Source organism: Podarcis gaigeae (assembly GCF_964106915.1).
Source record: "Podarcis gaigeae genome assembly, chromosome: 2".
Classification (NCBI taxonomy): domain Eukaryota; kingdom Metazoa; phylum Chordata; class Lepidosauria; order Squamata; family Lacertidae; genus Podarcis; species Podarcis gaigeae.
In genome coordinates, this window is record NC_139679.1 from 12831265 (window position 1) to 12890463 (window position 59199).

The 59199-nt window shown below is 45.1% G+C and overlaps 1 protein-coding gene across 2 annotated transcripts; it reads left to right on the forward strand.

Annotated features, from left to right (window-relative positions):
• Positions 1–5202: 5202 nt before the first annotated feature.
• On the forward strand, positions 5203–45428 carry ACVR1B (activin A receptor type 1B). Of its 2 annotated transcripts, none has more exons than XM_083728911.1 (9): positions 5203–5480; positions 23471–23710; positions 28453–28701; positions 30765–30995; positions 35622–35789; positions 36333–36489; positions 38174–38298; positions 41115–41245; positions 43745–45428. In XM_083728911.1, exons 1-9 carry the CDS (start codon positions 5381–5383, stop codon positions 43868–43870), a joined length of 1527 nt encoding a protein of 508 aa, XP_083585037.1. In that variant the 5' UTR covers positions 5203–5380; the 3' UTR covers positions 43871–45428. The 2 variants fall into 2 exon arrangements, with proteins under 2 accessions (XP_083585037.1, XP_083585036.1); XM_083728910.1 differs by having other exon boundaries at positions 5207–5480; positions 41115–41299.
• Positions 45429–59199: the final 13771 nt, after the last annotated feature.

Here is a 59199-nt window from a genome sequence, read left to right on the forward strand (position 1 = left end):
GAAACAATGTAGGTCTTTCAGGACCGGTGTTATATGGTCTCGGCAGCCACTCCCAGTCACCAGTCTAGCTGCCGCATTCTGGATTAGTTGTAGTTTCCAGGTCATCTTCAAAGGTAGCCCCACATAGAGCACATTGCAGTAGTCCAAGCAAGAGATAACCAGAGCATGCACCACTCTGGCGAGACAGTCCGCAGGCAGATAGGATTTCAGCCTGTGTACCAGATGGAGCTGGTAAACAGCTGCCCTGGACACAGAACTGACCTGTGCTTCTATGGACAGCTGTGAGTCCAAAATGACTTCCAGGCTGCGCACCTGGTCCTTCAGGGGCACAGTTACTCCATTCAGGACCAGGGAGTCCTCCACACCCGCCCACCTCCTGTCACCCAAAAACAGTACTTCTGTCTTGTCAGGATTCAGCCTCAATCAAATCTCACTGGTGAACTGAGTAAGACCTTCCAAGCACTGAGGGACAGGGCTACAATATCTGTCCCTCAACACAGGTTAGCAGGAGCAGAACAAATTATGCACAATCAAGTAAACATCGGTAATGGGCAAAATGCAAAATATTGCTTTCCGGATGCAGAAACTGGATTTGTTTCAATGGGTGGGGGGAGGGCACATCGTTTTGTGAAGGGCAAGGGTGGGGAACCTGCAGCTGTGGCAAAAAGTTGGCCTACAAAGGTCCCTTTCCCCATAGTAAAGGTAAAGGGACCCCTGACCATTAGGTCCAGTCGTGGCCGACTCTGGGGTTGCAGCGCTCATCTCGCTTTATTGGCCGAGGGAGCCAGTGTACAGCTTCCGGGTCATGTGGCCAGCATGACTAAGCTGCTTCTGGCAAACCAGAGCAGCGCACGGAAACGCCGTTTACCTTCCCGCCGGAGCGGTACCTATTTATCTACTTGCAACTTGACGTGCTTTCGAACTGCTAGGTGGGCAGGAGCTGGGATCAAGCAACAGGAGCTCACCCTGTCATGGGGATTCGAACCACTGACCTTCTGATCGGCCAGCCCTAGGCTCTGTGGTTTAGACCACAGCGCCACAATTTAGAGCTTCGAATGTACACACATCACATTTCCAGCCACTGGAAATGCCAAGGCCATTGTTTGAAGCAGAACAGCCCATGAACTCACATGCCCTGCATCGCCGGGGCGCTTATCAGCCAATTCACTTCTTCTAGAATCTAGGAGTTTCCTGCTGATATAACAGAAGGAAACATAGGCAGAAGAAGAAGGGTGGGAAAGCAGATGGAGACGAAATAATAACTTAGGCCAAATTTTTTTTGTTGAAATGACTCCTTGGTTTGATTTTCTGATAAAAGTCCAGATGGTGCAATGACATTTCCTGGAATATGTGATTTCCCCCCTCCCCCTGTCACTGATTCCAGTAATGTTGCAAAACATTAAGAAGTACACAAAATGGAAGTGACCTATTAGATATTCAAACCCTTTCCATAAGCCAAACTTTAAAAACAGATTTGGAAAACATATTTTTTCCCCTTTATAAAAAATATTTTGGAGGGGAGGAGTAAAACCCAACTAAACCTGCAGTTTCTTCTGGAATAGACTTGTATCTCCCCTCTCAACCTCAACAGAGGTCTCCTACCTTGGAAAATCCAATATATATGATCCAATGAAAGCATGCAAAGGAGTTCGATGTGTATTAAATATTTGGGAGGGGCTGACATAACTTCTCGCAAGACAGCTTGTTACTTTGAGAGAAGGCAGCTATTTCACACAGAAAATGAGGACCGGAACTGAAAGAGAGCTGCTAGGCTAGGATAGAGGACTGTGAAGTCTTATTAGTGTGTTTGGGGGGACTGAAAGTGTCTAAGGACCACATGCCCATGATGGAAAGGACCCAGAGGCAAAAGCAAATGGGATAACCACTGTAATTTTTATTTTTATCTCTCTTGGTTTCTACACACAATTGCACATCTGTCTCTCTGCTCCATGCAGGCAAGTGAGAGCGTAGCATCATCAGACTTCAAGGACACTCAGGGTGCAAAATAGGGCCAGTGAGGAGGTGTGGCCTGGGGGAACTTCCAAGGGCCAGACAGAGTCCTGGAGGGCCACATTCAGCCCACTGGGCTGAGGTTCCCCACCACGACTGTAAAGCAGCCTGATGGATGTACAGGAGTCTCCCCACTTAACGCACGCTTGACTAGTGTGCAACAGCACAGTGCCGAGAAAGGATTAAATCAATCTATTTAAATGGCCAAAAGCTGCAAAATGGCAAAAAAACCAGCCCGAAAAGAGCAGGAATAGTGCAAAAATGGCGTAGAAAGAGCAGTAATATGCGAGGAGCTTTTGCAACTGCAATCCCATCAGCCTTTGCACCGAATGTGGATGCCTGTGGAGAATCGGAGTTTGGAAAAGGATGTTTGGAGGGAGCGACTGTGGTGGATTTTTGTGGAGTTTTTGGTGTTTCCCAGTATAGGTATATGTGTGGTACTTGGGAACGTAACTGCCAAGTAAGCAGAGGTGCCTGTAGTTCCATAGGCTTGCAAGGAGAAGGACCTGCATGAATGGAACATAAAGCAAAGGTGCACATTATGTTTCCCTAAACCCTGTTGATACCAGGGTCCTGTGCAGGGGCAATACAGTAATGCCAAGAATGCCACATCACCCAGAAGCTGTACGCCGGCTCCCTTGGCCAATAAAGTGAGATGAGCGCCGCAACCCCAGAGTCGGCCACGACCGGACCTAATGGTCAGGGGTGTCCCCCCCTTTACCTTACCTCCCCCCTTGTGGACTACTCATCTAGCTTATCTCCTCTTTGACTATATGCTGAGCCAGCAAAGTACTGTGGCTACGGACAAATGTTTTTCTGTGACAACAGCGGAGGGACAGGGAACAAATTCATTTCGATGAAGTATTGCCAACTTCTCTCTGAAACGCTTCCTCCGCCGTTCATTCCAGGGAGATTTCTCATTTTCCAGCGATCCCTTATTTGCACTCTTTCTGCATCTCTTGGCAAGGCTGCTGTAGCTGGACACGATATCTGCTCCTTAAGCTCCGGAGAGGCCTGGTGTAACTCTGTGCAGGAACACAGGCAGACGAAGAATTCCACAAGTGAATCATGAGCTGAGCCTTCAGAGAGAATTTAAGATGGGGATTTTCTTTTAAGTCTGGAATGCAACTGCTCCAATAGTACACACGGTCCCCAAGAGACCGCTAGCACAGTGTGTGCGTGTACCGTAGCTGGAAAAGGGAGGAATGGCGCTTTGACTTTCTGTTGCAACCAGACACATTTTAATTTGAATCCTATACTACCAGCAGAGATGCGGGTGGTGCGGTCGGTTAAACCACTGAGCATAGGACTTGCCAATCAGAAGGTCGGCGGTTCGAATCCCCACGACGGGATGAGTTCCCGTTGCTCGGTCCCTACTCCTGCCAACCTAGCAGTTTGAAAGCATGTCGAAATGCAAGTAGATAAATAGGTACCATTCCGGCAGGAAGGCAAACAGCGTTTCCATGCGCTGCTCTGGTTCATCAGAAGCGGCTTAGTCATGCTGGCCACATGACCCGGAAGCTGTACACCAGCTACCTTGGTCAGTAAAGCGAGATGATCGCCGCAAGCCCAGAGTCGGCCACGACTGGACCTAATGGTCAGGGGTCCCTTTACCTTTATACTACCAGCATGGTAGTGTCCGACTCTTCGTGACCCCCTGGACCAGAGCACGCCAGGCACTCCTGTCTTCCACTGCCTCCCGCAGTTTGGTCAAACTCATGCTGGTAGCTTCGAGAACACTATCCAAACATCTCGTTCTCTGTCGTCCCCTTCTCCTTGGGCCCTCCATATTTCCCAACATCAGGGACTTTTCCAGGGAGTCTTCTCTTCTCATGAGGTGGCCAAAGTATTGGAGCCTCAGCTTCAGGATCTCTCCTTCCAGTGAGCACTCAAGGCTGATTTCCTTAAGAATGGAGAGGTTTGATCTTCTTGCAGTCCATGGGACTCTCAAGAGTCTCCTCCAGCATCAATTCAAAAGCATCAATTCGTTGGCGATCAGCCTTCTTTATGGTCCAGCTCTCACTTCCATACATCACTACTGGGAAAACCATGGCTTTAACTATACAGACTTTTGTTGGCAAGGTGATGTCTCTGCTTTTTAAGATGCTGTCTAGGTTTCTCATTGCTTTTCTCCCAAGAAGCAGGCGTCTTTTAATTTCGTGGCTGCTGTCACTATCTGCAGTGATCATGGAGCCCAATAAAGTAAAATCTCTCACTGCCTCCATTTCTTCCCCTTCTATTTGCCAGGAGGTGACGGGCCCAGTGGCCATGATCTTAGGTTTTTTTATGTTGAGCTTCAAATGGAACAATTACTACTTGATTCAAATGTACTTAAGTGTATGCTTTTATGTTACCCTCTTGAAGAAGTGTTTCCTTGTACCAGAAAAATGTAGCTAGAGAAATGTGTTTTTTATATATAAACTGGGCTTTCTCTCAACCCAGGTCAAAGCTGATGGGCATTGCCATTCAAATAGTGTGTGCACGCAGCAAGAATGTTATTGGCCCAAAAATGGAAGCAAGAAGAACTACTGATGAAAGAAGAATGGAGGACGAAACTAATGGACTATGCAGAATTGGATAAACTAACAGGAAGGATTCGAAACCTGCGGGGCCAGAAATTCACAGAAGACTGGAGTAAATTTACAGACTATTTGAAAAGTATTCGTGATGATCAGACTACGTTTGTAGGTTCACAAGAAGTTTTGTGAGGAGTATTATTGGAATTATTGCTAAAATGGATAAGGGGGAGGACGGTTAGTTAAAATAGTTAAAGGCCATATAAATTTAAGAAAAGCATAAGAAGGGGTCAAAACGGTGGATCATCAGAGGTGCTGATGGAAGTCCAAAATAACGATTATATAAGTCATGAAGTTTTGTGGTATGTATTATAATTTATATGTCAAAATTAAAAAAAATTTTTTTTTTTTAAAAACAAATAGTGTGCTCGCGCGCCGCAAAATCATGCGATCGATTATGCGAGGTGGGGCTTACCTGGTCTGTTCCCCCCCCCCCAATATTTTATTCAAGCTGCTTGCCCACAAACACACTCGCTCCCCTTTGTTCTCCCTCCGCCTTTCCCGTCGGCGGACCCTTTCCCTCTCCCACTCCCCTCTCCTTTAACAAAGGGCCGCTTCCCCTTTAAGCCCCTCGCCGCCTCTCTCGCCCTATCTCCGCGCACTCTCGCGCGCGCATGCGCACACCCCGCCCTCCTCTGGCTGCTGAGGCGCCGCCGCCGCTGCCGCCGCTCTGGTGTCTGCCTCGTCTCGCGCTCGCGCCGCCGCCTCTCGCGCCTCTCTCGCCCCGCGCGAGCTGAGGGCGAAAGCGAGGCTGCCGCCGGTTGCGCCTCAGCTCCTGTCGCGAGGCCGTCGCCATGGCGGGCGGTCCGGCTCGCCGCCCGCGGCCCGTGGGGCCCAAGACGCTGCGGGTGCTGCTCGTCCTACTGGTTTTCGGGGGCCACCGCGGGGCCCAAGGTAAGAAGGGAGGAGGAGGAAGAAGAAGTAAGGGACCTCATCCAACATGGCGGCGGCGGCTTCAGCTCGGGGTGGGGCGTGTAAATATTGGGGCGAAAGAGGGGAGAGCGGAGGCGTCGCGGGGTTGGGGAGGAAGGGTCTCTTGGGTGGAGAGGCGGGGTCCCCATCCCTGAGGGGTGGGGATCTGTCTGTGTGTGAGAGAGAAATCCACCGAGAAATCCACTCAAGCTGTCAGATTATAGGGAGGGGGGTCTGCGGACCCTCCATAGAGGATCAAAAGCCTTTGATCCTTCGCTCCCAGCAGCCGTGGGGCGCGAGGGTTGGGGGGCTGCTTGCTGAGGAGCTGCCATGCCTTAGCAGGGTTGGGGGTTGGGTTTGGGTTGCGAGGTGCAGGCAGAGGATTGGGGGTGGGATGAATGAATGAATTAATTTATTACGGTCATAGACCAGACCGGGGGTGGGATATGGGGTGGGAGTTCTGAAAAAATAATAATAATTATAAAATAAAAATAATTGTGATACATCTAGGGCAGGGCTGTGCGACTTCCAAGAGGCTGCGATCTACAATCACCATAAAAACACTGGCAGGGATCTACCCAGCCCTGATCTAGGGGGACTGGTGGCTTGCATCGAAATCTGGAGCCCGATTCGTCAAGAGAGACAATGGCCAACTGGAGGAACACCTGATTTCCTCGAGGGGTGGAGGGAGGGTTGTGTTTCTTTTTAGGGGCCTTGCAGATCTGTGATGCCTTTCTCGTGTGTTGGGGTGTGTGTAATGGAGGTCACATGAACCCAATCCCTGTTCAGGCTCCTTGCTTCTGCCAACCCCTCTGCAGATCAGACTTGGCGAGGAATGATTTTTAAAAGCATGTTTTTAATCAATAGGCTGGCGTGATGGTTGTTAATTGTGTCAACAAGTATGTAAAACTCCAGAATTTTAACTTCTTTTAAAAAAGGAGGAGACATGGTATGAGACTTAAAGCCCACTATCAGCCCACAGTGGAGTTTCAGTTCACCCCAAATAGCCTGCCTCTGAGAATGTTTTGGTTTCACCATGAAGTGTCCTCAGGGCTGATGACTCTGAGAGTCCCCTTTGCTGTCTTAACAAAGACATCATCAAATAAGGAGCCAGTCAAAAACCAGTTCCTTATTTGCAGACCTGTTTGTTAATGTATTGCAAAGGGAGGTGTGGGGCATCAGCCTTGAGAAGGTCTTGTTTCTTAACAAAGCTTTTGATCAGGTAGGGCTAAGCGTTGTATGCCACTAGACAACTAGTCTGTTTATATATTGATGCATCTCAGGACAACCCAGAGTTTTGTTCAAGAATAATGGTTGGTCAGCACTTGACCCTGAAAAGCCAATTCCTCTTTGAAATGTTGGAATGCGGTGTGAGTGATTTTTGCCACATGTAGAACCAATCAGCTTGTGATAAGATGGCCAGTTCTCAATCATTTCTTGTTATGGATCTCTTTGCTGACCTGGATATCCCAGGTCATGAACTGAGGGCACCTGAGGCAGCCACCTAGCTGAAACCAACCAGGTCTGGGTCAGTGCCCAGATGGGAGAGCTTCTGGGAGCCGTGTGTGTGCTGCTGTCTTGGATTCTGTGATGGGGAAAAACAGGATATAAATGTACTAAATAAATCATCAAGCTACTCAGTCAGTTTACTATATGGCAAAGTCAGCTTAGATATATTGCCCTTCTTTGGGCACTTCCAGAAAGTCTTCTGGGTACAAGAATTTGTTGTGAATAAGGAACACATGTATCCAGCTGGTTTCTTCTGCCAGATAGTTCATGTGGCAAGATATCTCAGTTTCTTGGAAGAGGGAGGACAGAGTCTGGCAATGCCTCATTCAGCTAATTGGAAATTTTGAATTTGGAGAACACTGGTAGCAAGATATTCCCCAGGCCATTTGCAGAGCTGGGTTTATTCTGGTACAAAGATATAAAATGGGTTTTTCAAAGGAGGATGTAAAAAAGATCAACATATAGGGATGGGTGGCAGCATGTTACCTCTAAAGTATGAGTTTGCAGAGGGATAAATACAATCTTACCACTTTCCTGAATGATGATGTCCAAGGCTGTGTGGCTTAATTTCTTTTTTTAAAGGGATGTATTGCCATGGTTTCTGAAGCTTGTTGTTTGCCATTGGAAAGAACACAGCTTTAAAGGGATTCTGCTATCAGGTGTTCCCATCAGTTTTATCTAAAGCCCTGCTCCCTTTTCTGATTAATTAACATTTGCTTTTTAGCATTCAACTCTGTGAACTCGCTTTCCCTTAAATTAAAGTTTTTTTAAAAGGATATGCTACAAGGTTCACATTACAGCCCAGTGTAGAGGAGAGCCGCAATTCTAAAACAATTCCGTTATTAGAACTTAACAAATGAGCAATTTTTTGCTAACAAATAAGCTGCTAACAATAAAAAAAAGAAAATCCAAAAATCTCTGAACCAGACAGTAAGAACAGTAGAAAATGGCAGCATCAAATATAACAGGAGATAAAAATCAATCAGTCAGTCAGTCAGTCAGTCAGTCAGTCAGTCAGTCAATAGCATGCTTAATTTCACCCTAATGCTGCAGTCCTATGCACAGCTAAGCACATAGTAGCTCCACTGAACTCTTCACACCAGTATGCCAGTCCTAAGTAAACATGCCTAGGATTGGGCTACAAATCTCATTTGCTTCTTTCCAATAATTTTATATAGCTAAGTTTTGTGTGTTGAGAAAAACTTAAAAATTATGAGAACATATAAGGTATGGGTGCTTGGATCTTCTGACTACTGTACATGATACAGGAACTAACAAATGAGAATCCAATGAAATTGACAGTAATAATATTTCTTCATAGGATTGTTGTGATATTTTGGTCTTTTTAATCCTTCATCTCTTAGTTGAGTTCTCAGTTCATTTGTTCCAGCTTTGGGTTGTTCAAACCAATTTTTAAAAATATCCAGATTGCCAGCATAAGGTGAAACTGGATTTCAGAAGAGCTAGTGGGTGCTTATCTAACTGTTAAATGTGAAATTATTAGGGAGCAGATTAACTTTGTATGGTGAAGCCTGAGCCTCTCCATTCACGTCACACTTCACTCTGCTCTGAAAAGTTCTTATTGGTTTCCTTCAGATTCATGCCTGTTGAAAAAATAAATAGGAATGGGGAAATTGACTTCCATAGTCTTTGATGCTTTGTTTGGGTTGACAGCAATTGTTTTCAGCAAATGCTGCAATGTACGTTTTTACTAATAGTATTCCTCAGTGAGGTGTGTATGCAGCATGGTTTTATGGGCAAGGAAAAATGTGCAAATAAAAACGGATGTTTGTGAAAAGGTGTGTGCAAGGAACCAATTTTGCCAAGTTGCAAGAGAAAGGGGTGGGTGGGTGAAAGCCAATTTTAAAAGGATAATAGTAAACAGCATGAACTGCTTGAAGCTTACCTGTGGTAATTGGTGTCTCTTTAAGCAACCATAACATGCTTTCTGTGCTCTGCTAATAAGCTTCATTTTCAGTAGCTTTCACTTGTGCTGTATATGTATTTTTACATAGGAATAAAGTAGCCTCCTAATTACTTTGTATGGAAACATAATTCAGCTTGCTGTTTCCGTAGCTTCTGAGCATTCAGTGTCCTGTACGATTAATAAACCTACATGTTTAGAAGCTTAGCTGTTACTTGAAAGTAAAAAGTTGTGGATTCCTTTGCTGATATTTCTCAGAGCAAGGATTTATTTAGTTCAGAATAGAACATAATTTATATTTTATTACTTTCCAAGAAAGATACCACTTAATTGGAAATTGGGTGCACTGTCCAAAAAAACCGTCCTTCAACTTCTTTTCACACATCTTGGCCAGAACCCTGAGATTTTCCTCCCACTTTTGGCCATCTGGTTTGATATCCCAATCTGCATGCTGCTGTGGAAACTGCACTTGTAAATGGCCTCAAGTAAAACTTTAGCCCTGTGGTCAAATAAGCAGTTTAAAGGGTGTCCACGAGTAATATTATTTCTTCTTACACTATTATCCAGAGTGCTTCTCTGCAGTTGCATTCCAGAAGTGCAGACCATAAGGAGATACGGTAATTTCTCTTAAGGCGAGCTTTCACTTAATAGTAAGGGCATAACATAAACAAATTAAAGTGGAGAGTTAGCAGCTCTGCTAAGCCTTTAAAGCAATATTGTATATATAATTTAAGTATTTGAATCAAAACCAATCTTAGTTGCTGTACGTGTTCTTACCGAATTGACCATTTATGAATAAACCCAGAATACTATGGAGCCAATGTGGACTTGCTCAATATTCAAATTAAAATGAGGTTTTTAAAAGGTGCATAATTCTTGAAGAAAGAATAGTTCATAAATCACTCTGTGTGTCTTAGTGCATTCCTATAGTATTATTTTAAACACGGTAAAGTGAAATAACTTGCCTGTTCATAAGCTACTGTCTTACCCAATGCCAATTTCTGCTGCATTCATTGGATAGAATTTTCTCCCCAATCCCTTTGATCTTTTACTCCATACAGATATTTGGTGTTGAATATGTTTGTCTAGGAAATATCTCACTTAATGATTCCAATAATAACCACTTCTAAAAAACAAATCTGTTTGGGGCAGTTTAACATTATCTTGTGTGTACACATTTTAAAATTGTGTCATTTAGCAGGACTTAGGAAGCAACAGCAAGAGATGCTGCAGATTTGTTGTTAGTTGAGATAAAACGTTGGGGCCAACCTACATGTTGCATAATTTTCCTCTGCAACTGTAAGCAACAGAAAGATGGGTGGGAAAGAAAGGTTTAAGCCTTTCCACTCTTAAAAGACTGTTCTCCACTTGCTACTTCCTTCTCCCAACTAATCTTAAAATATGTATCTGTTTCTCTCTGTCCTTTGACTCCTACGAGACTCAGAGCAAAGAGTCCTAATTCTTTGGCTATCAGATGGCACTCTGGGGCAATAAAAAATAGGCCACACATAAACAAGCATTCTTGGTCTGGGATGCTGAACGAGGAGTGGTTTCTTAGCTTCTTGGAATATTTGACCTTAGTTGATTGATGTGACATACCAATCTTATAGGATCTATTCTACCCTAAATTCCTATTTTTGTGATTGCTGCCAAGCAATCAGGAAATATTGCATTAGATCAGGTGTGTTAGTTGCCAGTGAGTTCACGGACCCAGTTTGGAGTGTTGTTTGCTCTCCATTGAGACCTGCTTTTGAGGCCCTGCTTGTAGGCCCACCTCTTGAGAGTAATCAAGTTGGCAAGCATGCAGGAGAAGGCTTTCTTGGTGGCCCTGCATTTGTGGAACTCTGTTCCAACCTGAAGATCAGATAAGAACCATTCCTAGCAGTTTTAAAGCAGACTTTGAAAACATGCAGAAATTCGTGGCGCTGATTTATTCTGATGATACTGTATTTATGGTCTTACTGTTTCTCTTTCATTGTGCTGGCCGCTTTATTATTATTGGTTGCATTAAAGTTTTAAATTCTGTTTTTATGTTTATATATGTATGTTTGTGCATTGTGAGGAAAAGTTACCTTACCTCTTCACTCTTAGCAGTCCTGCCAACAAAAAGAAAGGAGCCACTGCTTCCTAAATTTGAAGAGAAACAGAACTGTAGCATATTTTTTGGACATGGAAAGCTTGTGGAGATCAGTGTTAGAAACTCTCATAATCTAGGTGCCAAATGGCTCCTTAAACCAGGGGTACAGTTGTCAAAACTGAATGCCTAGTTGCCATTTTGGGGGCAGACAGCTCAAAAGTTTTATTTTTCAATACAACTTTTTGGTTCCTGAAATTCATTCTGATTGTGCAAATAAAATATAATAGATAAAATTCTACAGGATGTGTTGCTAGTGTAAAAATAGTCAAGACCCAAGAATCCCTAGGTATGCACCTCCAGATGGTGGAGATGTCAGACACCATCCTGGCACCCAGGCATCTTCACTTGGTTGCAAGTTACCAATAAAGGTAAAGGGACCCCTGACCATTAGGTCCAGTCGTGACAGACTCTGGGGTTGCGGCGCTCATCTCACTTTACAGGCCAAGGGAGCCGGCGTACAGCTTCTGGGTCATGTGGCCAGCATGACTAATCCGCTTCTGGTGAACCAGAGCAGCGCACGAAAACGCCGTTTACCTTCCCGCTGGAGCGGTACCTATTTATCTACTTGCACTTTGACGTGCTTTTTAACTGCCAGGTGGGCAAGAGCAGGGACTGAGCCACAGGAGCTCACCCCGTCACGGGGATTTGAACCGCCAACCTTCTAATCGGTAGGTCCTAGGCTCTGTGGTTTAAGCCACAGCGCCAACCGCGAACCTTGCAACCTTGATGCAGAGGTCTAAATACTCCAAATAAATAATAATAATTTGCCCAGATATTCAATCATGGTTTTGAGGCCAGTTTTAGCCATTCTGTTTAAATGCTATTAATATGCTATGAACGTTGTTTCTGATATTTTATTGCAGTTCTGTGTTGCTCTTTTGCTATTTTACTACTATTTACTATTTTAAAACTATATGAATCCCTGATAGTTTTCTACCAAAGGGTAGTTTATATATTCACCAAGTATGTCTTCATTTTGAAAAGCTCCCTTCAGTGCAGATTGATTGAGTTTGAAGATGCCCCAAGGTGGAATTCAATGCAGTGCTATGTGGGATATGTGTACTGTTGCGCTAGTGGACTTGGTTCCACACACGCAACAACTTAGTTGAATCCCGCCTTTTATTTGTTCTACAGCTTGCTTTGTGGCAGAAGCAAAGTTGAGCTGGGTCTTCTGTCCCTCACTGAACTTGTGTCTTCGCAAGATGAAATCAGTGTCAGCTACTTCACTTCAGCAGAAATGCATACTCTGTAGATCTCTTGAGCAAGAACAAAGCTTTTATTCGGAGGCTCTGAAGCTTAGCTAGGCTTGTTTAAACAGCGTCTTTTGGGGCTGTGTCTGTCTTGGAGCAGAATGTCAGACACAGACATGCCAAACAGACAGAAATACAATTCCCACCAAGCTTGTGTTACACCTTTCTTTCAGTGCATCTTTAGACATTTTATCACAGATGTAGATAAAGATCACATGAACCTTATTGTGTCCAACCCAGGAATTTTGTTTTAATTAAGTGGATTATATGTTCCACTTTATAAATGGTGTCTCTACCCTGCTTCCAAGTTAACTACTAGAAAAAGTCTGGTCTGAATTTTGCTTTTGTTCAGTTATTTCTTTTATTGAGCTTGCCCAAACATTCCCAGCTGCACTTTCCATCATTCTGTTAAAAGAACCTGCCACTGGCCTCTTAAGTACCTGTTGGATTCTGAGCATGCAACATTCTCCAAGGTGAAATAATTGTTATAATACCAACTTTTCTTTTGCTTTTATTGACACGGGGAGAATTTTTTCCCTGTCACTAGTCAAAACTTGAAGTGCCAGAACTGCACAAGTTGCTTTCTAATCCCTCTCTCTCTCTCTCTCTCTCTCTCTCTCTCTCTCTCTCTCTCTCCCCTCCCCCCCCCCATGTTTCCTTCTGCTTTGGGGTGTTAAGGCTGACGTACCTGTTTCATGTGAAATCACCAACCTTGGCCAACAGGGCTGCATTATCAAGGTGTTGCAGACAAGCAAGGATTTCATAGTATTTTTTTTATTTCATAAAAAATGCAGTTTATAAAGAGAATGACAAAGTGTATCACAATTTAAAATAAAACAGTACCGAAGGCCGATTAAGGTACCTTTAAACCCCAGACTAGACTTATCCAAAATATGGACAGCTATGCAAACCCTTCTGCTAATTGGTACCTCTTACTTGAGGTATATTCACTCCCCATTCCCCCCCCCCTTCTAAAATATTAAATCAGTTATAAGGTTAGCTGCCGGACACAACCTTAGAGCATATTGAAGAGGAATTGCAGAAGGCCTTTAAGCCGTTCCTATCCACCTGCAGTAAACATTGGCATGTAAAACACTACCTCCGGCAAAGAAGCTTTTGTAAATTGGAGGAGAGTCGGTTCAGTGCGGTTGGTGGACAAGTGATTTAACACAGGCAAGCAAGTTGGTGTATATTTTTGTTGGTTAGAAATATAAGGGACTTGGGAGCCCTTTTCCAGCAAGGAAACTTTATTGCAGTGAACAATTGGGCTGGAAAATAAGCTCAACCACTTATGTAAGAAAAATTTGACGTACAGTATTTGATTTAGAGGATATCCTGCCCAGTCCCAAGTGAAGAGTGGGGAAAAGCTTCACATTTTTGCATTTTGTACAAAAACATCTAAGACCTGGCCTTTGGTGTATTTAAGACAAGGGTGGGGAACGTCTAGCTTATATGACAAATGAGGTCCTCCAGACCACCTAATTTGACGCACGAGACAATTTTTGGCCAATTATATCAACTCTCCGGTATGATTCAGGTTTGAACGAAAATGATTAAGAACTTAGAAAAAAATCAAACAAGTCGAAGGGTTTTTTGTGACTCTGTGTATGTGTGTATTCATTCCAACATTATCAAACGAATGATAACATTTTGCATCATGCTTTTAAGATAAATAGGAATAACACATTCTTGAAAGCAAGACAGAGAAAACCAAGGCACTAAAGTATGAAATGAGATAAAATGCTAGAGATCTCATAAGTTTATCATCTGTATTGTTTGGGTAACTTCTTTGTTTTGTAAATAGTGGCTACAGCCTTGAAAATTTGTATTTGCATTTTGTAGTTTTGATTTGCAGGACAGGTAAACCCACGACTGCCAAGGAACAATTGGGATGTCACAGCTTAGAGTGCACTCCCAATTATTTATTTGCAACAAGGCTTGAATTCAGTGCTGTTAAAATTCAGCACCAAATGCAAGTCCTGTTGATTTCCAGTAGAATCAGATTGGCAAGTGGGAGGACAAAAGTGTTTTCCCACCTTAATATAAGAATATATTCTCTTCTCTACCTGGTGTATCTGTTCCTCATTTTTATTCTTGCTTTCCTAAGTCTAACATCTGGGAAAAGCTCTGGGAAAAGAAAGCATGTGTCTCGGGTTTGTTTATATATCATTCTCCCAGATAATTTGTAAAACCTGTGATATTACTAATTATCAGATGACTCAGTAATATATAGGAAAATTAGCTACCTATAGCACATGACTGGCTTTCAAAGATAACAATTGCAGTTTTTAATTTGTGGTATTTCTGTTTGTATGACTATTTTGTACAGCAGTATGAAAAGCTAACGTTTCCTCTCCAAACTAGTGCAGTTTCTAATATGGGAGTGCTGTGCCCACACAGGTGCTGTTGTAGACAACACAAGTAAGATACACATGAATACTAATTTGAAGACTTTTTCATGTATAGTTAACAGTAAACCAGTTACTACAGACAAGGTGTCAACTATTACAATCAGATGCTACCCAACGTTGACAGATGTTTCTGTATATTCATGCATATAACAGAATAGACACAGTTAAAACCAAACATTCAGCGGAATCCAGCCAATGGGCATTCAGGGTTCTGTACATGCTTAGCATGGATGGTCTAGACGTTTTGTGTCAGAGAACAGGACATGTTTGTATCATCTATTTAGTATGCCAAGCAGAGCCAGGACTTTAACAGGCATTAACCCATTAAGAAGACTTGCTACAAGTCTAGTAGTGCACTGATTACATGGCAGAAGTGTTGGACAAGTCACTGTCGTAGCTTAAAGCTACTTCACAGGGTTATTGGATCTATAAAATGAGATGACAACATTTTTGTCATCTTGCACTCCTTTCAAGGGGAGAATACAAGCAGGCTCCCAAAGGTTGTATTCTTAAAATAGAAAGCCCTGATATTGACAATCCAGAATCGTAGACTCTGGGTTGCTTGTTTTCATGCATCTGCTGGTCTTTTAAAGCGCATGTTAGTCACTTTAAGGTGTTTAAGTAACAACATGGGCTGAACTGCATATATTCTTCAAAGCAGAAATAAACCAAATGGAATTGCTCGTAATGGTGGCCGTTTTGCCATTACAAAAAATAAAAAAGATCCCTCCTTTCTTTCCACTCCCCACTGCTTGGAATTTAAAATTGTGTTTGCACTTTCTGGATGATCAGGAAGAGAGAACTAGAAAATTGCCCCTTTATTTCTTATCTCTTCAATTTAATCTTGTCTCCAACTTGCACCGTACCAACAATAATTTGTTAGACTTTCATTTGTTGTCAGAATCAAAGTCACTTAATGGCTCTGTAGTAAAGGAAGTATACTCAAAAACCCGTTGTTTCTCTTAACTAAAATTAGGAGTGAAAGTTTCTACTGTTGCCTTGCATAGCTGCATTCTCAGAGAGTTTTTGAGAAGGCAGCACAGCTGCCGCCGAAAACTGATTAACCTAAAGACCATCAACAGTCTCAACCTTAATTGAGTTGTTTGAATTTTCATATTAAAATGAGGTCTCCCCTTCAAAATAATTCAAATGCATAGTATCTCTCTCCATCTTGGAACAGCAGAGTCTTTTTGTCTTCAATTTCCTTTTTCCAATCCCAAAATAGAAAGGATATCTGCCTGTGCCAGACAGCAGGGCTGAAGTACTAATCTATGTTTATCTCTTGTGAACTACTATTGAAAACTTTATTTTTAACTTCTTCTGTTAGTTTGTAACTGATTCTTCTTAATAGCTTACCTTCCATAACTCTTACATTAGCCCAGTCAAAAACCTACTCAGGTGGGATCTTCATTACCTTGTAATGCAGCCCCTGTCTTGCAGCTTACTGGTCCTGTTAGAGAGGGAAACTCAGAAAGCCGCATCCAGTTGAAACTGCAAGGTGAAGATGCGAGACCTTAATGTACCGTATTTTTCTCTCTATAGGACACATTTTTGCCCTCCAAAAATTAAGGGAAATGTGTGTGCGTCCTATAGAGCAAATGCAGGCTGCGCGGCTAAGCCCAAAGCCAGAACAGGGAGATGGAGCGCTGCAGAGCGCTCCGTCTCGCTCTTCTAGCTTGGGGCTAGCTGCGCAAAGCCTCTGCAGGGCAGCGGGGTGCCTTCACCCCGCTGCCCTGCAGAGGCTAGAAGGGCTGTCCCCGAAGCCAGAACAGCGAGACGGAGCGCTGTGGAGCGCTCCATCTCGCTGTTCTAGCTTGGGGATGGCTGTGCAAAGCCACCGCAGGGGCCCTGCGGAGGCTCCAAAGGCTGTCCCCGAAGCCTGAAGCCTTTGGAGCGCAGCAGGAACTTGTGCTGCGTTCCAAAGGCTTCAAGCATCTTTGAGGCTTTTGGGGGGGGGAAGCAGCGCTTCCGCCCACAGCCAGCCCCAAAGAGCAGGTCAAAAGGAACCTGAAGCCTCCGGAGCCCAGAGGGAACTCCCGCCGCGCTCCAGAGGCTTCGGGTTGCCTTCACTGAAGCCTGGAGAACAAGAGGAGTCAGTGCGCACCGACCCCTCTTGCTCTCCAGGCTTCCAAGGTAGCCACCTGAAGCCTCCAGAGCGCAGCGGGAAGTCCCGCTGCGTTCCGGAGGCTTTGGGTGAATGCACCTTGAACACACCTTGTTTTAGAGGGGGAGAACAAGAAAAAAAAATTCCCTGTTCTCCCCCTCCTATGGTCTGGTGCGTCCTATAGAGCGAAAAATACGGTAATTACAAGGTTGGTATTTAGCCAGTTTCCCCCCTGGGAGTTCACCAAGACTATAGATGTCACTCTCTGCCTGTCAGGCCAGTGTGCTAGGCTAGAGCTTTCACTGTGGTGCTGATACAGAAGACTGTCTGCGTACACATCATCACTTCCTGCAACATCTTGGATATTTCCTTAGAACCACCGTTCCAGGGCTTGACCTGGGCCTGACCCTGCTTAGGTTGTCAGATGTATTCATTGCCTCTGAAGGGTATTCTGAACTGACTTGACAGTGTGATAACATCTTCCTAAGGATTGGAGGAGTTTGTTGTTAAGAGCGGGCAATAGTTAATCACAGAGCTTTTCCTTTCTCCCTTTTAAAAGTTGCAACCAACTTTTTGCCTTGAACTCCACACTGCAGGTACATACATGCTCTTTATCCCCTCTGGGGAAACCCGATCTGATGACAGCTGTAGAAAGTATGGCGTGCTCATTACGTGCACCCACCCTTCTCCTTGACATTATTATATTCATCCTTGCTGTTTCGGGATTTGGCTGCATTTTCTTTTCCAGCCACCTTGTGAGAAGAACAGCTTTTGCTTGGAGGCTTGAGATACGAAAATTGGCAGCTGCCTTGCATTTGAATAAAGGGTAGAATGCAGTCTTTATCCCGTAGTGTAGCAAGTGGCTGTTGCTTCATAGAAAACAAGTGGCATCATGTACCTGCGAGATTCAGAATGGAATTATGTGCATTCTTGGCAAATGTGTCTTCTCAAACTTGCTTTTTCTGATATATGAATGCAAGGTGAGAACATTTATAAGGGAGAAATGTTGGGCGGGAGGCTGTAATTCATTCTGTGTGTCCCTGTTCTTTGTAAATCCTCTACCCCCTGAAATCCGTAAGTCAGGGTTATTTCCTGTTTTCAGCCCTGTTAAGGGAATAACTGATCAAGAAGTCCTGGAGTACATTTGCATAGGAGAACAGGACGGGGGGGGGGGCGTGTCTTCCAATTCCCATTCCCTTTTCTATCTTTCCCTTGTAGCACGAGTCTGCTCTCACATGACATTTAATAATAGCATTTATTATATTCATTGCACACTTATACGGCGGAAGACCCACTGAACATAATGGGACTTACTTTGAGTATGATTGCCCTGTAAAATTGTTCAGAGCCTTTTTCTCATTGTCACAGTTGAGAAACCACAACCCAATTGTCCAAGCCATAGTTTAGAGTAGTAAGGAGGTAACATGAGGACATGCGTTCCCTTTCCTTGCATGCCAGTTCCATCTTCAGTTTCATTTTCTTCCAGCCACAGTTTGCTGTGACATTGAATCAGGTAAGCAGGGTAGCACTAACTTCTAAAATCATGGTTTGAAGTGTATTTGAAGTAGTTTGGAAGTTAGCAGCTGTAGTTTGTCTAATTCTCACAGCTGGAGAAAAGCTGTAAATGGAGAAAGGGATTGGGATGTGAGGAGGAAGGAAGAGAGTGGAAGCCTGTGCCACATTGCCATCCTTCAAAACCATAGTTTGGAGGATTACCGTATTTTTCGCACGATTGGACGCACCGGACCATAGGGCACATCTAGTTTTTTGGGGGGGGAATAAAGGAAAAATAATTCCTTTAATTCCCCCCCCCCAAAAGCAGGTCAGGGAAACCGAACCAGGTCGAGGAACAGCGGGATAGTGGCGCTGCGCCTCCCTGCTGTCCCCCAAGCTTGTGGGGCTGGCTGATGTCTGCCTGGCACGCGGGGCGATCTGCTTCAGGGCGCCCCACCCGCCAGGCAGCAGGCTGCTATCCGCAGCTTGGGGAGCCTTGCGGGGAACTCCTGCAGGGCTCCTCACACTGCGGATGTCTGCCCGGCGCGAGGGGCGCCCTGAAGCAGAGCGCCCCACCCGCTGGGCGGCAGGCTGCTATCTGCAGCTTCGGGAGCCCTGTGGGGAACTCCTGCAGGGCTCCGCACGCTGCGGATGTCTGCCTGGCGCGAGGGGCGCTCTGCTTCAGGGTGCCCCACCCGCCGGGCGGCAGCCTCCTATCCGCAGCGTGGGGAGCCTTGCGGGGAACTCCTGCAGGGCTCCGCACGCTGCGGATGTCTGCCCGGCACGAGTGGCGCTCTGCTTCAGGGCGCCCCACCCGCCAGGCAGCAGGCTGCTATCCGCAGCTTGGGGAGCCTTGCGGGGAACTCCTGCAGGGCTCCTCACGCTGCGGATGTCTGCCCGGCGCGAGGGGCGCTCTGCTTCAGGGCGCCCCACCCGCCGGGCGGCAGGCTGCTATCCGCAGCGTGGGGAGCCCTGTGGGGAACTCCTGCAGGGCTCTGCACGCTGCGGATGTCTGCCCGGCGCAAGGGGCGCTCTGCTTCATGGCGGCTCACCCGCCGGGCGGCAGCCTCCTATCCGCAGCGTGGGGAGCCTTGCGGCGAACACCTGCAGGGCTCCCCACGCCCCGGATGTCTGCCCAGCGCGAGGGGGGCTCTGCTTCAGGGTGCCCCACCCGCCAGGCAGCAGGCTGCTATCCGCAGCATGGGGAGCCCTGCGGGGAACTCCTGCAGGGCTCCCCACGCCCCAGATGTCTGCCCGGCGCGAGGTGCGCTCTGCTTCAGGGCGCCCCACCCGCCGGGTGGCAGGCTGCTATCCGCAGCGTGGGGAGCCCTGTGGGGAGCTCCTGCAAGGCTCCCCACGCTGCGGATGTGTTCCTGAAGCGCCCGACGCTCTGGGAAGCAGGCTGCTATCCGCAGCGTGGGGAGCCCTGCGGGGAACTCCTGCAGGGCTCCGCACGCTGCGGATGTGTGCCCGGCGCGAGGAGCGCTCTGCTTCAGGGCGCCCGACGCTCTGGGAAGCAGGCTGCTATCCGCAGCCTAGACATCCCTGCGGGACCTCCCGCAGGGCTGCCTAGGCTGTGGATGTGTTCCCGAAGCACTGGGCGCTCTGCTTTTAGGGCGCCCGACGCTCCGGGAAGCAGGCTGCTATCCGCAGCCTAGACACGCTAGCGGAGCGCTAATCCCGAAGCTTGGGGCGTGCGGAGCTCAGCGCCCCCAAGCTTCTGGGTGCCGGCAAGGTCTAGACGGCTAGCAGAGATCTTGCCGGCACCCAGAAGCTTGGGGCGCGCTGAGCTCCGCACGCCCCAAGCTTCGGGATTGATGCAGCGCTCCGCTAGCCGTGGGAGAGCTGGGTCTCCCACGGCTAGCGGATAGCTTCCTGAAGCCTGGAGAGCCAGAGGGGTCGGTGCGCACCGACCCCTCTCACTCTCCAGGCTTCAGCGAAAGCCTGCATTCACTCCATAGGAAGCACACACATTTTCCCTTGCTTTTTAGGAAGGAAAAAGTGTGTCCTATGGTGCGAAAAATACGGTATCTAAATTCATGTGTGATCTCAGCAATCCTTAATACAACTCTGCAATGTGGGTCCCTACTGTACTTTGCTGAAGAGAGCTGAGAGAGTGTGGCTTGCCCTAGGCTGCCGGGGGAGTTTGTGGTACAGTTTATGTTGAAAGCCTATATCCAGATGTCAGAAGCAACCTATTAATTTATTTATAAAATGTATTCATATACAGCTGTATCAAAAAAAATCGCAGCAGTCTACAGCAATATAACAACACATAAAACCAAATGAGAACATCGTAAAAGGTTAAAAACAAGTTAAAAGCAAAAAGAAATTAAAAACAAACATCAGTAGACCATTGTGGGGGATGCAATCTTAATTGCCCAGCAGAACAGAAAAGTTTTCAGCAGGAATTGAAAAGTTGGCACAGAAGGCGCCCTCTGAATCTCTAATGGTAGGGTATGGGGCTGATGACACGAAAGGCTTGATTTCTCACTGTTGTCAAACAAGCCTCACCAGCTCAGGAGTGACCAAAGACACTCCTGCAGATGATCTTGGTGATCAAGCTGGAATATAAGGGTTCTGGAGATCCCTGAGGTATCCTGGAACCATCCTGTTCAGGGTTTTGTAAATCAGTACAAGAACCTTGAACCTGGCTCGGTAGCAGATGGGCAGTCAGTGCAGCTGTTTTAACAATGGTGTCACACGTTCTTGACCAGAAACTCACATCAGCAGTCTGGCTGCAGCATTCTGCAGCAGCTGAAGCTTCTGAACCAAGGGCAGCCCCACATAGAGCGCATTACAGTAATCTAGCCACAAGGCTACAGTGGTCAGTTTATCCCTGTCCAGGAATGGCCATAGTTGGCAAACTGGATGAAACTGGTCAAAGCCACAGAATAAATTTGGGCCTCAAATGACAAAAGTGTAGCCAAGCAGTGCACTTGCTCCTTCAGAGGGAGTGCAACCCCATCCAGAATGGGTAGCTCGCCAATTTTCCAAACATGGAAACCGCCTTCCTAAAGAGCCGCTACCTTTCCAGGATTTAAACAGTTTATTGGCCCTCATCCTGTCCACCAAGACACTGTTCCAAAGCTTTCACAGCCTCTCCCGAGTCAGATGTTATGGAGAAGCAGAACTACATGTCATCAGCATATTGGCAATACATCGCTCCAGAACTCCTAATGACCACACCCCATGGCTTCATATAGATATTAAATACCACTGGGGAAGAATTGTACCCTGCAGAACCCCATAGCACAAATGCCATGGGGCTGAGGAACACTCACCCAGTGCTTTTCTCTGGACACGACCTTGAATACAGTTGCACCTCGGCTCCCAAATGCCTTGGGAGTTAAACGGTCCGGCTCCCAAATGGTCGAAAACTGGAAGTGAGTGTTCTGGTTTTTGAACTTTTTCGGGAAGCTAAATGTTTGGCACAGCTTCCGCTATTGTTTCCAGCACGCCTGCACAATCGGGAACCAATCGGAAGCCGCGCCTTGGTTTCCGAACTTTTCAGAAGTTGAATGGACTTCTGGAACGGAGTCCGTTCGACTTCCGAGTTATGTCTGTATATTAATGTAACCACTGTGATATACTTATTGGGATCTCACACTTACCGGTAACTGTTTGCAGTTACTGCCACGATCCTTTTTGAGTTGACTTAACCAAAGTGGTGCAGGCTGACCTGCCACCGTGTGTCCTCAGTTGATGTTTTTGGTTTTTCTGGACTTCCCCACCCCAACTGCTTTGCCATGGTAAACAGTATATTGGAGTTATTTTTAAAAATTGTTCTAGAGAATGAATTGCGGCTTCAGATAACTTCTTGGTACTGTACTAAAGCTTATTGATGGCTTTAAAGTTTCCCAATAACAGGCAGGATGCTGGGTCTTTCACTGCAGATAGCAGTTTGAATCCAGTCTTTGTCATTGATATTCAACCCAGCTGTTCAGTATCTTACAGGAAATGAACCTGTCCTTTTCAGGGGTGGATAGTGGGGGGTGGGGGTGTTTTGTTTAATGGGAGGTGTTTTGCATGGTAATACATTGATTTTATATATATATATATATATATATATATATATATATATATATATAAAATGTGTGTGTGTGTGTGTGTGTATGTATATATATAAAAAGGTAAAGGTACCCCTGCCCGTACGGGCCAGTCTTGACAGACTCTGGGGTTGTGCGCCCATCTCACTTAAGAGGCCAGGGGCCAGCGCTGTCCGGAGACACTTCCGGGTCACGTGGCCAGCGTGACATCGCTGCTCTGGCGAGCCAGAGCCGCACACGGAAATGCCGTTTACCTTCCCGCTGGTAAGCGGTTCCTATTTATCTACTTGCACCCGGAGGTGCTTTCGAACTGCTAGGTTGGCAGGCGCTGGGACCGAGCAGCGGGAGCGCACCCCGCCGCAGGGATTCGAACCGCCGACCTTTCGATCGGCAAGCCCTAGGCGCTGAGGCTTTTACCCACAGCGCCACCCGCGTCCCGATATGTATATATATAGTCTAGTTGAAATTCTCAACAAAGGGCCCGTATCTCAGCAGATTTGCTTCTCTTGCACTTAAAGATAGTCTGGTGGAGCAGAAAAAAATTAGCTGAAAAGAATGCCGTGATAGTCAGTGTCCAGCATGGGATATTATGAAGCACTGATATTTATTTAAAAATATCTTTCTAAATGCTTTATTTTGCAGTTGGCTGATTGAGGTAGCTAAGCCCACATATATTTTCAGTAGTTCATACATGTATTGGGAAAGTGCATCAGTTTGAGAGATTCTCCAAACTGAATTTACTGAAGAGTCCTTAAGTATGGGAGTGTTTTCTATAAAGAGTAGCTATGAGTGAGAGGCTTGTCTTATTCCTGGGGGCAATATAGAATTATAGGAACTAGGAACTGAATGAGTCATTCTTTTATGGATTTTAGCAGATGGGAAATCTGAGAACATAACAGTAAATGTTGGACATGTAGTCTTGGCCTATTTGTGTTCAAAACGTTCTGTAATGTTACTGGTCCTGCTTTAAAGCCAGGTTCATCTTGGTGAAACTTTGGAGCAATCTGGAGTCCCATCTCAGGGTAGTGGGACCACAGGTTGTGCTTCGGCTGGGAGTTTGCTAACAAGAGCGTTCTTTTTCTGTGTCTCTTCAGCTTTATTGTGTGAGTGCAACGAATGCAACCAAGGTAACACTACATGTGAAACAGATGGAGCCTGCATGGTCTCAATAACAAATGTGAATGGACTGATGCATCATGTCCGAACCTGTATCCCTAAGGCCAAGCTGATACCTGCTGGAAAACCCTTCTTCTGCCTGAGTTCAGAAGATGTGCGCAATACACACTGCTGCTATGAAGACTACTGTAACAAAATTGATCCTCTGGTACCCAGTGGTAAGTAAGCTGAAGGGAAGAGTGCAGTGTGTGGGTCTCTTAAAATACAATTTTTGAAACATCTGATTTTATTCTTGGTGCTGTGCTTGCTAAATCCAGCACCAGTATTTCTCTTTTTTGTTTTATAATACCAAAAGCATCATGGGGGTATTTTATTATTTATTTATTTATTGGGGGGGGGGTATTTTTTAATTGCTAATATTTATTGACCACTCTTCAGACATGGCTGTCAGAGCACAATATCCATTTCTCATATAAGAGGATGAGAAAACCATTCTTTTTTCCGCAACTCTCACTTTTTCCCCCCTTTGGAAGTTGGGCTGGATAGATGAGCAATACTCCATTCTGAAATAGTAGGGTACAGGCAGATTTAGTATCCTTCCTCTTTTTATGAGTTTGGTAGGAGAGCACACAACCATGGAATACATTTTTTGAAAAATATGCAGTAAAAGTTCACAAAATGGAGTGGGCTAGTGGTTTTGCTGTCACTAATGGCATTGCAAATACATGCCCATGACTCTTGTACAACCACATTCCATTTTTAGAAAAGCCAAAAGCAACAGATGCACTATTTTGAAAGCCAGCACCACATTCTTAGTGACACAATTTTGGAGCTTGAGTAGAGGGAAAATGTGATTAGCCCCACAACAGAATCCAGTCTCAAGGGAAATTATTTATGCCAGGGGTAGGCAACCTAAGGCCCGGGGGGGCGGATGTGGCCCAATCGCCTTTTCAATCCGGCTGTGGATGGTCCAGGAATCAGCGTGTTTTTACATGAGTAGAATGTGTCCTTTTATTTAAAATGCATCTCTGGGTTATTTGTGGGCCCTTTCTGGTGTTTTTACATGAGTAGAATGTGTGCTTTTATTTAAAATACATATCTGGGTTATTTGTGGGACATAAGAATTTGTTCATTCCCGCCCCCCTCAAAATATAGTCCGGGCCACCACATGGTCTGAGGGATGGTGGACCAGTCCACAGCTGAAAAAGGTTGCTGACCCCTGATTTAAGCTGTGTATCAGAGGGGCAACAGCCATATTAAGAAGCTGATCAATTAGATTTATTAAATTTATATGCCACTTCCTGTTCCAAAATGTCCTGAAATGATTTACTACCGGAATGAAAATGCAATAATAAAAATACATAAGCGTATTAAAAACGTAATTATAATACAGATATCCAGTCATTTGTTCTGCTCAAATGTCTGGGAAAATATAAGCGTCTTTGCCTGGCACCACAACATTGAAAAAGTTGATGCCCGGCTGGTCACCTTGGGGAGAGCATTCCATAGATAGGCAGCTGCTACACAAAGGGTCATTCTCTTGTCGCCACCCTCTGGACCTCCCGCAGAGGTGACACACACAAAAAGGCCTCTGATGTTGATATGGGAAAGATAGTCCTTTTGGTATGCAGATTCTGAGCTGTATAAGGCTTTAAATGTCAAAATTACCACCCTCTTGAGATTGAGCAGTTCCAAAACCAGAGCTGAACCTGTTTTTCATCTGGAACTTTAATATCAGGATTCTGATAAACCTTCTTGGAACACTGTTATTAAACTGTATGATAATGGCTTGAAAAAGTTAATTCAAACTTCGACAGAAATCAAGCCTTGATGGTTCACCTACCTAGTTTTTATCTATTTTTTATCAGATATATATAAAAAATTATCTATATTTTATATTTTATCTATAGATAAAATTTTATCTATATTTTATCTTATTTTTTATCAGAAATACATAGGGAATGAAGACTTCATTTCCTGAGTGTTTCTGGTGAAAGTCAGATAAAAACTTCTGACTTATTTATTTATTTTGCTTTTCAGTTGCAGTAGGGAGTGGTTAACCAAACGTGGGGATTTTCTTTTTAAATTAGTAATTTAAATAAAAAATTAGGTTTATGTGCACACTTACAGTAGCTATTTTATTCTTACAGCTGAATACTCTGAAGGCACCTGAGCCTGATATAGTTTCTTAACTGGGATTTTTTTGAATTCTTTATTTGGTTTCATATTTGTGACATTGTATTTAATGTGTTTAGATTTTTTTTCTTGACACCAGAGTTTGATTGGAATTTTATTTTTCTCTTTTGGTATGCGTCTCTGATTATATCCTGACTGTGTTTTTATTGTGTTGTTCTTTTGACGGAAGATAATAAAATATAAATTGGGGGGGGGGGGGAGGAATGGATAAGAACAGTTAGCATTATAAACGCAGATATTATGTGGAACAGCCAAACAGGTTTGAGCAGACATATCCTGCTAGATTTTCATTTAAATACCTTATCCGCCCTTTGGCATATTCACAGCTATGCAGGTTTTAGCACCCTGTTTAGGGCCTAGACAGGAGTTAAATTATGCATGAAATTCCTTGATTGTATATTAGACCCTCTCACTTGAATGCTGCCTCACAGGCTTTTGATCAAGGGTCTAGACAACTCTCATATGACGAAAGCTTACATTGTTTGGGGCTTTTTAGCTTAGACTAAAGGTAAGGGGCTACAGGATAAGAGGTTTATAAACTGGTGTATGGTGTAGAGCAGTGTTTCCCCAACTTGGGCCTCCAGCTGTTTTTGGACTACAACTCCCATCATCCCTAGCTAGCAAGATCAGTGGTCAGGGATGATGGGAAATGTAGTACAAAACAAATGGAGACCCAAGTTTGGGAAACCCTGGTGTAGAGTAAGTAGATGAAAAAGAGGGGGTTTTCCCCTCTTTCTTAAATCTAGACTGCAGAATCATCCAATGATGCTTAATGGTAGGAAATTTGGGACAAACAAAAAGTGCGCACAGCACATAGTTAAATTATGGAATTCACTACCATAAAATGTTGTGGTGGCCACCAACTTGGATGGCTTTAAAAAGGAATTCGCCTTGTCATCCATGAATTTACCTGTTGGTGTTAAATAGACATGAGGGCTCTGTACTGTTTCCAAGGTAGCTTGCCTGCAAGGACCAGTTCAGACCATAGGTGTCTGGTTTGCTACTTTGGGAAACAGGATGATAGGCTGCCCGGCTGCTCTTCTGTTCTTATTTGCAGAGGGTGAAAAGTACACGTGAGAATCCCTTTGGCTCCCCCTCGTGACATCAAGTTCCATTGCAACTCATTGTTCCTGTCAGATCATAGAGAGCCTGTCTGCATGGCAGACTTGACAGAAAAGCAATGTGTTTGTAAAACTTGGGGATTAAGGTTAATGCATATTTACTGTACCTTAAATTCTAATGCTAAACCACACCATGGCTTAGCACAAATGCATGAGCGTGAGGGTTCCTCTATGAGCTAAAGCATGGTTTGACTTAGTGTATCTGCTGAACCTGGACTCATGGCTTGTCTCACTCCAGACAACCATGAATTGTGCGTCGTCCCCCCCCCCCCCCGAAGTTTATTTTGTAATTAGAAAACATATGTAAATTTACACACAAACCACAAGGTTTGTTCTTGAGTTTATAGCTTATGGAGGAGACCAACCACAAGCCCAGATTTGGACAACACATTTGGCCAGACCATGGCTTAGATCTGAGTAGTGCAGCAACAGGAAGGAAGGAAGGAAGGAAGGAAGGAAGGAAGGAAGGAAGGAAGGAAGGAACACACACACACACACACACACACACACACACACACACACACGCTGCCATCTTTTCTCCAGGAAACCACTCACTTATGTGTTTCCTCTAAGCTGTGGTTCAGCTTAGATTGTCTGCACACCATACATTTAAAGCACATTATTTGCCCTGGAGAATCCTGGAAATTGTAACGCTGTGAGGGGTAAACTCATTTCCCAGGATTGCTGGGGAAAGTCATGTGCTTTAAATATATGGTGTGTATGCAGTCTAAGACTTACGTGTGAATTAACTTAAAGCAAAACATTTGGGTTACATAATTAGGAAAGATAAAAAGGGACTATTTTCTCAGCTATGGAAGTTATGCTTAATACGCTTAGCCTGCATATCTACTATGGACTCAACAGCTTTATGTTCTGTTAAGTAGACAATTGCTGCATGTTGGAGTGAAGTTTCTGCTTATGCAAGTAGTTTCTGACTTTCATAAAACATCATAACAGCAAAAGCCACACCTGAGAAGCGCCTTCCTGCCATATAGTTACTTAAGGCCTAAGAGAGCTTTCTTTCAATAGAAGTGAGCAAATTTGCATGATTCTGGGATTTTAAAAAGGGAGTCAATTTGAGTAATAAGCAGTAAACTCTTGAGAGGGGATAAAGGAGATGCTGGTTAAGTCCATGGAAGTAGCTTATGTTACTTTGAAGCAATGCTTGTCTTCTTATTTTGCATCAACATTCCATTAGTTGTCTATATCAGTGTGAGAAGAGACTTCTGAAAACCTAAAGAATGAAAACAAAAATCCCATTCATTTAGACTTTCTTTCAGTATTATAGTGGCCTGATTCAGATATAATGCTGAACCCTGATTTAGTGTTATGAGCAAAAGCCTCCTCCTACCTTCCATTTTCTCCTAACTGCAGTTCGTTTTAATTCAGATGAAATGACAAACTGCAGTTGGTTGAAGACAAGAAGGGGGATGCTCCTGAACTCTGCGATGGAGGAAGGGTGCACATCCTCAGTGTAACCAGTGTAAATTCCTGCCAATATCTTTCATCTCTCTTTGCTCCGTACCTTTGGTTTTCATCATCACAGACCTTTCTGCGCACTTTAAAAATACAACCTAAAATTATTGCATGCATGCTGGTTTTGAATTTGAAGGTGAAACGTTTGTTCTTTGTCTCTCCTCAAGGGCATCGGAAAGATGACGAAACCCCTTCTGCCTGGGGACCTGTGGAGCTTGTGGCTGTGATTGCAGGCCCGGTCTTCCTTGTGTTCGTCATTTTGATCATAGTGGTTTTTGTCTTTCACCACCACCAGCGAGTATATCACAATCGTCAACGGCTGGACATGGAAGATCCATCTTGCGAGATGTGTCTATCCAAAGACAAAACCCTTCAAGATCTAGTGTATGATCTGTCTACCTCTGGCTCTGGCTCAGGTACAAATGCCTTCCTTTTTATGCAACATTTTGTTTTTTTTTAAATGTTGCTAAGCTATGTTATATGGCTCTAATTTTAGTAAAAATGCAGTATATTCACCTTATTATGTTTTTATATATGCTGTAAGCCACCCAAAGTGACTGGGGAAACCCAGCCACAGGGGCGAGGTATAAATAATAAAATTACTATTATTATTAAATCATTTTCTTTAGTATGATGGAATTCTGAAACCATTCTCCTTCTTAGTGTTGCAGTTTAAACAATAGGTGCTGAAAGCAAGTAGCAAGTGGCCCTAAATTGGCTGCTGTTCTCGCCTTCAGTAGGCATTTGTTATGAAGTTAAAGAAGAGAGCGCTTTCTTCCTCAAAGTCAAGTTCTCAGCAGTTATTTTCCTTTCCCTTCTGTTGCACAGCAGGGGTAAAAATGGGCAGGAAAGGAAGGGTGTGCCTTTGCTCCACCTCCTTATGTGCTGCAATAGGTGCCCATGTGACTTATCACCTTCCCAGTGTAGATTATAGTTCAAATCAGGCCTGGCATAGCTGCACTCACATCTGCTGCATATCTTTGGCACAAGTTAGCGTATCATTTTGAGCATTCAAAATGCTTCTCAATATCTCAATAACTGCCAACGACATATAGGATAGATTGTCAGTGTCCCCATTTTGCACACAGGGCTGACTGAGGTTGAGCAATGGGCAAGCCACAAATATGGTCTAGTTGTACCCATTGCTAAAATGGAATCTGAATTGAGAATGTGCCAGTTTTCTACTCATAGGCACCACAAGGGACAATGAAGTTATAAATGGATTGCCTATAGCATAAGGTAAAGGTAAAGGTACCCCTGCCCATACGGGCCGGTCGTGTCCAACTCTAGGGTTGTGCGCCCATCCCACTTCAGAGGCCGGGGGCCAGCGCTGTCCGGAGACACTTCCGGGTCACGTGGCCAGCGTGATGAAGCTGCTCTGGCGAGCCAGCACCAGCACAGTACACGGAAACGCTGTTTACCTTCCCGCTAGAAAGCGGTACCTATTTATCTACTTGCACTTAAGAGTGCTTTCGAACTGCTAGGTGGGCAGGAGCTAGGACCGAAAGACGGGAGCTCACCCCGACGCGGGGATTCGAACCGCCAACCATACGATCGGCAAGCCCTAGGCACTGAGGTTTTACCCACAGCGCCACCCGCGTCCCAATAGCATGGTCAGATGCAAAAGAGACAGGGTTCCTGCATGACAGGTGGCAGTTGCTGAAATTCCCTCTTCACATCTGTTATAAATCTGAAGGAACCTGCTCTTTTTTGCACATGATGCCTTAAGAGGCTCTTGAGTACTTAAAGCCAAGCCACCTTGGCTTCCTGCCCTATGGGATCCTTTTCAACACTTCCCTTTCTTACTGCATGAGTATTCCATTAACAAACCCTGTAAGTGGAAGCCCTGTGGAAGGGCTTCCACTTGTGCAACAGGTTTTTCCCATATGTGTTACCCCCCAAATTGGCTCGGGGGTCAGGAGAACCCCAGAATGGCATACAGATGGAGCGTAGGGGGGTTGTTCTGCCTGGCATTAGACAGAACATTCAGCATAGCACAATGCTGAATTCAACCCTTTCTTTCTGCATATTGAGCATTGTCAGTCAGCCACAATAGCAAAGGCCGGTTGTGCACATAGGACTGCAGACTCAAGCTCCTGTTTCAGTGACGTGGCTGCTATGCTTCTTTTGAGGATATCCACACTTTGGATCTTTAGAAGATAATTGCTGCATCAGGCCCTAATAAGAGCAGGAAATCTTTGATTTGGACTCTTGAATAACTTAATTCGATCTGGAGGTCCGTTCTTAACCTGAGGTACCACTTATCTAATGGGGCCTCCTGGTGCCGCTGCCACACAATTTCTGTTCTCATCCTGAAGCAAAGTTCTTAACGCAAGGTACTATTTCTGGGTTAGTGGAGTCTGTAACCTGAAGTGCCTGTAACCCGAGGTACCACTGTATGTCATAACCAAACTTGGCCTACTTTCTTCTTTATACTGGCCTTGTCTTCCCTAGCTCTAATTTAACTTTTTGCCGGCAGGTTTGCCGCTCTTTGTCCAGCGCACTGTGGCTCGGACAATTGTCCTGCAGGAAATAATCGGCAAAGGTCGTTTTGGGGAAGTGTGGCGTGGCCGGTGGCGTGGCGGCGATGTAGCTGTGAAAATCTTTTCTTCGCGGGAAGAGAGATCCTGGTTCAGAGAAGCCGAGATCTACCAAACGGTCATGCTGCGCCATGAGAATATTTTGGGGTTTATCGCTGCAGACAACAAAGGTATCTTGCTGCTTCTGCATTCCAGTAAACGAACCAGAGTTACAGATTGTATTTTAAAATATTGCTTTGTGCTATCTGCAGTCTACATTATAGTTTCATGGCGATGTTGAAGCCTCTGTGTCTGTTGACTGCGCTGATGTGTCATCCTGAAATGTTCGTGAATGCCTTAAGTGCTGAGAGACAAAGCAGCAACACAGCACAATTATTTTTTTACTGTTTTTGGTGAGAGGCCAGTTTCGATAGGGCTAAAACCTCACACTGACTCTGGCGGAGGAAGAAAGGCAAAGAAACTAGAAAGCTAAAGGATTATGGGCAAGGGAGGCATACTGTTGTCTTTCTGTATCTTAAGGCTTCCATAAGACAAAATTCAGCTGGGGGAGTTCTCCCCTCCTCTTCCTGCCCCCCATATCACAATGATACAATAATAGACACTCCACCTGGTTCAATCTTCCTTTCTGATCAGTGATAGGAGGCACAGGGCCACTCTCAGGGTCTTCACCTGGAAAATTCAAGGGAGTCATCATGAAGCACTCAAAGAGTTGAATGTGAAAAATCAATTTGGGCTGACCAGATGGGAGGAGAGAGAGCTCAACCTTGGGTGAGTTAACTCTAGACCCAGGTGTGGGGAACCTCTGGCCCTCCAGATGTTTCTGGACTGCAACTGGAGGGCTGCAGTTTTCTTACCCCTGCTCTAAGTTGAGCATAGGAAACTGCAGCAGTGGCTGTCAGAGCAGCTCTGAGTATCACTTTGCCTATGTCTGTCCATGACAGGGGCAGCTTTGCATTTGGCTGGTGGTGGTTGAAGCATAGAGCAACCAGAACCATCCCTCTCCCTCTTGCAGATGGGCAACAGTCACAGCCTTTGGCTTCTGATTGCTAACTGTCATAACAAAGCGGAATTGGTCACATTGGCGTGATTTGAATATGTGCAGAATTCAGATGTATTACACTGGCATATTTCCCAAGCAGCACGTCACATTATTCAAATTCAGCTAGTTCAAATAACTCCCTTCTCAAAACTAATTTTATTGCAGACCAGTGTACAAGTAACTTTTCCTGGGCCTTCAGAAACAATTAACCCCACACACTGTGAGAACTCCTGCCTTTTGACTTTCACCAGCTTCTAGTTTAGTGACTGGCTCATTTATTCTGTGAGAGTGTTCAAGCAAAACCTCCCTTGGGGTGGCTTGGGGCTAAGTAAGTCCTAGGACTTCATTCACGGCAAAGTCACCTGACTTCCTCCATTTCTGTCCAAGCTGTTCAGTTTTTCAACCTGGAAAACATACCCAGCCCATCACAGATGCTTCTGCTGCTATAGAAATCACTTAAGCTTAGTACGCTTTTTAAAATTCATGTCTCTGTACCAGCTTGGATATTGCCGGTTTTGAGAAACAGCTCTTGCATTATAGACCTGATCCTGCGCCTCTCATGCAAAATTGATAATCTTAACAGGAAACGAAGGTTAACAGTTGCTCTTATTAGTAGCTATTAAAGAGTATTCATTGTCTGATGATGCCAAAGAGTGCTGGTATAAAATGAGTTGCTTTCAAGTGTATGCAGTGTTGTGTGTGCGTATGTGTGCTTGGCCATTGGGGACACCAGTCGTTTGCTCCTGTAATGCCACAACAATGTGCTTCACTTTGGAGCGGTTTATACTGCAGGTGTAAAAGAATGTTGTATGTGATTTATCACACACTGCCTTCTTTTGACAGCCAAGTCAGGCAGCTTCAGGGATCTGTCCCTTCCCTAGGGCTGGGCGATATCTGGTTTTCAACATTGTTATAAACATTGTGATATACCTATATATCACAATGTCTGGAATATGAATGGAGCTATGTAGAGGTGTTGGCTGGCTTCACAGGTTTTCCCACATTGTGATTTTTGCATAGAACACACACACAAAATGATTCGTGATATATTGCCAGGTCAAAAATTTGGAAACCAATATCATGATATGGACTTTGAACCCATTTTGGACGATACATCACCCAACCCTAACACACATCATGATTCACAATATATTTCCAAGTCAAAAAGTATGAAACCGATATCATATGGACTTCAAACTGGTTTCGGGTGATATATCAATATATCGCCCGGCCCTACCCTCTCCTTAGCCTCCCAGGGATTGTTGCCTACTGCCTTTGCTAGAGATCATGACCATCAGTAGTGACAGGGAGAATTAATGTTGTTCATCCCTTTTTGTTGGAGCGAAGTGTGCGAGGACCAGTCCTGTAGGGGTGTTCCGCTCGCAGAAGTTCCAGTTTGTCTCGTGTCTGTAGGGCTTATTGGCAACAGATCTGGTCTGGCAGTTTGCTACTTCCTGGAAGGTTGTGGGGCCCATATCAAGATCCAGACACCATAAAGTTCATACGGCTGTTTGAAACTGCTACATGTCCTAAATAGGGGCAAGGTGGTGATCGTAAAGTAGGGTTAGGGTATTAGACAATGTTTATTTTATTATTCCAGCTTTTCACCATGTTAGTCCCCAAGTATCCATACAGTGGTACCACTGGTTACGTACTTAATTCGTTCTAGAGGTCCGTTCTTAACCTGAAACTTGACCTGAAGCACCACTTTAGCTACTAGGGCCTCCTGCCGCTGCCGCACAATTTCTGTTCTCATCCTGAAGCAAAGTTCTTAACCCGAGGTACTATTTCTGGGTTAGCGGAGTCTCTAACCTGAAGCGTATGTAACCTGCAGCGTATGTAACCCGAGGTACCACTGTACAGCCATAAAATGTACAAAACTTAGACATAAATGAGTTCTATCCCACCTTTTTCTCCAATGAGCTTCCCTACTCATTTAACCCCCACAACAACCCTGTGAGGTAGGTTAGGCTGAGAGGCAGTGGCTGGCCCCAGGTCACCCAGTGAGCTTCATGGCCCAGTTGGGATTTGAACCCTGGTCTCCCAGGCCCTAGTCTGATATGCTAACTGCTATGCCATCCTGGCGCTAAAATGTAAACCTCTGAAATATAAAACCTCAAGAATCTAAAGGCCTAGAGTAAAGCGGTTTTGGCCAGATGTCTGAAATTCAGTAGAGATGGTTCATGTACAATTTCTTGTGGGAGGAAATTCCATAGAGTTGGACCTATGACACTGTAGGCATGACTCCTCGTTGACATGAGTGATGCTTGGGGCCTGTAAATAGCCACCAATGGTGCTCCTCCCAGCGATATCAGTGATCAACTACTAAAGAAGAGTGTCAAGAGAAACTGATCAACTATGCTGAGATGGCGAGACTAACAGGGAAAATTCGGAACCAGCAGGACCAGACTTTCCTAAAGGAATGGAAGACGTTTTCGATATATTTGACAATTGACATCGCTTGTAGGTTTAAAAGAAGTTTTGTAAGGAGTAATTTATAAATTATTGTGAAAAGAATTAAGAATAGATGTATTGGAAATTGGAGTTTATAGCAATAATTATAGTAACAAAATGCATAATTAGAAAGACTTTAGAAAACCATCAGTCGACGTTGAAGGAAGTCTTAGGCTATGATAGCCAAAAATTTCAAAATGTTGTTTAAAAGGATGTTATGCTGGAAAATAGTGTAAAAACCAATAAAAAAATTGTTGAAACTGATATTGGTGATCAACTTAGAGTGTACAAAGTAAGGCATCGTGGGACTGAGTGATTCAGGGCTTTGTATACTACTAGCACAGCAGCCTTGAACTTGACCTAGTAGATCCCATAGTAAATGTCTGCAAACATATTGACGCCGGATAGCTCCGTTAGAGCGTGGTGCTGGTAACGCCAAGGTTGCAGGTTTCTACTGCATATTCCTTTTTTTAAATAAATGTTTATTGAAAAGTTTTTTTTTATAAACTACAATGCAAATAAAGAAACAAAATCACACATATCATAGCATATTTTCTTGACTTCTTTGGACTCCCTCACATCTCCCGCTCTTGCATTCCTAGTTAATAAATATCTAACCAGCAATTTATCACCTTATTTCCATTCTTATTATTTAGTTTTCTAATGTTATATCTCTAATTTTAGATATCATTTACTCAAACCTTAAAAATTTAAATTTTAAGTTTAGCCTGATAACTATCCAGAGGGTATCGTCGGCCAAAGGGTGTCAAAAAAGGACCGAACATTTTTTATGTATGCTACAACAGCAGCAAGGATACTCGTCGCCAAGCACTGGAAAACCCAAGATTTACCCACACTGGAAGAATGGCAGATGCAACTGATAGACTATATGGAACTGGCTGAGATGACTGGCAGAATCCGAGACCTGGGAGAGGAGACGGTAGAAGAAGACTGGAAGAAATTCAAGACCTATTTACAGAAATATTGTAAATTGTATGAATGTTAAGAAGGAGGCTAGATTATAAACAATTTGGCACCATTAAGCTAGATGTAACAAAATATGAAGAGAAGTTAAATTTGAGAAAAGTCTACTGCATATTCCTGTATTGCAGGGGGTTGAACTAGATGGTCCTTTACAACTCCACAATTCTGTTATTCTATACAGTAAACAGATTTTTCTCAACTGTTCCGCCTTTTGTTGTATATGCTACCTGCTGCTCTTCAATGAATTCTAGCGCAAAAGTATGGCTGCCGTTTTCTTCACCCTTTTGATGGGCCCTTCTCCCGTTTGCCTTGCCAACAGATAATGGCACTTGGACTCAGTTGTGGTTGGTCTCCGATTACCATGAGTATGGCTCTCTGTTTGATTACCTCAACCGATACACAGTAACCATCGAGGGGATGATTAAATTGGCTCTGTCTGCTGCCAGTGGACTAGCACACCTGCACATGGAAATTGTGGGAACCCAAGGTAAGAAACAGGTTTGACAGATGCACATTTTACAGAGGTCGTTTAGGAAGCGACAGGGCTTCTCTTAAGACCAGCATAAACCGAGGAAGATGAAGTAGCTCATTCTTTAGATGAAAGCAGGAAGAAAGTTTAAGTCGGCTGGTAATGAGACTAGTAGAATTTAGGGTAAAACAAGTAAGCAACCTGTATAAACCACAATTCCCTACATTAGAAATCATGAGGAACTAGAGTTTGAGATGATCAGGATTGGTTTCCCAAGGAGTTACCGTTCCAGTGCTTGTTCATATCTGCTAAACTATCCTTTTAACAATGTATATCTGCACAAGGCCACTATCCTATCTACTGGCTCTTGCACTGAGTCTGATAAGAGATCTTGTTTATTTCCTTCATAGTTAACACTTTGTAGTTTGTAGTTTTAACACTGACTGAGCTTTGTGGCTTTTGTGGTGCTGTCTGCTCCTTTTTGGACTTTATTATTGGCAAATAATTTTATCATTACACCGAAGGACAATTGTAGGATTCTCTTTCATTGCGTTTTACTAGGAAAACCTGGGATTGCTCACCGGGACTTGAAATCCAAGAATATACTGGTGAAGAAGACTGGAACTTGTGCCATTGCTGACTTGGGTCTGGCTGTCCGCCATGACGCTGTTACTGATACAATTGACATAGCCCCCAATCAGAGGGTTGGAACAAAGCGGTAAGAAAATGGTGGCTCAGCTGATCAGGGGTTCAGTGTTGATGGCTTTGGGTGAAGAGCCAAAAATACGACCCAAAGTTGTTGCAGTTGCTTCATCTATAGCAGGGCTGCCTGACCATTTTTGGCCAAATGGCTACATTGACCCTTGTCCAACTGCCATGGGGCAGCATACCAATGGCGAATGTGGTCACCCCATGCTCTCTGTCACACATAAATCGGGCTTACAGAATTCACACACATGAGACACACAGAGATACGGAGGTGAGGGACACATAGGCCTCAGCTGATCAACGTAGATGAGCTGTGAAGTGAGGCTTTCACTCCCTGCTCATTGAATGGTGGAGACCAGGGAGAAATTTAAATTTCTCTGCCCATCACAGTTCTGTTTTACTTGAGTCCCATCCCTGACGGCTGCCCAAATTGGTGTGTCTTTGGCCAGAAAATTTTACTTGTGGTTGGGGAGAGAGGATTGGCTCAGGCTAGTGCTGACCGTATCTGGTTTTCAGCTTTGTGATATCACCAGCTAAGCATTGCAATATACTGATATGTCACAATGTGTGAAATTAGAGGCATTGGCTGGCTTCACGGTTTTTCCCGCATTGTGATTTTTGCATAGCGTGCACACACGCACACACACACATGAATAATCATGATTCGTTATATATTGCCAGGTCAAAAATTTTGAAACAGATATGGGTTTTAATCCAGTTTTGGACGATTTTTTGATGTATAACCCAGCCCTAGCCTAGGCTAGCTGTTGACAAACCCTGGTTTATATTCTCTGTGCTTTTCTCCTAGATCAGACGTTTGCCAAGTGCTAACTGATTTGTTTTGCCTACATGCAACATTAGGCTTAGACATTTGACTAGTTGGAAACATTTTTTAATGCATTAACTTCATTAGAATGCCCCCCCCCCTTTTTAGTCACCAGCAAATTTGTTATTAATGTTAATGATAAAAACAAATTAGTTAACTGCTTGTTTGACTGCAGTAATCTGAATAGCTGGACACCTAGCGCAAGAATTCAACAACTGCTTCTCTGTACTGTTCATGTGAATCCCATACTCGGAAGAGCAGAATTTGCACTGCACTTTTATCTGTGATCACCCCCCCCCACACACACACACACACAAATACTCTCAAGCAATTGGGGATGGCTTACAGTAGTGTTTCATGCATTTTACTTCAACTATTATTCTCAGTTGTTTCAACAGCTTTTTAATTTTTTTAGACGTGAGTAGTCTCTCAAGCATTTTTGGAAGGTGGCAGAAACAATGGGCATCATTTTGAAATTGTTGGAAAGTGCTGGACATGGCTTCTCACATCATTTCATTCACACACACACACACACACCCTCAAGAGGACATTGTGTGTGTATAGATTTACAACAAAATATGAACTGAACATTAAGTTCCACCCCCTGCTGCTCATGTCATTTTGAGGGTTGTTTTTTTTAACGTAAAGGCAATAATTACTTATTTTAAAAAATAATAATTTCTGTCAGAATGTGCAGTTCAGTTGAATGGGCTTTCAAACAAGGGGCCTGCCCTGAAAATTGTGATTCTTGAGCCATAGTTACAGCAAATGATACTTCTGTATTACTCTCAGATACCATAATATTATTAGATTTTAGCCACAATAGATGTCATAGTAAGTAATGTGATTTGTTCTTATTTTGATTCAGCTACATGGCTCCCGAGGTTCTTGATGAAACAATTAACATGAAGCATTTTGATTCATTTAAATGTGCTGATATCTATGCTCTGGGACTAGTTTATTGGGAAATTGCTCGGAGATGCAACTCAGGAGGTAATGGCTTTCTTTTTCTTTTCTTTGCATAGAAATTAAGAGGGTTTCTGCCTGCTCCGAATGTTGCAATAAAACAGTGCCATACAAATGCACAGAAATTTTTTAAAGAGTGTAGACTAGAGATGTAATTAGGAGGAGCATGGGAGCTTTGCCTGTCTTGTTTGGAGAAGGAAGTAGTCTTGCTGATTCAGAAGATCACGTTGTTCCCATTGACTCAGCATTTTAATCAGACTCTCGCTAATGGGTTTGGTGGGGATTATTGACATGTCTTTGGTGGGTGGAGTCTCTGTTCTAGGTGACTTTTAAAATGGTTGTTCCTGTTTTCTTGGATGCACTGAGTCATTAACATGAAGTATTAATCAACATCACCTGACCTAATCTGAGTTCATATGTGCATGTTTGATAATTCATATATTGGCATATTTTGTTTCAGAAAAGTTTCAAGAATATGCTGGTCACTCTGTGTGTTATTTTGATGGTCAAGTAGTGGGCATTATAATTCAGATCTCTCCCCCCCCCCCCGTTGTATTCTTTGTCATGGACTGAGGAAAGCTGATTGCTTCTCCAATTACTGGGTGTCTTAATAGGTGATGAAGGGATGTGGGTGGCGCTGTGGGTTAAACCACAGAGCCTAGGACTTGCCGATCAGAAGGTCGGCGGTTCGAATCCCCGCGATGGGGTGAGCTCCCGTTGCTCGGTCCCTGCTCCTGCCAACCTAGCAGTTCGAAAGCACGTCAAAGTGCAAGTAGATAAATAGGTACCGCTCCGGCGGGAAGGTAAACGGCGTTTCCGTGCGCTGCTCTGGTTCGCCAGAAGCGGCTTAGTCATGCTGGCCATATGACCCGGAAGCTGTACACCGGCTCCCTCGGCCAAGAAAGCGAGATGAACGCCACAACCCCAGAGTCTGTCACGACTGGACCTAATGGTCAGGGGTCCCTTTACCTTTAGTAGGAGATGAGAAAGAACAGGGAAAGCCTGGGGCTTAAGCTGAGTGGAAACTATGCAAAAGCAGCCCATGTGAGCGAGGGGCAGAGTAATTTAACACCCCTCTCTGGGCTTCAGGGTGGGTATGCTGGATGTGGCAGAGGTATCCCTCTGCTCAGCTCCCCCAGCTGTGCTGTCCACCCGCCAACAGCCACCAACAGAGTGACACATGTCACTCTCCTGGTATAGCACTTCCCTTTCCAAATGCCTGTTGTTGGGATACTGCCAGGGAGACGGGGGCATCAGGCACCTGGCTCCGGACGATCACCGGTCTCCCGTGGAACAGCATCAGTCAATTAGCGACACTCAGTCTCAGGTATGTTCTGAGACCCGTGCACACTCGTGTCAGCAGGGTGTATAAATCATCCACAACGGAAGATGGAGACAGAGAGAGCATATTTACAGCTTTCTTCAACATACCACATTTTTCGCTCTATAAGACGCACCAGACCACAAGACACACCTAGTTTTTGGAGGAGGAAAACAAGAAAAAAAAATATTCTGAATCTCAGAAGCCAGAACAGCAAGAGGGATCACTGCACGGTGAAAGTGCAGTGTTCTGCACTTTCTTGCTGTTCTGGCTTCTGGGATAGCTGCGCACCCTGCATTCGCTCCATAAGACGCACACACATTTCCCCCTTTTAGGAGGGAAAAAGTGAGTCTTGTAGAGCAAAAAATACGGTAGTTCAGGAACAAAGGAAAACATGACTGCTTGCCTCTGTGACCAGGAAAACAGGCGCATAGCAAAAGCAACATACAACGGAAGTTCCCAGCAGACTGTGCTGGGAGTAAACAGGCATGTGATACACAAACATCATGCCTGCACCCTTTTAAGGTGGAATGGAACTATATCCTAACACCGAGTGCCATCAGCAGCACTGCCTGTGGAAGGCTCCTAAAACAGGGCATTCCAGGGACTGGGGGAATCAAGCTAGTCTCACTGTGATTGGTAGCATTGTCCTCAACTCTGTCCTGATTGCAGGAAACTTGCTGCTCCTCACCTGCCATGAGCAGGACTGCAGATGTGGTGGTTGCCTCGCAGCTCTGCAAAGTGTTTGGATTGTGTCCTAAAAATATTTCAGATTTGTGCTGGAAATAGAGAAATGGTGCGGGAGGTACGGCTGCCGCTGCTGTCAAAACCCTGGCCAACTTGTGGAACATCCGCACGGCTCGGGCCATTGACACAACTGCCCCTGAGCACCCTTTCCCCCTTGGCTTCTTGGTATACTCCAGAGCCTTTCGGCAAGGAAAGAAGCTGGGAGACAGATTGAACGTGAATGGAGGAAAACTCTGGTCGAATGGAATGTAAGATAGGATACAGTTGTGGGTACAGCGGTGCTTTTTCAATTACCGTATTTTCCGCTCTATAAAACGCACCAGACTACAAGACGCATCTAGTTTTTGGAGGAGGAAAACAAGAAAAAAAAATATTCTGAATCTCAGAAGCCAGAACAGCAAGAGGGATCGCTGCACAGAGAAAGCAGCAATCCCTCTTGCTGTTCTGGCTTCTGGGATAGCTGCACAGCCTGCATTCGCTCCATAAGACGCACACACATTTCCCCTTACTTTTTAGGAGGGAAAAAGTGAGTCTTATAGAGCAAAAAATACGGTAATTGTGTAGGAATTTTAATGTATGTAATGTCATTAAACTTTTCTCTAATTTCTGTTTGAGTTTGTTGAAGATTACTCTCTCTCTCTCTCTCTCTCTCTCTCTCTCTCTCTCTCTCTCACTCTTAGATGCAACAGTGTATTAATATAGTTCTGTTTTGCATAGTTTCTTGTTTGGGGCGTGTGACTAGCTTTTCTCTCCCTCCCCATCCTCCATCTTTTAGGTACTCATGAAGAATATCAGCTGCCATACTATGACCTTGTACCGTCTGACCCCTCCATAGAAGAAATGCGGAAGGTTGTATGTGACCAGAAGCTACGGCCTAATGTTCCCAACTGGTGGCAGAGTTACGAGGTACAGTTAGACTGTGACAAAGACTATAACAACTTGACGCTTCTTGAACAAGAGGTACCGACAATATTAATACTAATAACATTTGCCGCATTAGCTAGGGCAGAAAGGGAAACACTAGCCCTCTGTTCGCATAACTCTTGTGAGCAAGGCCTGTGCAAGCTTTTTATGGCAGCCTGAATGCTCTTGTAATGGAGAACCAAAACTACCTATAGAAGGCAGGATTTCAGTGTGCTAAAAGGAGGTGGCTAACTCTGTGAGACCAGTATCATCTTTTGGGATTCTGAAAGTGCACCTTCCGCTTCCTCTGAGAGACAAAGGAGTTGATTTGCAGTCAGTGGCCTGGTTCGCACGTCACATTAAACCATTAGAAACTACAAGCGGACAATGCGACAAGCCAGACCACGCCTTGTGGAAGTGCCTGCTATTTCACATTATACCATAATTTATTTTCACTATGATTAAAAACAACGTGTGAAATGGGTCAGTGATTTATGGTCCAGATGGTGGAATGAACACAGTACAGTGGTACCTCGAGTTACATATGCTACAGGTTACAGACTCCGCTAACCCGAAATAGTGCTTCAGGTTAAGAACTTTGCTTCAGGATGAGAACAGAAATCGGGCTCCAGTGGCGCGGTGCCAGCTGGAGGCCCCATTAGCTAACGTGGTCTTCAGGTTAAGAACAGTTTCAGGTTAAGAACAGACCTCCGGAACGAATTAAGTACTTAACCCAAGGTACCACTGTATAACAGTTCTCTTAATGTTCCACCAAGCACACTGTTTTTACCATGCAATTTCAAATGGTTCTTTTGAAATTGTCCAGCACCACACTAAGCTGAGATATGGTGTGTGTTAGAACACTTGAATGACCCATACAGTGGTACCTCGGGTTAAGTACTTAATTTGTTCCGGAGGTCCGTTCTTAACCTGAAACTGTTCTTAACCTGAAGCACCACTTTAGCTAATGGGGCTCCTGCTGCTGCCGTGCCGCTGGAGCACGATTTCTGTTCTCATCCTGAAGCAAAGTTCTTAATCCGAGGTACTATTTCTGGGTTAGCGGAGTCTGTAACCTGAAGCGTATGTAACCCGAGGTACCACTGTACTCCTATTTGATCTAGGCTGATTGACGCAGTTTGAAAACACATTTAGAAAATTGTTCTCCACGTTGGCCGTGTGTGTTGTTTTTATTGATATTGATAATAATTATTGGAATTAAATCTAATAGGAATTTGGTTTATCGCTGAGCATTTAATGTGTCTGGGAGTAAACCATTAGGCTTATTCTTATTCTTAGCCATTTCAGCCAAGCCATGCCCTCCTGCCCTACACCTGAGATCAGATGCAGGGCAGGTAAAAATCAGACCAAGCCAAAAAAGAAAAAAAGAAAAAGAGTTTTGAAGACACTTGTGCAGTGCTTTGTATGGTCTTGCTGTGCACTTGCAATTGGATGGTTGTCTGGTCTTGAGAACCCCTTTGCAAGATCTACCATATTTTTTCATTCTATAGGACGCACTTTTTCCCCTCCAAAAATGAAGGGGAAATGTGTGTGTGTCCTATGGGGTGAATGCAGGCTCCTTGGCTTCATCGATAGCAATGGGAAGCCTCCGAAGCGCAGAGGGAGCACTCGCTCTGCGCTCCGGAGGCTTCGCGTTGCTTTCGCTGAAGCCTGGAGAGCGAGAGGGGTCGGTGCGCACCGACCCCTCTTGCTCTCCAGGCTTCAGGCAGCTATCCGCAAGCCTTTGGAGCGCAGCAGGAGTTCCTACCGCGCTCCGAAGGCTTGCGGATAGCAGCCTGAAGCCCGGGGAGCGCAGCGCCAACTCCCGCTGGGAGCACGCCCCCAGCCTCGCAAGCTCCGGGAGCGGCGGCAAGGCTACGCGCAACCTTGCTGCCGCTCCCGGACCTGTTGTGGGGGCTGGGGTCAGGGGAAGCTCGGGCTTCCCCCGCCCCAGCCCCGCAGCTAAAAACGAAGCCGCACACAGCCTCTTCGGCTGGAGAGGTTGCGCGCGGCTAAAGAAGAAGCCAAGACAGCCAGCGGGTTGGATCCCGCTCGCTGTCTTGGCTTCTTTGCTCTTTGGGGCTGGGGGGGGGAATAAATTTTTTTTTCTTTATTTCCCCCCCTTAAAACTAGGTCCAGTGCGCCCTATGGAGCGAAAAATACGGTAGCTCCTCTCCTTAATCTAGTGGATAGTGTCGGTAAACAGAAGCCAGTTTATGCAGGTGGTAGTACCTGTGTGATGGTCACATGGTGACTGGAAGAAATGCTCCACTTGAGAAGAGAAATGCTCCACTTGAAGGGAATTAGCAAGACCATGTCTGTGCATGGGTCGATCTTTGTATGCTATGCTGTCTGTAGCGAAATAAAACATACCCATACAGCATATGCAACGAGTCCTATGTAGACTGAAAGAGACATTGCATTGAATATGCCATTGAGAGATCCCTGATGTCTTCTTTCTTTCTCTCTCTCTCTCTCTCTCTCCCCCTCTCCCCTCGTTTTTAGTCTTTGCGAGTTATGGGGAAAATGATGCGCGAGTGCTGGTATGCCAATGGAGCAGCACGACTAACAGCGTTGCGCATCAAGAAAACTCTTTCTCATCTCAGTCTCAACGAGGATGTGAAAGTTTAGTCCGCAAGCCCCTTTCCCGAGGAAACTGCGCAAAAGCTGCCATGCTAGAATTGATGAATGGTGGAGAAGGCCTACCTCGTATTTCTACACAGCCTGCTCCTATCAGCTGGACAACTTGGTGTGCAGGTTAGGTGAGGAAAGTGGACACCCACAGACTTGGCTCCCTTCCTGATTCACGAGTGAAAGTCATCTTTTTTTTCTCATGCCCTCCGGAGAGCGTAAGGATGGGCTTGTTGTATAGAGAGAGAAGTTGGCCGCAACCGCATCTTGTTGTTTCTCTGATGGAAATCCCTGTAAATCCTCGTGACGTGCTTGTCGGAGACAGCCCTCTGGCTTAGGGAAGTGCTTGAGGACCAACATATGCACACACATGCGCACACAAGATTTGGGTGCTCCCTTGTCTGGCCATGTGAAGCTCTTAGTCCTTTCCTAATTTGACAGATCCTAAGCCACCGCAGCCACTAGTGTTCAGCAGCGTGAGCATGTGCAAAGGTACGTGTCCCTGTGCCCCTTTGGTATTATCGTGTCCGCTTGTGCCCCTGTGCATGTGCAAATGTAGAGCGTCCTCGTGTGAAAGTGCAGGTGCTCGTGCTCTCTTGGTCCCACACGTTGAGCATCGTTATCTCTTTTTCCTCTCGCTAGGGAAGGATGCACGGGTATCCTCCCTGCCAATTTTTAGACCCATTGGGGCACTACACAAAACTATCTCACTGCCATCCTTCCCTTCTTTTCAAAGCAGGGAATAGGTTTTATTGCGTGTGTGTGTTTTTTAGTTTCATGGTCCTCCTGTGTTGTCAGGGCTGGGTGGCAACAGTTGCTTAGCAGGCAGTCCAATCTGCAGAAGGAAGAGGTGTCAGGTGAAATCAGTGCTAGTCCCTCCTGGTTAAAGGAAGCAAGGCAAAAGTAGGGCTGTGGGAAGCAGTTGACCTTTCAGGATCATTGCCATTCTATTTCTCAAGAAACAACTCTAGCATTTTAAACATTTCTCTAATGAAGCATCTGTGGCAAAATAGTGTGTTCAGAGGCTTCCTGTGAAGATTTATCCCTTAAGGAATGATGACTGCAAAACTAAACTTTTTATTAAAAGTGTACGTGTGTGTGTGTGTGTGTGTGTGTGTGTGTGTGTGTGTGTATGTGTATGTGTGTGTATATATATATGTTTGTGTGTGTGTGTGTGTGTGTGTGTGTGTATATATATATGTATATGGTCTCCCGTATTCTGGAAGTGATTATGTGTCACTTGGAATGGGGTGGGGGGGAGAGTTTGGAATGGATTAACTTGCATGCATTTTGTTTCAGTTAAATGATCAGGGTGTAATAAGACTGATTTGGCTGTCGTGTTTGCTTTGGGAACAGCCCAAGACTGTATTATGATGCAAATAATGCATTGAAAACTCCATAGTATGTGGGTTGGATGTTTGTGGTAGATAACTCCTGAAGCCATAACTTTTAACTGGAATGGTTTGGCTATTGTTTGTTAATTCTTATTTAATTGGGAGGGTCTGGATTTTAACTTTTTTTACTATTCTTTATAAGAGAAGTAAAATTGATAATTACCTCTCATTCTCTTTTTAAAGAAATCACTACAAAAAAAATACTGAAAAAAAAATGCACACAGCTCAATTTTACACTGGAACTGTTTCTACTCAAGTTGTGGGCCCTGACTTCTGAGAGGAGACATTATGTCCACTCTGAGACAGGGCATTTTTTAAGTACCGTATATAAAACATTGTGTGTTTTGCTGTCTGTGGGTGTAGGTGTTCGTCTCTGTCTCTTCCTCCTTCAGCCCCTTCTCTTGTTCTCAGCTATGTCAGTGTGTAAAGTTGAAGCAGTGTCGTGTTGTGTATTGGAGTCAGTTTTACACGCTCCTTTTGGTTTGAAGCAAACTGTAGCTTCCTCCAGGGCTGTGTTTTGAAAATCTCAGGCGCTCTTATTCACGGAGGGACAAGTGGAGTTTGCCCTTTTCGTAAAACCTGCTGCCTTCTGTGATTCTGTTTCTGATTGCTTTTGAGCCAGAGGCTACCACACCTCTCCAGCAAATGGACACAGCTTACCAAACCACCTCTACAACTTGGTTCTAAGATGAAAAGCACCTCGACATTTGTCTAGATCATGTATTCCCATCAATGAAAAATTGACTACTCGGTTGCTGACATTGGAAGCTGAAGATAGTACATCATGGAGGCTTAAATTTGGAAGATGCTCATGTCCAACTCGCAGCGGTAACATAATTCCATTGCTAAGTTCTCCTTAGTTGGTTGGGGTTTGTTTTTTTAAGTAACAAGGGAACCATTGTCCTTTGAAACTGCTTGGCCTTGGTGACTGGAAGAGTTGAGGAAGCTGTAGTGTAACATGGTGCCTAAGCACATTCTGAGTGTTCCGCCAAGAAGCAAGTTGTACACTCAAACTTTATGGCATTGCAGTGTTAAGCACACCACTTGGAAGTGTGATGAGAACCTACTTCTATGTAAAGCAGAGGCAGACAGCATGATGCCCTCTTTTCATCCCCAGCAAGCATGGCCAATAGCCAAGGAATGATGGGAGTTGTAGCCTACACATGATGTCCCTGATGTAAAAGCAGCTTGAATTGGAGTACAACTCACCTAATTAATATCTTACAATAACTTACCACCACTACACAGACACACCTCTGTTGTGTCCTTATGAATAAGCCAACTGTGTAGCGCTGCACCTTGAAAAGTAAAAGGGATAGGCTGTATCACACAATTGGCTTCTAGAGTCATCATAATACAGTGGTGCCTCGCAAGACGAAATTAATCCGTTCCGCGAGTCTCTTCGTCTTGCGGTTTTTTCGTCTTGCGAAGCACGGCTCTTAGTGGCTATTAACGGCTTAGTGGCTTTAAGAAAAAGGAAGCAAACTCGCAAGACGTTTCGTCTTGCGAAGCAAGCCCATAGGGAAATTCGTCTTGCGGAACGACTCAAAAAACGGAAAACTCTTTCGTCTTGCGCGTTTTCCGTCTTGCGAGGTACCACTGTATGCATTTATCAAAGAGGCTGCAGCAAAAACACATTTTTGCTCAGTGCTGCTCCAGAGAGCTATCAGAAGAGGAGCAAGGCAGCTAGCTAAAGAGCATTAAAAAGCACTGTGCCATTACAAGGCTAGATGCTCATTTAGCACATTTCTCTCTTCTAACATATATCTGACCAGTGACAGGTAGACGTTGGCTGGGGTTGCAATTTACAGCACTGCAAATTGCAGCAGTCTGAAGGAAGAGAGGTTTTCCTGCTCCTACTTCACCTGCTGCAAAGATAAATAGGGATAGAAATCCTAATGTCACGTTCAAAGGACTATTGTTCCTGTCCCACTCCCCACAGATCAGAAAGAAGTGGGCAAGTCGGAGGGCCACTAGTTTCTTCTTAAAATTCAAACAGGCACAGTTGCACTCCGTTGTGCATGTTTTCTTCTTAATAATGTGAAAAGTTCAAATAAAAGACATACCCAACAGTGCAGCTACAATAACTGCTGAGATCTTTTTTTAGACAGCATAAACTAAGGGCACCTAGGAGAGCGAAGAAAACCAATAACCGTAGCCAGACAACCATGAAGTTTTTAGTCCACTGTTCTGAAGTTCAGGTAAGTCACAGGATGGAATTTGAGTTCTTAATTCCATTTGGAAACGAGCAACTAGCTTCATCTTGGCATCAAGGCAGACATGAAAGAATTTGGTGACGTCAAACCTCCAAATGGAAAATAGTTCATTCACTGCTTTTTTTTTTTCAAATCTAGGAGATGGAAGGTGTGGGTTCCTGGCTGGTACTATTAAGATTTTGTCAGGTGGCACACTGGCTTCAGAATAGATCATTCTGGTACTGTTGTCTGTCTCCCCTCCCCCCCCCTTTCCCACTTTCTCGTCCACCTACCCCTGATTCCTACTTGATCTTTATATTTTGTTCAGGTTTTGTATGTTTTATTAGAAAAAGACTGTAAAATAGCCACTTAGACACTTTACCTCCTCAGTATGCAAATGTAAATACATGTAATATAGTAAAGAAATCTTTTGTTTTAATATAAGAATGAGGCTGTCCAATTTTCTGTTGTACATTATTAAAAGTTTGTTTTTATTCACTTCAGCTCTTCAATCTTTTCTTTCCTGGTTAATTCTAGCTAACAGTACTCTTAATAACCATAGACTTAGGAGTGGCCGCAGGTGACATTGCCACAGACTGCAAATGGACCAAGCTACCCGTCACTCTTTGGGAAACTGTCCTTCGGAAGATGGTGGACTCTCCTTTGTTGGAGGTTATTAAACTGAGGTTGGATCGCCATCTGTCGGGGAATTCTTTAGCAGTGATTCCTACATTGCAGAAGGTTGGGCTAGATGACCCTTAGGGCCACTTTCAACTCTTAACAGTTGTATGATCCTGTGAAAACAGTCAGACTTAATTCTGAGTAACCATGTATTGGATCACACTGCACATTATGCATACCATATTTTTCACTCCATAAGAAGTACTTTTTTCCTCCTAAAAAGTAAGAGGAAAGTCTGTGCGTCTTACGGAGCGAATGTGTGGTCCCTGGAGCCGAATTGCCCAGGGGCAAAAAGCAGATCATGCTTTTTTTTTTTTAGAAAGAGGGAAGGGGGTGTTGAAACGAAGCCGCTGAGCGGCAGATCGGCAAGCGATCAGGAGGGAGATAAGGGACGCTAGCAATAAAGGAGGCTGCCTGGGAGGGGGGAGGTAAAAGCACATGGATCCTCAGGATGTTTGCATTGGGTCGCCCCAAATTCACCATCAGATCACATAGCATGTCCATGGCTACAGCCTACACCCAAAAACACACAAATCCACTGTTTCATGGGGCTGCAATGGCGCAAAAACGTGGTTATAAAGCATGGATCCTCAGGATTTTTGCATTGGGTCACCACAAATTCACCATTGGATCACATATCATGTCTGTGTCCACAGCATGAACCACAAAAATCATACATCCACTGTTTTGTTCAGAATATTATTTTTTTCTTGTTTTCCTCTAAAAACTAGGTGTGTCTTATGGTCAGGTGCTTCTTATGGAGCGAAAAATACGGTAAATTGCTTTATTCAAGGGGGAGCCGGGGGGGAGCCAGGGCGCCTTCACCTGAGACTTGGGGGAGCAGTTACTCCTAAACCAGGAAGTCAGCTTGTCATTCCTTATCCCTTACTGCCAAACAAATATGTTTGGCTCATATTTCCACTCCCTTTATGGTATTTGACTAATAACTGTTGGCAGTAGACAGATGTGAAGCATAAGAAAGAGGAATAAAAAGCTAAATCTTTTACCCGTGTTAAAGTGTCATCTTGGATTTCTGCTTGAGGGTTTCCAGTGGCAGTAACAAGCTTATCCAGCCTTAAGCCTGTGGAGTGTGTTTAACAGAAATTAAGAATTCCCCTCCCCACCCTTCCATTAGTCTGGTAGCATACATTTTGCTTCTTTTAAGCTTCTTTTATGGCAGAAGTGTGGGTTACCTGCTCATCCAATTTTCTGCGATTAGGAACCTCGCCACATTGCTAGCCCCCGTGAACGGAGCATGTTATGAGAGAGGATTGCCCCCCTTTATCCCTTAACAATATTATGGTGCCTCGTCCACCCTTAAGAATCAACCCAATGAAATTAGGGGGTCGGTTTCAATGGTAGATCGCCATCTGGGCCTCAGTTTTTGCATTCTAATCGGCTTTCCCCAAATGCCCTATAATTCTGTTTTCCTATACTTTTAACACGCAGTTGGAGACTGCAAGATGCTGATTAGGCTCAACAACAAGGTATTACTTTTAAAAGGCCAGGAGATACTTGGGCATGGATGCGCACTACACATTCCACATGATTTCTGTTTCTAATTTTACTGCTGTGAAGTTAGGACGCTACGGAAGCACACCTTGCTAGACAGCGATGTGAGCAGGATTTCTAAGAGAGCACGCATCTCCTCCTTGAGCCTCAGAATGACTAGAGGAGGATAGCTCATTGGTTGGAGTGTTGTGTTGACAATGCCAATGTTGCAAGTTTGATCCCCATAAGGGACAACTGCACATTCCGGCGTTGCAGGGGGATTGGACTAGATGATCCTCAGTGTCTCTTCCATTGAGAAGTAGAACAAATTACCGTATTTGCTTGAATCTAATGCTCACCTCTTTTTTTGGTCTAATTACCCTTGCGGAAATTAAGATGCGCATTAGATTTGATGGCATATTTACATTCGCCAGCAAATACTTTTTGGGGGGTTTCAAGGTTCTGAAAATTGAGTTGCGCATCAGATTCAGTGGTGTGGTAAAGGTAAAGGGACCCCTGACTATTAGGTCCAGTCGTGGCCGATTCTGGGGTTGCGGCGCTCATCTCGCTTTATTGGCCGAGGGAGCCGGCGTACAGCTTCTGGGTCATGTGGCCAGCATGACTAAGCCGCTTCTGGCAAACCAGAGCAGCACACTGAAACACCGTTTACCTTCCCGCCAGAGCGGTACCTATTTATCTACTTGCACTTTGACGTGCTTTTGAACTGCTAGGTTGGCAGGAGCTGGGACCGAGGAACGGGAGCTCAACCAGTCACAGGGATTCGAACCGCTGACCTTCTGATCAGCAAGCCCTAGGCTCTGTGGTTTAACCCACAGCGCCACCCGCATCCCTCAGTGGTGTGTTAGACTCGAGTAAATACAGTGGTACTTCAGGTTAAGTACTTAATTAGTTCCGGAGGTCTGTTCTTAACCTGAAACTGTTCTTAACCTGAAGCACTACTTTAGCTAATGGGGCCTCCCGCTACCGCTGGAGCACGATTTCTGTTCTCATCCTGAAGCAAAGTTCTTAACCCGAGGTACTATTTCTGGGTTAGCGGAGTCTGTAACCTGAAGCGTATGTAACCTGAGGTACCACTGTACAATATGCACCCTCCTGATGATGGCTGGGGAAAAGGAATCCTGTAAGGTGCCACAAAAGAAAAGGGGCAATTGTAGGAAGTGAAAGACAAGACAAGATGAGGATTTAAATAAGATACTATTTCTATCCTGCCCTTCCACGTATATTGTGGGACAATATACATGTGTCCGTCCATGCCTTATCACCACAATAACCCTGTGAAGTAGGTTAGATTGAATGTGATTACCCGGTCTGCTCTTTATTGCTGAGGATTGGGCGCTTGCAGGTTGAGGGGCTGTTCCTAGTCTGATCCTGTAATCGCTACATATTGGTTCCATATTTGCTTTATTTGCACATACAGCTAAGTATCCCCTCCCCCCCCCCCCCGCAAGCTGTATTTGCGCATTAATCAAGTAAGCCCAACCTTAGATTTGTAGATAGAGGTCACGTCCACACCATATATTTAAGGCACTCTTATGCCACTTCAGTTCCACAATGGAACTGTAGTCACAAAGAAGAGTTCAGCCGAGCAACCTCTGGTATATTTTTTTCTAGGTGCAAAGCCTGAATGTTGTCCACAGATGCCATGCAATCATGTACGTTGCAAATTACTTCCAGTATTTGTTAATTCTAGAGGGTGCTCTGTCCCACCCTTCTAATGCCTATATACTGCTCGCTTTTTTATACTTCACACTTTTAAAAAGTTTCCAGAGTCTGCCAAATCCTGAACTCCCAAGCAAAAATTAATTATGCCCTGAAGAAGGGCAGGTATAGCAACAGTGGCTATTTAGGTAAAAACCTGGGTTGAAGGTGTTTATCTGGCACTGTGTACCCAACAAACCCCATGGAAGTGTATAAAAATATTTTACCTTTTTTTACATGAAACCTTTGGCCTTGTGAGATGCTGTTTGATTCCATTTCCCATCAGCCCCAACCAGCCTGGCCGATGGTCAGGGAAGATGGCAGTTGCCCTCTGGCAACTTTTGGAGGGTTCTCTGTCCCCAGCTAATAAGGCAGGTAGCAGTGTTCATCTCCACAAGCAAAAATAAGGTACCGTATTTTTTGCTCTATAAGACTCACTTTTTCCCTCCTAAAAAGTAAGGGGAAATGTGTGTGCGTCTTATGGAGCGAATGCAGGCTGCGCAGCTATCCCAGAAGCCAGAACAGCAAGAGGGATTGCTGCTTTCTCTGTGCAGCGATCCCTCTTGCTGTTCTGGCTTCTGAGATTCAGAATATTTTTTATCTTGTTTTTCTCCTCCAAAAACTAGGTGCGTCTTGTGGTCTGGTGCGTCTTATAGAGCGAAAAATGTGGAGCTTTAAGGACTTACATATATTATGGCAGCCTTGTATTGTAGCGTTCACCTGGTACCCCAGGATGGGGAAGCAGTGACTCTCCAGCTGTTGATGGTCTCCAGCTCCAACCAAGATGGCTGGTGAGAGGGGGGGGCAAGCTTTCTCCTCTAGACCCACCCAGCATAAAAAACATCAGGTTCCTCATCCCTCTCCTGACAGCCCCCATTACTCTTATTTACAAGGCTGTATTCTGGTGCTGGGGACGCAGGTGGCGCTGTGGGTTAAAGCCTCAGTGCCTAGGACTTGCCGATTGAAAGGTCAGCGGTTCGAATCCCTGCGGCGGGGTGCGCTCCCGCTACTCGGTCCCAGCGCCTGCCAACCTAGCAGTTCGAAAGCACCTCCGGGTGCAAGTAGATAAATAGGGACCGCTTACCAGCGGGAAGGTAAACGGCGTTTCCGTGTGCGGCTCTGGCTCGCCAGATGCAGCTTTGTCACGCTGGCCACGTGACCCGGAAGTGTCTCCGGACAGCGCTGGCCCCTGGCCTCTTAAGTGAGATGGGCGCACAACCCCAGAGTCTGTCAAGACTGGCCCGTACGGGCAGGGGTACCTTTACCTTTACCTTTACCTATTCTGGTGCTGTGGGTTAAACCACAGAGCCTAGGACTTGCCGATCAGAAGGTTGGCAGTTTGAATCCCCATGACGGGGTGAGCTCCTGTTGCTCGGTCCCAGTTCCTGCCAACCTAGCAGTTCAAAAGCACGTCAAAGGGCAAGTAGATAAATAGGTAAACGGTGTTTCCGTGCGCTGCTCTGGTTTGCCAGAAGCGGCTTAGCCATGCTGGCCACATGACCCGGAAGCTGTACATCGGCTCCTTCGGCCAATAAAGCGAGATGAGTGCCACAACCCCAGAGTCGGTCACGACTGGACCTAATGGTCAGGGGTCCCTTTACCCCTATTCTGGCATCATTTGGGTGGGAACAACAACAACAACATATACATACATACATACATACATACATACATGGACGCGGGTGGCGCTGTGGGTAAAACCTCAGCGCCTAAGACTTGCTGATCGCATGGTCGGCAGTTCGAATCCCCGCAACGGGGTGAGCTCCCATTGCTTGATCCCAGCCCCTGCCAACCCAGCAGTTCGAAAGCACATCAAAGTGCAAGTAGATAAATAGGGACCGCTTACTAGAGAGAAGGTAAACGGTGTTTCTGTGTGCTGTTCTGGCTCGCCAGAGCAGCTTCATCACGCTGGCCACGTGACCCGGAAGTGTCTGCGGAAAGCGCTGGCTCCCAGCCTCTAGAGTGAGATGAGAGCACAACCCTGGAGTCTGTCAAGACTGGCCCGTACGGGCAGGGGTACCTTTACCTTACCTTTACATACATACATACATACATACATACATACATACATACATACCCAGCTCATCTGGCTGAGTTTTCCTGGCCACACTGGGCAGCTCCCAAAAGAATATTAAGAACACGATAAATCATCAACCATTAAAAACTTCCCTAAACAGGGCTGCCTTCAGATGTCTTCTAAAAGTCAGATAGTTGTTTATTTTCTTGACATCTGATGGGAGGGCGTTCCACAGGCCGGGTGCCACTACCGAGAAGGCCCTCTGCCTGGTTCCCTGTAACCTCACTTTTCACAGTGAGGGAACCACCAGAAGGTCCTCGGAGCTGGACCTCAGTGTCCGGATTGAACAATGGGGGTGGAGACACTCCTTCAGGTATATTGGGCAGAGGCCATTTAGGGCTTTAAATGTCAGCACTAACACTTTGAATTGTGCTCGGAAACGTACTGTGAGCCAGTGTAGGTCTTTCAGGACTGGTGTTATATGGTCTCGGCAGCCCAATGACCTACCAGAGCCAGGAAGATTATGCCATTCAAAGGGACTCAGTCTCAGATTGAACGAAATTATTTCAAGTGCTGCAAGGCAAACTCCCACTTAGAAGGATCAAGAACTGCGAAAATTTGCTAGTCCATCCGCAACATGGATTCTCACCAGTTTGCCTCGTCGTCATCTGGGGCCAGCTGGGCTTCCAAGGTCTCTGATGTGTCAGATTCTCCGATGCGGCAATAAACAAGGCTTCTGAGTGCCATCTGCCTAGTGTCAGAGCTGCCGCCTCCAAGGCTTGGACAAGCCGAGCGGCAAAGATTGCATAGTTGGCCAAGGTCTTCCAGGTATTGCTGGTTCTCCCACGCACCCATCAAAGCGATTGCAGATGCAGTGATAACTCTTTCCCTGGTAACAAGACCAATCACCAACCGTTGCATCCCCTGAGCAAGGCCACCAGCTGTGCCTGTAAGTGCCTATCTCTCCATCTCAGTTCCACAGACATCGGATGTTACCTTCGTAAGTACATTTCCTGGATTCATGCTAATCTGCTGGCATGTACAATATAATCATAATAATTTATTATTTCTACCCCACCCATCCGGTGTAGATTATTTCTATCTCACCCACACAATCTTTCACCTTGGGTTAGGGGCAGCATGGCAGGAGATGGGTTGCCTCTATTTGTTTGTTAAATTTTTTTGCCACCCTTCATCTGAGGATCACCGGGCGGTTTTCAATAGACAAAAATCATAGAATTGGAACTGATCCCAAGGGTCATCGAGTGCCCCCCCCCCCCCGCAAAGCAGGAATTGTTTGCCCACCACGATCCTGAGATTTAAGAGTCTCATGCTTTGCCGACTGAGCTATCCATTTTTGTGCATAAAAACAAACAAAAGTGATACCCCCCCCCCGTCCAGTTTTAAAGGCCATAGATTGAACATTTAGCCAAAGGCCAGGGAGAAGAGCAATGTTTTTGCCCGGCACCTAAATATATATAATTACATAATCATAACAATTTATTATTTATACCCCGCCCATCTAGCTGGGTTTCCCCAGCCACTCTGGGCAGCTTCCAACATGTGGGATCTCTACCACATGTGGTGGGAGTGTGAAAAGATTAAAAAGTTTTGGGGTTTAATATATAATGAACTGAAGAAACTTTTCAAGTATACATTCCCAAAAAAAACAGAGGCTTTTTTATTAGGGATAATAGGGGAGGAAGTAAAAAAGGAGGACCATAAATTATTCCAACACGCTACTGCAGCAGCTAGAATACTTGTGGCCCAAAAATGGAAATTACAGGAGACCCCAACGATGATGGAATGGCAGGCCAATTTTTTTTAGTATACAGAATTAGCTAAAATGACGTATAGAATTCGAGACCAAAAAGAGATAAAGTTTGAAGAAGAGTGGGGTAAATTTGTGGCATATATAAGAACTAACTGTAGAGGTTTAAAAACTATAGCAGGGTTAACATAAATCCTGTGATGTGTATAGAAGGTGAGTAAGAATCTACAAGAGAAGACATATATTAAGAAAACCAAAGCCGGGAAGGAAGGAAGTCTGGGCGTGAATATACGCAGTGTAAATAAGACGACATAAAATGATGACTGTAAAAGATTGTTTTATTTTTGTTTGTGGAAAAACTCAATAAAAAGCATTTAAAAAAATAAAATAAAACTTGTCTGAGTAAGAATTTTGAGATTCTAGTTCCTTCCCACCCACCCCCCAAAAAAGACATGAGAATTGTTTCCAGGGCTCAACGTAACATTCTGGGCTCAGAGAAGAGAGTTTTCTGGCTCAAACGCATCATATTAACGTAAATGACCCTGCGCAAGGAATCCTTGCTGTTTTTTTCTAGCCCTGGATGCGATAGCAAGGGGATCCCTGGGACCGTCCAAAGGACATTCCAAAGAACAACCCCAAAAGAGAAAAGCACACGAGACTCGCGTCATTCTGGGAGATGCTTCCGAAACACCAAACACCCGACTCTTGCGCAACCTCCCTACAGCTGCTGGCCAGCTGTCCCCAGACACCCGGCTCTTGTGTTTGTTCTTAACGAAGAAATGTTTGGCTGCTGGCGACGAGTTCATTCCTTGCTAAAAATTAAGACCAGCTGCTGTGCGCCCAGGCGAAGCAGGAGGTTGCGCAGGCCTTGTGGCGTTGTCAAAAGGGATTGCCAGGCCTTGTGGCGTACAGGCCAAATGCAGCCGCCGCAGAGGCGTTAATAGGCACAAGCTGGTTTTAGCTGTGTCTTCCAGCTGCTTCCTCTTTGCCAAGCCCACCCCCAAAAATGCAACCGCAAGAAATAAAAGGTTTTAGCAGTGTTAGGGAACCTCCAGTCTCCTCTGCCCTGCAACCCAATTTCTCGCTGATCGCTTGTGATCTTCCCTGCTTTCACTGCTTTGCCAGTCTGAGGGAAAGAGTTGAGAAGAAAGAAGTAACAAAGGGACTTGGGTGCTGGGTTCTTGCTGAACGGCCAATTGACGAACAAAACTTTCCCTTTCCAGAACAGTTGCGCTGGTCTGAAAAAGAATTAACCACTAGTCTATGCTGCTTCACTAGCAGTCTGTGCAGCAAGATTAAGACAGCTTCTCAAAAACAGTACAGTGGTACCTCGGGTTACAGACACTTCAGGTTACATACACTTCAGGTTACAGACTCCGCTAACCCAGTAATAGTACCTCAGGTTAAGAACTTTGCTTCAGGATGAGAACAGAAATCGTGCTCCAGTGGCACGGCAGCAGCAGGAGGCCCCATTAGCTAAAGTGGTGCTTCAGGTTAAGAACAGTTTCAGGTTAAGAACGGACCTCCGGAATGAATTAAGTACTTAACCCGAGGTACCTGATGGGGAACATCATGCGGGACATTTGGAACTCACCCTGAAGAGGATGAACAGCATATTTAGCTTATTTCGAATGACAAGCACTACAGTGGCCGATCGTGGAAAAATGAATACTTTCCTAGCCGTGCTGCAAACCACAGAGGACAGAAAACTCAGGCTACAGACAGCAGATATCACCTGAATTACAGTAGCAGAACCTCAGCAAATTTTGGGGCAATAGACGTGGGGGAGGGGGGAATAACTTGAAAGATTCTATGATAGAAATCTATAAAAGCATTAACAGCGGACAGTGAGAAAATATCCGCTCCCAAGATACTAGAATTAGAGGGCACCCAAGAGTGATTAGCAGTAGGTTCATAGCAAACAAAAGGAAGTTTTCCTTCATGTGTAACACAATTAGAGGATGCGGGTGGCGCTGTGGGTTAAACCACAGAGCCTAGGACTTGCCGATCAGAAGGTTGGTGGTTCGAATCCCCGTGACGGGGTGAGCTCCTGTTGCTTGGTCCCTGCTCCTGCCAACCTAGCAGTTCGAAAGCATGTCAAAGTGCAAGTAGATAAATAGATACTGCTCTGGCAGGAAGGTAAACGGCGTTTCCGTGTGCTGCTCTGGTTCACCAGAAGCGGCTTAGTTATGCTGGCCACATGACCCGGAAGCTGTATGCCGGCTCCCTCGGCCAATAAAGCAAGATGAGCGCCAAAACCCCAGAGTCTGCCACGACTGGACCTAATGGTCAGGGGTCCCTTTACCTTTACTTTAAGAGTGATTAGCAGTAGGTTCATAGCAAACAAAAGGAAGTTTTCCTTCCTGTGTAACACAATTAGCCAATGGAACTCATTGCAAAGGGATAAAGTGATGGCTGTGAACATAAGTGGATTTTTTTGTTTCCTGTGCACGACTACTCAGGAACTTATTCCCACATAGGTGGCACAGCATCACACGGTTGTATCCTTAAATGCGATTTCTGTGAAATTGTATACCGAGTGTTTTCCATGGCACTTCCCTTGTTTGGTGTGATTGGGAAAATCAGATACACCTGGTACATGATCCGCATTTCTAATGTGTGATTTGTAACTAATACAACCAGGCCACCTCAATTTCCGTTAAAGAATACTTACGCACTTATGGGCTTTCCTAACTATTTATGAACATTTCCCATAAAACTGAGGCGTTTGGTCAGCAGAGGGCACTACGTTACCATATAATCGCACGCGAAAGCAGCAGGAGCGAGAGTGTAAAAAATACATACATACAGAAATACAGGTTTATATTTGCCGGTATACAGTCCCGGGGCATATTTCAACCGCATCTGTCTACAGGAGAGAGTTGGTCTGCGTGCAATATTTATTTATTGGCGTGCAATAAATATAAACCAAGTCCTTTTTCCTCTTCCTTTGATTTCTTTCTTGCAAGCAACGTCCAACCCTTCCCATATGCACACACGCCGCCCTCGGGTCCCCAGGAACAAAATATGCAGACGATGAAGGGGGAAGTGAGCTGTCTTATAATTTGCAAATCAATAAATTCTAATGAGGATCGTCTTGTCGCCTTGCCACCAATGAATATTGGGGCAAGAGTGGGCAATATTCGCTGCAAGAGAGCAAAAGCACATTCCTCGTTTGTTCGGAATACAATTCCTTTGCAGGCATTTCGGATTTGTATGCAAAAGCAAAAAAAAAAAAGAGAGAGAGAGAGAGAGCTTTTTGTTTGTTGTCACAAGGATCGCTTTCATGGCTTCAAAAACTGGGGCCAAGATCCGGTTTCCCAGCCTAAGGCAAAGGCAAAACCCGCAGCGGAAGCCCCGCTACCTGGACCGCATAAAAAAAGAGCATTGTCTCGTCGTCACACCGGAGACAATTGAAACAATCCGGATCTCTCGGGAAAGGGCGCAATCCAAGACTCTCCGGCCCCACCCCTGGCGAGCTGTGCAAGAACACTGAGGTCTAGCGCCTTGGAAGTGGAAGAGGCAAATGGGGGGGCGCCCTCTGCAAGAACACTGAGGTCTAGCGCCTTGGAAGTGGAAGAGGCAGATGGGGGCGGCCTCTGCAAGAACACTGAGGTCTAGCGCCTTGGAAGTTGAAGAGGCAGATGGGGGCGGCCTCTGCAAGAACACTGAGGTCTAGCGCCTTGGAAGTTCAAGAGGCAGGGAGGGCGCCCTCTGGTCCCCAATCCAGGCTCCTTTACGAAGGATAACGGGAATTTTTATTTTCCTGGAAGCGGGGAGGAGTTTCTTCTGAGGTGGTCGTGACTCACAGGAGAAGGTTGGAAAGGGGGGGGGGGAACCTCTGGAAAGCGTCAAAAGGGTTCCTTGCAGCCTTTCTCAGCCTATGGGTCCCAGATGTTGTTGAACTACAACTCCCATCACCCCTAGCTAGCAAGGCCGGAGCTCGGGGATGATGGGAGTTGTAGTCCAACAACATCTGGGGACCCACAGGTTGAGAACCGCTGCATGGGCTTGGAGAGCGGCCAGAGAGCGCCCCACTTTGAACTGGAAGGGACTCATCT

Coding starts and splice junctions, on each gene's coding strand:
- ACVR1B (XM_083728910.1), top strand. CDS start 5,381: ATGGCGGGCGGTCCGGCTCGCCGCCCGCGGCCCGTGGGGCCCAAGACG. Junction 38,299..41,114: donor TCGGAGATGCAACTCAGGAG/GTAATGGCTTTC, acceptor TCCATCTTTTAG/GTACTCATGAAGAATATCAG. Junction 41,300..43,744: donor TGACGCTTCTTGAACAAGAG/GTACCGACAATA, acceptor CCTCGTTTTTAG/TCTTTGCGAGTTATGGGGAA.